The 72,089-nt window shown below is 37.7% G+C and overlaps 1 protein-coding gene across 1 annotated transcript; it reads right to left on the reverse strand.

Annotated features, from left to right (window-relative positions):
* Positions 1–6,998: 6,998 nt before the first annotated feature.
* On the reverse strand, positions 6,999–54,137 carry SPOPL (speckle type BTB/POZ protein like). The gene is made up of 12 exons (XM_068969191.1): positions 54,036–54,137; positions 26,402–26,561; positions 23,868–24,004; positions 23,565–23,686; positions 23,139–23,290; positions 21,118–21,245; positions 15,059–15,236; positions 14,923–14,978; positions 13,808–13,930; positions 10,651–10,793; positions 10,510–10,563; positions 6,999–7,143 (listed from the first exon to the last, which is right to left on the reverse strand). The coding sequence occupies exons 2-12, from the start codon at positions 26,403–26,405 to the stop codon at positions 6,999–7,001; spliced, it is 1,242 nt and encodes a 413-aa protein (XP_068825292.1). The 5' UTR covers positions 26,406–26,561; positions 54,036–54,137.
* Positions 54,138–72,089: the final 17,952 nt, after the last annotated feature.

The following is a 72,089-nucleotide window of genomic DNA, read 5'->3' on the forward strand; positions in this document are numbered from 1 at the left end:
CATACTGCTTCTGCTAGATCTTTGTGATGTTATCTTTGCTTTCTTCCTTTTTCATTTCCTACTTGGTTCTTTCCCCTGACTTTGCCACACACACACACACACAGTTATTTTGTGCTTTTGAGAATACATATTAAATGCTACCAGTGGATAGCTTAACTATTTTTAAAAAGTGCTTAAATGTTTATAACTCAAAGTTTAAAAATGAGTGAGAAAACATTTTAAATTCTCTATAGAAGAATTTTGCACTTTTATCTCCCAATTCCAGCCCCTTGTTCCTCTCATCTAGTTTCCTATTTACAGTAAGTGATCACCATCATGTTTTACATTTTATATTTGTGAACCAGCCAGGGTTCATCAGTGAGGGAAGGGAAGGAGTACCTTCTGTAGGGTTGTGGGTCAACTTTAATGTTTATATTTGTAAGTTCAGTTCAGCTCAGCTGCGCAGGCTCAGTCTACCCCATGGACTGCAGTATGGTATTTGTAAACAATGTTACAATTGCTCAGACTTCCTTCTAACAGTTTAATACTCATGGCCAATCCTTTTAAGCCTCAACTTCCTACACTTGAAATACTTTTGATCACTTTTCAGCATTTCCTGTGCTTGGGTACTATGTTAATACACTGCCCCTGTATAATTCGTGTTAACTTTATTTTTTTATTTTTTTGTGTGTGTTAACTTTAGAAGTGAATTACTAAACAGCTAAGAAGTCTTGCTCAAAATTTTTTACAGTTAAAAAGTATTGCCTAAGAAACACATTTTAAATTTTATTTAAATTTATTGCTTTGCTTACTCACACTACTTTTGTTAGAAACATTTATCACTCCTTCTATTCCAATTATTTTTGAATCAATTATGCAAACTCCTCCTCTGTAAAGTCATGGCCGCTCCAATTTCAAGTGGGCCATCAGGGTTTTCCTTCACATTTGCTATTCCAGAACTCCTCTGCTCTTCTCAAATTTCTGAAATCAGCAAACTATAGCACGGAAGTCAAATCCAGCCCCCTGCCAGCTTTTGTATAGTTCTAATGGAAGTCACCTTGGGTTTACATCTATGGGTGCTTTCACATTGCAGTGGCATGGCCAGTGAGTAAAATATTACTACCTAGTCCTTCAGAAAGTCAGTTGTGTGCATGCTCAGTCATGTCTGACTCTGCGACCCCATGGACTGGAACCCACCAGGCTCCTCTGTCCGTGAAATTCTCCAGGCAAGAATAATGGAGCCGGTCGCCATTTCCTACACCAGGGGATCTTTCCAACCCAAGGATGGAACCCACATCTCCCGCATTGGCAGGCAGATTCTTTACCACTGAGCCACCTGGGAAACCCAGGCTCCTAGGCTTTTCCAATTGCATGCCTCTTTCAATTTTTCTTATGCTTGCAAAATTTTCAAATGACCCCCACATACTTCGGGCATTTATAAAGTACACATTCTAAAAACCTGCTGTGTCGGTAATATCAGTCTTCATGACAGTGGTTGCTTTTGTGCATGTGTGCATGCTGCAGTTGCTATTCCTAAATCCTGGAATGTTTTTTCTTTGCACTTACCCATTAAAGCCAGGTCTGAATTTGGACAAAAGGTTAGATACCAGAGGAATCGTTTGGCTCTGATGTTGCAGACTGGACAGAACTATACCTGGATTCTTTAAAAATGGGAATTAAGGGGAGAGAGCAAGAGATGGAGGAAGAAGGGGAAATGAAGTATTCATAACAGGGATGACAAGCTCCTTTGCCATTATCCACTGCAGATGCATGCAAACCTCAGCACAGAATTAAGAAGGTAGCAATAATGTAAATGCCTCTATTAGTCTTCTATCTAAAAATAGTGATCAAAGCAAATACCAGTCTTTTCTTAGAAAAGAATGAGGTGATAGAATGAGGAAAACACAACATTCAAGTGTTCTAAAGTAAAGCATGAAGGGGGCCAATTGCTGCAGAATAAGGGAGGTCATATGACCACTTGTCCTATCTTACTGTAGCTGTATAGGTAATATGTAAGTGTTTAAAACCTATTATTATTTTAAGGATAATTCAGTGTGCGTGTATGTGTGTGTTGAGTATACAGACTTTTCACTGTACATTTCTGTCACTTTGGCCATATATGTGTGTATGTTTCTTTGTAAATTTTTGGCCACATTTTGCGGCATATGGGATCCTAGTTTCCTCACCCGGGAGAGAAGCCACGCCCCCTGTATTGGAAGGCAGAGTTAACCACTGGATAGCTAAGAAAGGTCTTGGCCATAATTTTTAAGCACTAATTATGTTGCTGTTACCAAGCTGGTCCAGTAATATGCTGTCCCAAAGTTGCTCTTTTTGATAGCAGCAAATAATTAGCTGAAATTAAAAAGGGATAGGAGGATCAGGGAAAGGAAATATTTAAGTGCTACATTAAATTACATAATAAATGAGCATTAAGTCACTCAAGAAAGGTGGTGAAAAATGAAAGTTGCTCAGTCGTGTCTTGACTCTTTGTGACCCCGTGGACTGTAGCCAACCAGGCTCTTCTGTCCATGGAATTCTTCAGGCAAGAATACTGGAGTGGGTTGCCATTCCCTTCTTCAGGGGATCTTCCCTACCCAGGGACTGAATCTTGTCTCCTGCATCAAAGACCGATTCTTTACCATCTGAGCCACTAGGGAAGCAAGTACATATATATGCAACATCCCCAGATCAAGGAACAGGTCTTTAGTAGGTTCCAAAAAAACACTAGCCTCCCTAGGTAGAAAAGACAATTACTATGCATAATTCTAAAGGTTACCACATCAAACACATAGCTCTTCTTGTAAAGCATCACAGTAATCTGAAAAAAGAATCATTCATACTTTTCAAATAAACACAAAATAAACCACATAATTCTGAATAAGTAGTAACAACTTTATTTTAACTCAACGTGCTGAAATGCAAAAAATATTTTCAGCAACAAGATACAAAAAGTATGTATCTCATCATTGACATCAGCTGATTAAAAATGAGGCTGAAAAGTTCAATGTGTCTTTATACATTTGAATCTTGAAAATCAATTCCCCCCAGAACTAATTTTTAAATAATTTCAGCAGACTTTTATTTTCAAAAATGGGACTCAATTTATATTTTCATTCTAAAAAACTGAAGGCAAAAATTAACTGGGTTACAGTATACAATGATAAACTCTAACAACAGAAAAAGGTTTAAATATAAGAATTCTTTTTTCAAACGTAAAGTCCACATACTGCAAACAGAAGACACGGTGTGGTGATTTCATTCTTAGTGAAGAGGAAATCTCGCATGGTAGGCACTCAATATTTGTTCAACTGGACCTAAAATTTACATCATTCCATTTTAACACTTAAACAAAGTAGAGCTCATAATCTGTATAAAAGAGGTTTGCAAAATACTCTTATGTGTGCTGAAAGTGCTGTCTTTATAATCTGAAAACACTAAAACCCACCCACCCACCTTGTTTTGCAAGAATACACTGAATATTTTCATTTTACCCATCAAAGAGCATGAACATCCAACTCAGAATAATTCACCTCTTCAAGCAGACTTGGCTTTGAGAAAAGCTTGCTGAGTTGGACTTAAACAAAACAACTTACTGAAGTCCCTAGTGTTCTATTTTAGTTAACACTAGGAAGTATACAAAGATTCTGCTTAGATTTTGAATTTATGCACAAAACTTAAAAGGGTAAATAAATTAATTACATGTCTGGCAATTTAAGCTCTAACTTAAATTTAGTTTAAAAATAAAACAATAATGTTCATGACAAATTTTTAAGAGATCTTCATTAACATTTTTAAACTCAATTTCAAAACTGATGTCCTAAAAAGGCACTGTTTTCACATTTCATCATGCAGTAAATTGGTCACATTTTTGAGAATTATAATTTCCTCAACTGTCCCCCCAAATAAAGCACATTTAAATGGAATACATTTCAACTAAGCTAAACTTTCAACATTTAACTGAGTCCTATTTTCAGAAATTCACTTTTGAACATACCACACACAAATCCAAGCAAATATACATATACACACATACACACGCACACACACATGCCTAATGACCACATAATACATGCAAGGATCTCCAATTACTATTTCAAGACAATGACACATGAGTATTCAAGGAGGTAACAATGGCAGGCCATATGTGATGGCACCTTCATATTTGTGCTCCAAGTATCGATACACACTAAAATTAAAAAATGAAAAAGGCACAAATATAGTGTTTCTGTATCTCAATCTAAAGAACAGTTCTCCAATGGTTACTTTTATAATATGTAATGTTTAAGACCAGTAACTACTTTTCTAAGAAAGAGCTGTTTAGGTGACAAAAGGGAAACAGGAGCAGGCTTTAGTTCAAAAGGCAACAACACTGCTTTGAACAAAATCTGTGTCTACTGAAAACCATGTGTATAGTTAAAAAAAAAAAAAAGGCTATTAGAACACTCATTTCAGAATACATTAACAGTTTTACATTGCCTCAAGAACCCACAATACCAAAAATATACAAATAAATTAAAAAAAATAAATCAACTACCATGTGATTCTGTTAATATAATTGATAGGCATTATATTATCTGAAAAGTGGACATTTCTACAAACGTGGATATCCTTACAGCACAGTGTTTGACATTTTTGGTACAAAATGTGTTACCAAACCAAAAAAAAAAATCTTTATAATAAAACCCTTCAGATTTGCAATAAACACAAAAGTAAGGGTAAGCTGAAATGTACATTATAGATGTTACCACTGAAGTCACTATGGTTAGAAATGTAGATTCAAGCAGTGAATTAATTCACAATGCGTCTGTGTGCATTTGATATAAATGGATACACCAGTATTTATTTATTTTTTTTAATATGTGACAACAAAATTCTAGGGCCTGAGAAGAGAATTTTTTTCTTCTAAGACCCTGGCAAAATCTCAAATCCTTAAAGTGTATATGTATGTGTGTGTTTTTTTAAGCTGCACACTGTAAATTTAAAAGGCTCAATATTATGGTTTAGTTAAGAAGTGAATTTCTGCTCCTTATAATACTCTTACGTAGTTTTCTACTCTCTATAATACTCTTACATAGGACAGAGTCCACTCATATGTAAGAATCCTTCTATCACAAGGTAGTCTTTCAATATTAAATTTAACTTAATACAACAAAGACTCAAACTACAAAAGAAGAAACGAAGATATCTGAAAATACCATCTTTTCAAACTTCAGTTTGATGTGGATAAAAATGATTATTTGACAGCGTTTGTTCAATGTAAATATGAATCATTCTTGGCATATTAGGATTCAGTAAATACCTAATAGATAACAAAAATAGTATCTATTTTAAAACTTTAGCTTCATTTTTTTTCTTTTTGCCCTAACTTCAAAAACTAAACAAACAAATTATACAAATTTCAATCTGGAGAATAGTTACATAGGTAAATATATAGATATATGCATTCTTTTTTCCAGTGACACACTTCTTCCCCTTGTGGTCAAACACAACTCTTGCCTAAGAAGCATACTACCACTGTTAGAGGAAATCTGATACAGCGCTTGACACTGATCACTCCTGCTTCGCCATGACAATGCACTAGAACAGACCTCTGCTGTGACCAAACTGAAGATATGTATGTGTTTAAAGCTAAAATTCATTTATGATAAAGAACTGGCCTGTGAAAAGCAGTTTATAAACAGTTTATCCTGTTCACATTATGCATTATTTCAATTATCATCCACAATGTTGGTACAGTTACTGAGACAGACAGGAGAAACCTAGGGAGGAAAAAAGGTTTCAGAGTGTAGCCTGACATATTTCTAAGGGTCCTCTCCTTTGGTCTTCAAATAATAACAGTTCATTGTTTTTAGAAGGAGAGTAGACTGTCTAGGATTCATTTACTGTTCAGGTGCCTTCTTCAAAGTGTGATAAAACAGTAGTAAATTCAATAATGAATATCTGAAAGTCAAACCAATGTAACTATAATTGGGAATATCTTTCTTATCTATTACCACAAACATCCCAGTTGCCTCCATCTTTCTTAAAAAATTCCTTCAAAAGTTAAGACAATTAATTATACCACATCAATTCCCTCAAAAGAAAGAAAGAAGAAAAAAAAAAAGAGTACCATTTAGCATATAAAAGTTACACATTAAAAGTGCATATATATCTTCTTAATTGGCCCAGTCATTAAATTTATATTTGGTCATCCTTACTTTTAACATATAGAATTCTTCATGTAAATGTAGGTCACTATAAATTTAAAAAAATTAATTCAGCACTAAACATGCTTTCTTCTTATTGAAATCTTAACCTCAATCAGTTCTCAATCATTGTAAACTTGGATAAACTCACAAAGAAACCCAAGTAAAGGTTTGTTATGCTTCTCTTAGTTTGCTGGATAATTAACATACAAACATCACAAATTTCACTAAAAATTTGGGCCAACTCATTGCATATTTGCCCCCTGAAATGAAAAATAAATTAGAACTGAAGCAGTGTATTGCCATAACTTACCTTGAAGGTAAGCAGTTTCTCCTGTATTTATAGAACTTAGACTAGAAACATTACCAGTCATCTCCAACACAAGTGCTTTTTTAAAAGAAAACCTAGTTTTAAACTTTTAGTACAGGACAAACGCTACAAAATTCATCTGCCTTTCTCAAACTAATGGAAGATCCTTTTGAAACTTACTATCTTCAGTTATCAATATTACTGCATTATGGAGCTAGTGCAATCCTGCATAGCCTTGGTCACAATGACAAGGCACAATAAAAAAATTAAAGTATTATATGAACAAGAGAAGTCACTGAAGATAATTTAAGGCCTTGAAGTGAATTAGAGTATAATCAGTCTAATTTAAAGCTGAAGAATAAACCATAAATTATCCACCTGAAATGCAAGCAATATGCTTTTTCAGCTTCTGTTCTGTGGACAAGACAACAGAAACAACTCTTGCTTATGGTTTGTGTATTAGAATCCTTCTGGACCTGGAGGAGTAAAAGTCAATTCCATTTTTCTACAGTTCATGGAGGGTTTCAAGACTGTTTTAGCCGTTTTCGTGGAATACCAAACTGTGGACACTGTGCAGATGCTAGTGCTCGGAAGGCTTCTGCTACCAAATGTGGGTGGGAATGAATCATGGACTTCCACCCGGATGTTTCCATTATGTCCGCTGCTTGGCTGAAAAATAAAAGTAAGAGATGTTTACTAAGGAGTACTTTGCAAAATGCATCGTTGCACTGTCATTTTTTTTTTTTTAATTTACAGATTTCAAAATTCTGTCTCCTATGTATTCACACCACTTGAACTCACTAACATATCATCCTCACCGTATTGGTGTTTTCTGTTGTGACTGGAGCTTTCAATTTCTCTGCAAGTTCGGCGCTCCTGGAGTGTATGACTCTGGTCTGCAGAGCTCAACTCCCACTGTCACCATCTCTACACTCCCTCTTTCAAGAGCTCCTTCCTCTGGCTCTTACACACAGGCTTCCTCTGGAGTTCCAAGTTCTGCCCTCTACTCTTCTTTAGTGTGCACTGTCCATCTTATCCCAGCCACTTTCACAGGTCTAACTATCACACTCAACAATGATAAACAGTGATTTGCTAAGTCCTAGGCCTCCCACAAGGTCTGTCCCCAACCACCTGTTTTCTTTACCTGAACGTGCCTTGAACGCCGTAAATTTCAGAATGAGGATAAGAACTCAACATGTCTAATCCCCAAATTCTTCCTCTCTCATTTCCAATAAGCTAATGCTTCCACTATCAGCCAGTGATTCAAGTCGGAAACCTGGGAGTCACCCTAGATCCCATCCTTTCTAATCAATCATTAAAGCCCTATTTGAATTCCCAAAGGTATCCTGAATCAAGTAAGGCCCACAACATCTCATGCTTGAATTACTGTAAGAGTCTCCTAATTTGTCTTCTACTCTCCTATCATGCTCTTCTCAAACCAGCTTCTATGCTACCTCAGTAATAAATACCTTAAAAAGATCTTCTGTTGTTCTCCAATGCTAGTACACAGGTTCTTTAGAAAGAGAAATGAGAAACAACGTTTCCCAGTTCTTCCCCCTAGCTTTCTACCTCCCATTCATGCTTTGGCACTGTGTATAATATTAATAGTAACAGTAACAACAATACTGAACTGTTTATTGTTAAAGGATGTACAACAAGCTCTGAGTTAACACAATTACTCAAGCAACAAATCTAGTTATCCTTGCTTGTCTCCTGTCTTCTCTCCTTTGTACCTACCTACCATCAAATAATACACAAATATTACAGACTGTCCATTCAAAATATTATATGCTTTTATTTCCTTCTAGCCCCACTATCACTAATCAAGTCAAATTTTTACCTTCATCTCTTGCCTGAACTACCTTCAATAACTTTCTAACTGGCCTATCTATACATAACCATTCTCCTTAATTACCACCACCACTACAACCTCCCCATGCTCAAGCATGTGGAGAGACTGCTAAAACAAACACCTGATCACATCCTCCTCTAGGTTAAACTCTTTTACTGTATGACCATCCTCTTTGAATAATGTCTAAAAGCAGTAATGTTATTTAGATGGCCTTCCATGATCTGATTTTTGCCTTTTCTCTTCAGCTTCTCATACTCCTCGTCCCCATACTGTTCTTTCTTATCTTTAAACCGTTGCACACCTGTATCTTTTTTTTTTTTTCTGGGACACACCTTTCCACCTCTTCCCTCTTCTTCACTGAGATAAGTCCTACTAATACTTCAGGTCTTTATACAACAATTCTTCAAAAGGACTTTCTCTGACACTTAGGTCAGGTCCTTTTGCTATATGCTCAGATGGGTATGCTCTGCCTTACCTATTATTACACTTTAGTTCAACTACTTTGTTTAGTTCCTATATATCTCCTGCTAAACCATAAACTCCACGAAGGCATGAAAAACATATATCTGTCAAATGAATGATCTACTATTGCTTCATGCATCTATATTTGGATTCAAGTGATGCTTTCTGTCTGCAATGCCTTTTATTTCCTCCTCAGTTCTGCTTATTTCTATTCAGATTTTAAGACAAAGCTCAGTCATCTTTACATCTAAACCTCCACCCTTAGTTGTGTCCTGCACATACCCTTCTTTATGACATTACTTACCATATTATAATGAAATATGCATGGATGTGTTTCTGTCATTAGATAAATTTCTTAACAACAAGGATTTTTCCTCATACTTGTTTCTGTATGCAGCACCTTAGCATAGTGCTTGACACAAAACTGACGCTAGGCATTCAGTTAAGTTTGCTGAACTAAACATTAGCTGATAACAATTAAAAAATTTGCCTGACATCAAATTACCAGTGTACTTTCACGTTTATAATTTCAACCTGCTGTTTAGAATCATAGAGATTGTTAATATATCTGATATTTTCATTGATTTAATTCAACAAGTATCTATTGACAGTCTCTATGTACACCATAGTTTCTACATGGGATACAGAATAAGCTTATATTTTTTTGACACTGTAAAATATTTTTACAGACTAAAATTAGAGATTGAATGTGGCAAAGTACAAAGCATCACAAAATTATCATTCCATTTTTCTAGGAACACATACCATAATACATTATCACACACTGACTAATATATAGACTAGCTAGTATTTTAAAAGTATTCACTCATTTTTACCTTCAGAAAACAGAATTCACGAACTATTAAGAATTCAGTTAACCAACTTCAAATCTATCAAAACAGATGAAAGCAAGGGAATCATAAGTCAAACATTCATTTTCTTATCTTTGACACAATCTTTTTCTAATTTCTTACATCAATTTTTGATAATTTCCAAGAACAGAGTTTAACGGTATATAGGCAAAAACTAATCAAAAGCAGATGCAAATTCTTTAACCTACTGACTCTCATTTTGATTCTGAGTAACTGCAAAGAGTAAAAAAGTCACTCTAAATATGAGTGAAGAAGGGGGAAAAAAAGGGAATAATAAATTCTCATGCTTATGTCATTCTGAAGATTCAGGCTTAGAAAGATGTCATGACTACCCTGCTCCTTAGGGTTTTACCAGGGGAAAGATCAAATTGCTACCATTTCTGGAAGGCTAGGTAATTAACCTAATACAGATGTGATGCAAGGTACCTGGCTGCCCTAAGAAGCAGAGGCATTCAAATGTTAAGACTTCCCAGGCAAATCTGGAGGGTACATTTCCTCATAGGATAAAATTAGTATTTCCCACATTTTTAGAAATGCTTTCTGAAGGGGCAGGCACAGGGTCTCTAGTAGTCACTGAAATACCTGGACTGAGCTACATGCTAATGTGAACATATATGCTTAAGAAAAGACAGTGTCCATCCCAGTTCACATTAAAAGCTGATCTACAAGGGAGCATAGCCTCAAGAATCCACTACATGGTTAAATTATTATTTTTTTTTAACTTGCAGTTTGCTTCATGTCATTAATATCTGGATTCATACTTATTGTAGATGAACAAAAGGCTATGCAACAAACACTTAATTTCATGTACGCAGATCAACTTTAAGTCAGAAACTGATGTCATCTTACTTGCTGTTCCAGTTTTTCCCATCTTTACACCCAAGCTGTCGAAGTACACTGCACCTGCATTGAAGATTTAAACACACTTAAGAAAGTCAGGTGAAAAACTGTTGAAGGTGTCATGTCCACTGAAATACAAGCACAGCTTACCTATTAATAAAGTCTATGGCTTGTGCTTTCAATTGCTCTGCACTGTGCAAATCTGCAAGGACAAGGGTATCAGCAACATTTTCTACTGAGAGGTTACTACACAAAGCTTCTTCACACATGACCTTCAGCCGTTCCAGTGCATACTATCCAGAAAGGAAAGCACAACATTAAACATTTATTCAAACTACCAAGTTCTAAATACATGATATTTATAACTTAGAAAAAATGAAGTTAAAGCACAATACACATCAAACTGAGGGTACTTTAAAAATCTTTATTTTAAATATAAAGAAAGTATGAGTTCCTGCATTCAAGATAAAGACTAATTTTTCTTAAGAAATTTCTATCTTAAGAAAATTTCTATCTGAGTTCAAGATAGAGGATGAAATGTCAACCCACTCCAATATTCTTGACTGGAGAATCCCATGGACAGAGCAGCCTGGAGGGCTGAAGTCCAAAGGGATACGACTGAGCACACATGCAAGGTATAGTGTATTTTTAAAACAGAGGCTTCTTTAAAAACCTCTTAGGTACTCAAAAAAACAAACAAAAATACCTTTATTACTTAATACTCTTAATGAGTATATTTCTCTTTTCTAATATTTTAAACACCAGTCAGGACACAGCATATTGTCACTACTTAAAGCTGAAGAAAAATGATAAAGCTTAATACTCATAACCATAACTTGTATTTGACATACATGTGAAGAGAACATACTTGGCAGCTTCACTGAGGTATAACTGACATACAATAAAATGCACATATTTGAAGTTTATACAGCCACATAACCATCATTAAATCAAGAGTGAACACAGTCATTATCCCCCAAATTTCCTTCTACCTCTTTGTAATCCTCCTTTCTTACCCCACCTCAGGCAAGACCTCTGATATGTTTTCTACTGCTAGAATTCACATTTCTGAAGTCTTCTATAAAAGAAATCATAGAATTTGCACTTGTTTATCTGGCTTCCAGTCATTATAATTATTTTAAGATTCATGCATGCTGTTGTCTGTGTATCAATAGTTCTATGCTTTTTACTGCTCAGTGGTATCCCATTGATCTTTTGATGAACATTTGGGTGTTTCCAGTTTCTAGCTGTTACAAACAAAGCTGCTACAAACATTCATATGTCATTAAACGGGCATATGCTGCCTTTTCCCTTGAGTATAAACCTATAAATAAATGCACTGGATAATATGGTTAAGTGTAAAACTTAAAAAAAAAATTGCCAAACAGTCTTTCAAAGTGGTTGTATCATTTTACACTCTCATAAAGCAGTATATAAGAGTCTATATCCTTGACCATACTTGGTATGGTTTTAATAATTTTAGCTGTTATAACAGTCATAGACATATCTCATGGTGGTTTTAACTTACACTACCCTAACAAGGTTGAGCATTTTTTGATATGCTGAATGGACTACTGAATGGACATTATTTTAAGAAGTGTCTATTCAAATATTTTTATTTTTAGAAATAATTTTGTTTACTTATAATTGTTTTGAGAGTTCTTTATATGGTCTGAATATGAAAGACCTTTATCATATATATTCTGGATAAAAGTTGTTCATCAGTTATGCTTTGCAAATATGTTCTTCTAGTGTCTTCTGAAGAAGTTTTAAATTTCATTGAGGCCCAATTTATCATTTTTCCTTTTATGTATATTTGGTGTCATAGCCAAGAAGTCTTTGCCTAGTGTAAGACTATGAAGACGTTCTCCTATATTTTCTTTTAGAAGTTTAAGATTTTGGGGGGTTTATAATCTATTCTGTGTTACTTTTTGTATATGATGTGAAGTACACACACAGAATTCGGTCTTTTCAAGAGTTCAACCACAGTTCATCTTTTTGGGTACAGACTACCAATTCCTACAGCACCATGTACTGAAAAGACTATCGTTTCTCCAATCAACTATCCTTGCACTTTCATCAAAAATTATACAGTCATACATGTGACAGTCTATTTCTGTACTCTCTATTCTGTTTCAATGAGTTGTCTATCTTGTCACCAATACAACAGTGTCTTAAATACTAAAGCTTTATGAGTTCTCCATTTTATTAATAATCTTTTTCAAAGTTATCTGATTATTCTAGGTCCCTGCTCTTGCATATAAATTTTTAAAACAGCTTGTCAGTTTGTACCCCTCATCCCTGCAAAGGCAGGTTAGGAATTTTGATACCGACATGCTGGTTCTCCTAATCAAAAGAGAAGTGAAATTTTAACAATGTTAAAATTTCCAGTCCATTAATAAGACTTTCTCTCCATTTACTGAAGTGTACCTGAATTTCTATTATCAGTATGTTATAATATTCAGCATACAGGTCTTGAACATCTTTTGTCAGACTCATGTCTATGTGTTTTGTATTTTTCATTCCATTATAATGGCATTTCTACATTTAAATTCTGAGAAAGTTGCAGATTTGAATAAGCTATAAGAAATAAGATTCCATATACACTTGTCCCAGTTTCTCCCTTTGGTAACATTTTTAAAAATAAGTATAATTATCACTATAAATACATATTCATAAATACACATACAGACATATACATGGACAGAAGTAGCATGGATATTAGTACTTTTGGAGAAAGCCTCCAATGGGCTTTAGCGTTTTCAGGACTGAGAACTACTGACTTTGAAATTTCCTGCCACTTTTACACTGTTTCCCTATCTTCAAGAATTTAGCACTGTAAAATAACATTACAAAATAAGATGTTTTTTTCTCTACATCCTGTATTAAAAAATAAATCTATGAATACAGGATTAAGTTACAAAAAATACACAATATTTTCTTCCTTTTTTATAGATGAACGTCATGCACTGTATCTTAAGACTATCTCAAAATTGCAATAAATTATATGCACTACTGTGTGTTCTCATAAAACAGTAAAGATACACTCAAAACTGAGTCTGAAGTTAACATTCCATTTGTTCCATATACTCTAAATCAGCTCAAGATACTTTTATGTCTTATTGATTTAAAATTGTTTCATTTCCATATTATCCCACTGTGTTATTTCATAATACTCAAGAGGCATCCACAATTAGTATAAATTAATTCAATACTTCAAGTTATTGAGGGTTCTCATTTGATGATAGCTTTCTAGATATGTCAAGCTTGAGGACATTTTTCAGCTCTTTAAGACCTAATTACTTACTTTGTCTGCAGCTGCCAACAAGTTGTCAGCCATTTTGTCAAGGTTTGGCGCTTTCCCTGTGTAAATGAATCTCATCATTTCTTTAAAAACCTCAGGGTCTACATCATTTATTTCCACTCGATTCTGGTATTGAAAACACAGAAAATGTTATATTTCAAAAAAAAGCACATAGACAATGAACCAGAGCAAAACTAACAATAGTTTAAAAGCCCCGAATCAGCACTTAAGCAATGTACAACTCAAATATTCATTAAAGTGTATTTTCAAAGTTAAGCAGGCAGGTCTAAGAAGAAGTATAATAAGTCAAGCACTACCATGTAGAAATACAAACCCCAGTTTCTCAGTTAAAAAGTCAAATACAAATTTAAAAAAAAAAAAAAAAAAAACCAAATCTGTAAAGCCAAACTAAATCTTTATTCAGTTTCTGACCTCTATCTTAGAGGAAGATGGCTATTAACTTTTTTGGTTTCTCTAGTTCTGCAGAGACGAGAAAGCTGAGCCACGTAAATAAACTTAGGAAGGAGTTGCCCAGTTGGAGCAATAAGGCTCACATGTAATACAACCAGCAAAAATCTATCTCTGGTCTTTAGTCTGACTACATTTCAAAATGGCAGATAAAAGAGAAATATCTGGGAAAACCAAATGGGTAGTATTACAGTTCAAGTAGACTAATAATAACACAATTTATGTCCTTTATTAAATATAATACACTTACTCTTATTATAGTGGTAAAAAGAATATAGGAATTGTTTCTGTTCTAGAAAACAAATTCCAAAATCAACTCCAAAGTCTAGAAAGAAAGAATATACACCTTAACTGGAGAACTCTCAAATAGGTATGCATCACAACAGTCCTTTCAGATAGGTATCCTTTTTTAGTAACAACTATCCACTTATTTTGCTATTGTGACATGCCACAATAGCAATAGCTGCTATTTGGAATGTTAGCCCACATTAAGCTACATCTGTTTTTCTACTATAGAACCCATTTCACCCCATCCTCTTATTTCTTTCTAAAATCCTAACAATAAGAACATGCACTGTTACTTTTAAAATATACATTCCAATATTCTACATGTATATAAATTAGATGTGAGCCCTTTAAACAAGGTTTACCTTTTTGCTTTCTTCCATTTCATGTTCAAACATGGCATTAAAAACTGGGGATCGAGCTGTAACAAGATTAAGCATCATTATTTAAAGCAAAAATTTATGAAAGAAATGTAAAGTATTACTCAAAAGTAGAAAGTACCTGCAAGAACAGATTTATGAGCTTTAAATTCTTGTCCTCTCACAAAAAAACTGCAATCTGTAAATCTTGTGTTTTCCCAGAGATTACCTAAATCTTCTGCTAGTCGGCATTCAGGCACCTTTAACATATTTGTATTAGTATGTCCTGATATATTTACTGAATCTTGGACCACACTCACCTAATAAAAAAAAGGGACAGCAAGAAAAAATACTTTCATAAATTAATATCAGTAGTTAGCTACTAAGTTTCAACCTAAACTTATCATTAAAATCATATAGAAAATTCAGTGTACGCCTTATCAAAAATGCTAACATTTGGGAACTGAATTTAAAGCGACAAATTAAAGAAGAGAAATAACATAGAAAAAAAATTGAAACAAATTAGACAATTTTAAGTGACATTTTACATAAATAAATGGCTTACTGATTCCTGAGAATGCTCAGTTATTAAACTAATCACAAAACTATTTCTCAACAACAAAAAAAAGTCTAATATGATTCCAAATTCAAACAGGAGAAAATACTTTTGTGAGGAGAAATTTAATTTTCTCTTTTATTTCCTCACATTACAAAACTATCAACATTTAAAGTTTATTAAACATATAATAAACACAGCATAACACTTATGACATTTTAGAATATTTTAAAATGTTGTTTAAAACTACAGACTATAATATGCAATTTGGGCGGCATTTTAAGTGTTGTCCCTACATGTTTCAATGCTAATAACACTGACTTAAATATCCAGTAATAGTGATTTAAATTTTAAAGTATAAGAATTCTCACAAAACAATGTAATTATTAATGTTTATGGAAATCTTTCATTTAAAAAAACAGTAAGAACAATATAACCTAGTTCGATTCAAAGACCTTTAATTTACCTATGAAATAATCAATAAATAAAAGTTGGTATGATTAAAACCAACAGTGGAAACAGTGTCAGACTTTATTTTGGGGGGCTCCAAAATCACTGCAGATGGTGACTGCAGCCATGAAATTAAAAGATGCTTACTCCTTGGAAGGAAAGTTATGACCAACCTAGATAGCATAATTCAAAAGCAGAGACATTACTTTGCCAACAAAGGTCCATCTAGTCAAGACTATGGTTTTTCTGGTGGTCATGTGTGGATATGAGAGTTGGACTGTGAAGAAAGCTGAGTGCTGAAGAATTGATGGTTTTGAACTGTGGTGTTGGAGAAGACTCTTGAGAGTCCCTTGGACTGCAAGGAGGTCCAACCAGTCCATCCTAAAGGAGATCAGTCCTGGGTGTTCATCGGAAGGACTGATGCTAAAGCTGAAACTCCAATACTTTGGCCACCTCATGCGAAGAGCTGACTCAGTGGAAAAGACCCTGATACTGGGAGGGATTAAGGGCAGGAGGAAAAGGGGATGCCAGAGGATGAGATGGCTGGATGGCATCACCGACTCGATGGACATGAGTTTGAGTGAACTCCGGGAGTTGGTGATGGACAGGGAGGCCTGGCGTGCTGTGATTCATGGGGTCGCAAAGAGTTGGATACGACTGAGCGACTGAACTGAACTGAACTGATGATTAAAACACTGCTTTTACATGGAGCCCAACATAATATGGATTAAATTATTTCTCACTGAACTGAACTGAAAGATGACTATATTTTGAATGAAATCTTAAAACAGCACTAAGTTTGGCACAAACTTTAAGAACAGGAATACACTATTAATATTACTAGAAATTTCATATTATATTTAATAAACGGAAGAAAATACTACTTCAACTAGGAAAGCAAATGTTTCAGAGTACATGAACCATCTTTCACAAAAAATGCTGTTTTGTTTACCTATGTTTTAAACTAAGTTTTGTGGTTGTTTGTTATGCAGCAATAGATGACTATTAATTTAAAGCCATATTTCATAAGGTTTTCTTTAATTAATCGTAGGTATGTATATGGACAAATAAACTATGTAGAAATTGTACACTAGAAATGGATAAAATGGACCAAATTACTAATATGCTAAGAAAGTATAATAGTCTAATATAAAATGCTTGAGAATATTAAGTCTCATTAGTCCTTACTCACCTAGATGTAATAACATCTATTTCATATGAATGAACAGACACTTCTAAAAAAAAAAACTTTATTTTCTGAGGATATTCTCATTAGCCATTTTGTTTTTCTGATTTTATTAATCTTTTTGAAATCACATGCCATAAAAATCATCTAATCCAATCACTTTATTTTCTTAAAAAATTTGAAAAAGTGAGATCCAGAGAAGATAACTGAAGTGTCCTAAATACACTGCTAGTCAGTATCAGAGGAAGACTAGACCTACATTCCCAGGTTCCCTTTTTAAGCATTCTTTGTACTATACAGTAGGAGAAGGCAATGGCAACCCACTCCAGTACTCCTGCCTGGAAAATCCCATGGAAAGAGGACTCTGGTAGACTGCAGTCCATGGGGTCGCTAAGAGCCGGACAAAACTGAGCGACTTCACTTTCACTTTTCACTTTCATGCATTGGAGAAGGAAATGGCAACCCACTCCAGTGATCTTGCCTGGAGAATCCCAGGGGTGGCAGAGCCTGGTGGGCTGCCGTCTATGTTATGGGGTCGCACAGAGTCGGACACGACTGAAACAATTTAGCAGCAGCAGCAGCAGTATTAATACTTTAATGTAGTTATGGTTCTAAAGGGATTTATTGCAACAATCTTGTAAGAAGTTTTTTCAAATACAAGAGCTAAGACATTATGCATACAAGTAAGTCCTCCAATAAAAATTCTTCTATTAACTTTTAATTATTCAAATTGTTGTCTAAAATTTTACAAATTACAAAACAGGGGAAAAATCTTCAGTAATTCTTACCTGATTGCTGTTATATCATACATTATAACTTAATGATAGTTAAATAAAAAATACTGGTATCACTATTCAGGGTTTAGTCAAGGGTCACAAAGACACTATTTACTTGTTCATATCAGCACTGCTCTTGTAACTTCTAGTGAGCAAACGCTGGAGTGAATTGATCAGTTCAATTACTTGCATAAAGTATGTAGGATGTAGTGGAGTCATAAGAATATGATCATATTTAAACTTAGGAAAGGATTTCTTAAGTTCTATTTATTGTTTAATTATCCTAACTCAAAACAATATATTTAATGTGAAAGTTCCACAAAAATCAGGTGATAGAAAGGAAAGATTTAAAAAAAGATATTTCATAGATATTGATGTTATATTTGATTATATAATCATAATTCAGAAGAAATTATATTATTGGCATACACATCTACATATAATTATCACAGCAGCCACAAATTTTAAGTAAGACAGAATTAATATTTCATACACTCTGAAGAGTATTCAAGGGACTATAGAGCAGAAATTAATGATCTAATTTAAACTGTTATGCAATGAGTTGTGATGATTATTTTTTCTAATACCTATAATCACAAAATTGGTAAAATTTTAGCTTTTTCTAGTACATATTCAAATATAGGTAATGAACATTCTTATGACTGGAACTTAAGAGTAAAAAAAAATTCAGAAGAAAGGCTGAGATTCTTTTCTGAAGTGGTTGTTTTTTTAAAAATAAAATGACAAATGCACAACACTCAAAACTGACAAATGCTGCAAAGTAATACCTCAAACCCGTTTGACAGCTCTTTTTCAAATTTGCTTTTGGCTCAACTCTGAGGATATAATTCAGACTAAAGATGAACATGTGCAGGCTCTAATCAGCTATTGACTGTCCTAGAAATCTGGGTCTCCTCTAGTGTGGAATTAAGGTGACTACTGGTTCCTATTTTTAAAACTTTCTTGATTCTCTAAACAAATTGTAAAGACTAGCTAGGAATTTACAAAGGTGCATAGTACTACAAATTTGATGCTCTAATCAACTACTGAACCATCCCTCACACTGGCTCCAAAATGAGAAACTTCTAAGTAGTCCAATTTCATATCATTTTCCTGAATAGTGGGTCTTAGACTTTCTGGCTTTCAAATATAGGTATCCTTTTTTAGAAACTGGGTGATATTTTATGAAAAATTCATTACCTATATTATCTGTCCGTATATAGTCTTCTATATACCACAGATTAGCATGGGTCTATAGATTGAGACTATTTAAAATCTGTTGGATTGCAAAAGATACATTAAGCTAACCAATTTTTTGTTTTTCCTACTTATTCTGCAATTCCTGTTTTCTGCATCACTTTGGAAAAGAAGAGGCAGAAAGAATTGTTTACACTGACAGAAATTTCTAGCTCTGGCTACTTGATTCATAGGACTTGCAAGATTACTTATGTCTTGCACAAAAGGGTAGCACCAAACTGCCTTACCTGTCTACAGCACCACTTGCAGGGGAGGGGGAGGAGGCAGTTCTTTAGGTAGGGCAGTGCAATGCTTCCTCCTCTTCTGCAAGCAGTGCTGGAGATGCTGTAGAAGGAAGGGCATCAATGAGAGGTATGGAAGAAACGGTGGAGGGCGTGAGGAAAGTCTGTTCAAAGCCCGCCTATGTTAAATACAGTGCCCAAGGTATGAATGTCTGTATCAGTAAAGGTATCTATTATAGTATCTAACACTAAATGTGATCAACTTAAAATGTATGTCACTGGTAGGTTCTATTTTTAGGAGGTGACTAGCATGTAAAATTTAGCATGTGGATAAAAAACACTTCAAAAACATGTATCAAAATAAATCTTAGTTTCAGCCTTCATTCTGAATTTTTTAGTTGTCTAGGTTCCAATAAAATATACTTAGGGAAGCATACTTTAGTAAACAATATTTCAATTCTAAAAACAGAAACATTTTCTTAAAATTCACAAAAAGACTTTTAGCTGCAGTAGGTACATTTTTTTTTCCTTAACTGGATTACATAGTCTTTAATGTCCTTTAAATTCTATGATTATGTGATTAAAATAAATTAATATGTTGAAATTTAGGATAACTACTAAAATTCTGAAAAAACTCTACATTAAGAATGCTTAAATAACACACCATATAATTATTCATAATACTACTTAGAATATTTCTCTATTGGCAACAAATGCTTTAGTCTATATTTTTATCAAATTATTTAATGATAAGCTCTGCTCAAGACACTTGTGCTATGTGCATTATCAGCCAAATAATAGTATTCATAACGAATTCATCTTATAGTTCATTTAACTTGTGTAAGTGAAAATAAGATGAATTCTATTTGCACTATGTGGTCTCAGGGGCCATATTTCAATTATTCTTCTGACACAGCATAATGACATATAATTAGTTTGTAATCCTGCCAAGAAATTTTACACATTTTCTATAAGAAGCGTCAAGCTAATTCAGTAGCAGTTAAGTAAGTTATTGTGCTTTTAAGACACTCATCTGTCTACAATAACCTACTGAAATATATTTAATGTTGAGGTTACCCTATCATTTCAACAATTCATATAGATAAAGCTATGTAGTAACAATTACAGAAGCTAGTTCAAGCCTCAAATTAAGACAAATCATAAGTGTAAATTATTGGAAGGGGCCAATGCTAGCAACTTTCAAAAGACAGCATTACATGCATATAATTATATCATACATTTGTCAACAAAGGTATAGCTTAAAAATTTTGAGATGCCATTATTTATAATGCTAACATCTGTTTGAATAAACGAACAAAAAGCTTCCCAATCTTTACTCAGGCACTTTCACTACCATGCAAGTATGGATTCAAACTGAAAAGCCACTATATTTAATATCATCAATCTGAATATAACAAAAAATGCTGACCATTTAGAATTATTCAGAATGAAGAAGATATTTAAAAATTTTCATATAAAGTCATATACATCCAGAGTCTTTGTATGAGGAAAGTATGTGATAGTATAACTGTATAAACAATTTATAGCTAACGACAGGACTTTTTTCAGGCTGGCTACTATACTGATTTCTAAGAACTTGTCAGCTTTTACTTTTAGAATATTTATATAAAACCTTACCAATTATACCAGTTAGTTGATTTAAAAAGTGCAATCAATATTGTTCTAGTGCATATTTTTGCTTTACTACTAAATATAACCAAACACTGAGTTTCCTGAATAAAAAAATGTACCCACCTCACAAAATAATGTAAGCTTGTCATCTGGTAAAAGACCATTAGCTTCATCAAGCAAAAAATCTCTTCGAATGAATTTTTTAAAACCCCAGTCCTTTCCTTGTACAAATCGATATGCTCTTTGGCTTTCTGGTGGAAAACACAATATAAGTTTAAATAAAACAAGTATTCAAGAAACATTCTGCTAATAAAAACAATTAAATGAATGTGCAAAAATAGGACTTGACAAATACATCTATCATAAAAATTACAGATATGTGTTTTCATAAGTAAAATGGTAAGAGTTACACTAGCTAGAACCAGATCATTTCACAGTACTACCACAAATTCTGGTTAATTATCAATGAGCTCACTTCCAGATTCCTAGATATCTAAGTAGAAGAAAAGCCAGATCAAATTCTCAAGAAGTAAGAGATCTTTCAAACAATCTAAGCCCTTTAATAATAAAGTAGGATCAAAACACATTGGCAAAGGCATAGTATTCATTATCTAATATCAGAACCAGATAAGAAATATTAATTTCTTGCTTCTTCCTTTAAAAAAGGATGCTCTAAATCACCAGGGCATTCTATGAGCTTTCCTGGGATAACCATCCCACTGATATAAGTTTTATGGAACTAGAGAAAAATCCATTAACTGGAGAAAAAAGCTAAAAAAAAAGTCCCTTATCATTTCTTAGGTCTTTAAACATAATCCCATTACCTCTAAAAACAATTTTCATCAAGGTCCACAAGATGGTTTTAGTGTGATCGGTAAAATATTTAATAAATGTCTGAAGTAAATGTTTCTTATGCCTTATATATACTGGTTAATAACTATATATTATGAAATAAACAAGGTCCTTTATAGAAAGTATTCACTATTACTATACAAATTGAAGGTAGAAAACCAGTAATATATCTAATTGAGATACTCCATTTTATGGACTAAATGTATACCATTAAAAGTTTTATGTTGAAACCCTACCCATAGTGTGATGGTAATACGAGGCCAATGACTGGGATTAGATGAGATTGTGAGGGTAGAGATCCTCATGAATGGGACTCGTGAATTGAGACCCCACATGCTCTGTAGTCCTTTCCACCATGTGAAGACACAATGCAAGGTTGGCAGGTCTGTAAGTAGAGTCTTCACTAGAATCTGACCATGCTAGAACGCTGACCTTAGATTCTTGGCCTCTAGATTTGTAAGAAATAAATGTCTGTTGCTTACAGGCCACCCAGTCTTATGCTTCTTTCTTACAGCAGCCTGAACTAAGACATTATTTTATCTTACATGTCAGAATTATAAAAATACATGTGAAACCATGTATTACTTCAGCAAGGAGATATATAATTTAAAATGTGTTTTGGATAGTTTTTTTGTAATGATGTTACTTTGTTAATCCCTTCTAGAAATCACTTAAAATTTAATGCACAATATATTTTCCTACTATATACACTGTACATTTTCTACAATGATCTTTTACTATGAAGTGCCAGGCTACAGTTTCAGCTGGCTATAATTCAGAGGCTTGAACTGAATTTAACAGGTTCTAAGACTAAGAAAAACCATTTCCTTTCAGTCACTGTTTAGTCCACTGCTCAAAAAAATTACAGTGACAAAATATCAGGGCATTGAAATATCTTTCACATTGTTCTTTAGATTTTATTATCTGGCAAAAATGGCAAGGAAGAAAAAGAAATGCTTTCTGAACACCTATTATATATGCCAGGCACTGAACCAGGTACCTTGTCCTAATAGCAGCTATTCTTACAAGTGAAAAATGAATGTCATTTTAGGACATGAAAAATTTAAATTTTAATATGATTTAAAACTGATTTTACATGTCTTATGAAGACTTAGTAAAACAACTGTAACTTTACCCTGGCATTTAAGATTACCAGCCAAAATGAAACATTTTTGATTAAGCAGGTTTTAGGGGAAAAAAATCCTAAATTTTTCTAGGTAAAAGTGCAAAAGTCACAGTACATCTACACAGTTACATAAAGATGCCTTTCAGTCAGTTTGGAAATCACTTACCCATTGCTTTTGTTTCTTCCCTTTTAGCATTCAGAAGGGAAAATTTGAATTTTGCTCGAACTTCACTTTTTGGACAGCTGACTAAAAGCAAATATAAGGACAAGTAGTCTTTACTTTCATCATCTAATCCCTTTGGATTTACTCTCAGGCACCTAAAATAAAACAACAGGCTCACATGGAGGAAGATAATAGTTTAAACATTCAAGAGAGACACAATACTGAAATCATCTGTTAAATAATCTAAATAATACAACAGATCTCCTGTCAATATTCTCATAGTTCTTTATAATTCTCTATACTACTAGGAACTTATTATAAATCAAATGTAAAATCTGACAAATATCCATTTAGAAACTGTAACGATGAAACTATAAAGTGCTAATGATTACATCAAAAACAAATATCCGAAAAAACCAAAAATCTTACCATTTCATTTTGTCACTGGGGCTAGATGAGAATGTTGAACTTTTTAACACTTCACCCATTTCTTCTCGACAAAAACTGAAGTTATTAATGGTCCACATGTAGGAAAATTTTACTACTTTAACCTGGAACATTCAGAAAAGGACTTTTATGATTATGACCTTTACATTCTTGACTTGTCACATGTTGAACATCCTATGACTCATCTCCTAACACTTCTAATAACAATGCTGAAGTGCTTCATAATATTCTCAAAATAGTATACAATATCTAACATAAAGTAAGGCATTTTTTAATAACATGTACCTGTGTATAACACCAGCTTTCTGCTATAGGACCGATAGACATATCTCCAGAGAGAGGTGGGGTGGGTTCCCGAGACATTGCCACTTTATTGCAGTCTTCTAAGATGTATGCAATATCCCACACAGATGAGTACTTTACTACGAAGAAAAGAAGTTTCATTTAATAATCACTAAGTTTAACTAAATCAAGAGGGAAGAAGCATTTAAACAGTCATAAAACAATTACTTTCTCAAATTACATTATGAGGAAATGTGATTTCATTTAAATTAATGAAAAATAATTTTTAAGAAATAAATCATAAGCCTTTATGCCATGTAATATTTGAATCTAAATGAAATTAATACTTATAGAAGCTATTTTACAAAGGCATACTTAAATTATCACAAATCAAAAATAAAATACTGTAACAGCAAGATCATAAACATAAAAATCACATGGAAACTTACTGACAACACTGAATATTTGATTCACTTTCCTTCACCTTTCTATTGACATATATGTGAAAATCAAAAGGGTTAGAAAGTTAGAACAGCCCTGGAAACTACAAATATCACTTACTCATCTGTCAGAGCCCAAAGCTTTGATCAACTATAAACAAAGAATGTGACCTAACCAGGCAATGCTGAAGAATTGTATTTCACAGAACTCTACCTCTATCTCAGACACACAGGTTCTCTGATAAGACTCTGTCCACATCAGTGTTTCCTACCAGATAACATCTACTGTATCATAAAATTTCTTCCCAATTAGCTGTTCTTGAACTATATCCGTTTGGACACACAATTAATCATCATAACCTGGCCAGGACATTAGTAACTAGATGATGCTTTCCAATTTGGAAAAGTCTATAAAAGAAACAAGCAAAATCCAAAAGATATACATAATTATTGTACTTTCAGGGGTATGGATGGTTTCAAGATTACATTCTAGTACAAAGATTCAAGTCTGGAGAACTCTTTTTCATTTAAGAATAATTATGTGCAAAGAAAACCACATGAGTCCTATAAGAAGAAACTACTAAAGGGAAAAAGGGAAGGATTTCACTCAAAATGCAGAATATTTGCTCTGAGTATCATGTTCCATTAAAGGAACAAGAATCAAGATGCCCCCATTCTTCTTATCATTGTTGAATACATATAGAAAAGACGATTAACTATTACAGAGTTCTAAGGAGAAAGGGGCTGTAGCAAAAAGATTCTACACTATGTCAGGTTTTTATTCCTTTATGATTAAATTATTTCCCCTTTCAATAATGGCATCTATACTAAATACTGACCCAAATGTTATTTATAGAGGTTCCTCACATACGGAAGAGTTCCTATCGTTCACATACTTGCAGCACAATGCAATAAACTAGGGAACCAGCAAAGTAGCCAGACAAGAAAGTCAGGATGATAACACTGGGAATGTTCTATGAGGAGCACTTGTAAGTCACGACGACCATTAAAGGAGAGGTGAAGAAGAGTGAAGGTGAAGATGCTCCTTAATGAAGCAAGGAGAGAGAAGATAAATGGTTGGAGGTAGTCAAGACTGCCTCAAAGAAAAGTGAATACATAATTTAAGAGTACTGTACACTGTCACTTTAACAATTATTCACTTCTACATAAAAATTAGGTACTTCTCTTAATGAAGTACCTCCAGTTGTTGTCTTCAATTACTTTTATAAACTATAATTGGTTATTTACGTTTGAAAACAGAACAGCAGACTGACAGTCACAACAGGGAGCTGAGATCACTAATAAGAGTAGTTGTTTTAAAGATGTTGGTTCCTCTTCCACATTTAAACAGTTTTATTGTGGTATAATTTACATATCACAAAATTCACTTATTTTAAATGTGTGGATCAATGATTTTTAGTGAGTTTAGTTATATAGCTGTGCATTCATATAGTTTTAGAGTACTTCCAATATCCCCAAAAGTCGTTCCCACTCTCAAATTTAAGGAGCCACTAATGTGTTCCCCATAGTTATATGTTATCTAGAAATTCCATGTAAATAGAACTGCACAACATGTAGCTTTATGTCTGGCTTCTGCTTTTTTCCCTGAATATGTATCATGGTTTCCAGTTTCTCTGCACATCTCATAATACCTAGCTGAAAGCTGGACTGTAGCAACTCTGCGTTATGATTTATTTTGCTATGCCTGGCTGTTTTCTTCTTAGTAACTTGCTAGGACTTCACTGCAGTATCTATCTCTATCATATTGTGTAGTTGTTGCTGATACCTGTTTGGCTTTTCATTCTTTTTTTTTTTGGCCTGGTTTGCAAAGCTTGCAGGCTGTCCCCTTTCTTTCAAACCAAGTTTGCTAGTTTTAGTTGACAAAGGCATGGTCTTCCCACCCTCTCCTGGCCCCAGATCAAGTCCACCTCATCCGGCAGCAAAGCTCTGACTTTCCTGGCTAGCCCCATTCTAGTAAAACTACCACTGTCGTCTACTGGGCTAAAGGTAGAAACAGGAGCAGAAATATGAGTTGGATATTTCTCAGAAAATTCACAGTTAATAAATGTACCAAAAGGGCAATGATTATTGACTTACCCATGTGAAAAGAGCCCGATCCTAGTCAATACTTTTGCCAGTGATTCTGAAGCAAGCTAATAAGCCACCATGACCAATCTTGAAATCAACAAACCAACAAAAGTATTTGCAATGCATAGAGCACAAAAAGGGGATAATTTCCCTAATATTTAATGATTTCCTAAAAATTAGAAAGAAAAAAGTAAAGAATACAAATTAATTCACAGAAAAAGAACTTCATTCATAATTATAGTAGTATAAATTAAAACTAAATTAAGAAGCCATGTTTTAACCTAGCATTATCGTAATAATCCAAAAAAAAGGTAAGAGTTTAAAGATAGGCACTCTCATACATTTCTTGTGGGAATATATGTAACATTTTAATAACTTCCCTTCTCATTTTTTTATGTAAAATTTCTGGCAAAAAGGAAAGGAAATGATGCTAATAATAAGCTACTAATTTTAAAAGTATAAAAATGCCTATGTGTTATTTGATGTCCATGATAACCAATTAGATGGTTGTCAACTAAGAATTATTTCAAAAAAATTCAGGAAAAGATGAAGAAGCAATTTGCAGGAGAACAGCTAAAAGCAGAGTGTGGGGGGGAGGGAGAGTTGAATTTATAATTTGTAATTCATTTGTAATCAGCAGAGTATAAAAAAAAACCCATACCATTTTTCACTACAGAATAGTCCAAGATTCTTTTAAGCTATCAATTCGGACAGCCAGGAAAACTACAGGGAAGCATATAAACATTACTGGCAAGTCTTTTCTAGGACAATTTTATAGCTAGTATCAAGGGGAAATTTTTTTTTGGTCAGATTCATCCTAGAAATTTATCTTGCGACAAATATTAACAACTATGGGAAAAGATAAGAATATGCCTTAAAGGACCTCACGTTTAACTAGCATACATAGGCATACCTCAAGATATTAAGGATTCAGTTCCACACCACCACAATAAAGCACTTATCACAAAGCAAGTCTCATGAAATTAGTCTCTTCTATAACTATGGAGACTAAATTAGCCACTATTAGAGAATAAAGTACTTTAGTTTATTTATTTTTAAAAACTCTCAAGAGAGTCATTTGCAACAACTGTGTAGTATTCCTAAGTGTGTTAGCTATCAAGCTTCCAGACTAATGGAATTAGTTGTTGAACTTGGAAGTACTACAAAGATGAATAACATGTAGTCCTTGTTTTGGAGAAGACTATAATACAGTAGGAAAGACAGGTACATGTGTGATTATTTTCAATATGGTAACATGATAGAGGAAGGTACAGAGTTGATAATGGAGCACCTTCAGGACAGGAGGATGTGGTCCCTGAGCTGGGTTCTAAAGGAAGCAAACAAATTACAGAAGACCACAACTATAGCAGAGATTTTAACAGCAAGAGTTCTATGAATCACTGCTTTGTCATGAATTCTGTAATCTTACAGATACTGGTTCCTTCTTTTACCTATTAAAAGATGATAGTACCTCATTTCCCAATGGTTGGTGAGTGGATAACATGAAAGTTTATATATACATATATAAATATATAAAGTACTTACACTTAGCATAACGTGATTACTAGAACAGACACATAGCAAGGAAAACTTCACAGGTGACAGCTGAAGATAATTTAGGCAGTGGTGGTTAAGACTAGTAATAACCAAGATAATCCATGCATACAGAAAGTACTTAGAAGCTATCACGGGGTCTTCTACTTCTGGGTATAATGAAATAGCTGGCAAGAGAACTAAGTTATGCTATGTAGCAGAAAAACCTGGATAAAAATAAAGTAACTACCTATTCAGAGGCATTTAAGAGCTACTCAAGCAATCAGTATAGAGGGTCTCAAGATTCCAGAGAAGAGGGAATAATCTGAAGCCAAGCTGACAAGTCTACAGATACTTTTTTCCCAAGAATATTTGCTGAGTCTAGCCACAATGTATAGTAAGAATCCAGGCTTTGCCTCAGATTCAGAACCATAGACATGGAGGAACTACATATGGAGGGCTGAGTATAAAGTTACATGAGAATTTTCAATTGCTTAGGAGGTTGGTGTCCCTAATCTCCATTTTGTTCAGGAGTCAACTGTACTTGCTGTTTGGAGAAGACTTCAATATAGGCATCCCTCATAGATATTGAGGGTTCTAGACCACTGCAATAAAGTCAATAACACAAGTGAGTGACAGGAACTTTTTTCTTTCCCAGTGCATCTAAGTTATGTTTATACTATACTGTAGCTTATTAAGTGTGCAGTAGTATTCTGTTCATACATTAATTAAAAATATTTTCTTGCTAGAAATGCTGTCGTCTGTCAAAACCAGGTTGCCATGAACCTTCAATTTGTAAAAACAACAAAAACAAAAAACGCCACATTATCTGTGAAACACAATAAAGCAAAATGCAATAAGAGTTATGCATGTATAAGTGTATAAAAAGATCTAGGTTAAAAAGACAGACAAAATATATAACTTACATCAGGTACAGCTATACTAGGATCGGATAAAAGAGATTTTAAAGCAAGAGCAATAGGAGACATAAAGAGGGAAATAAAATGTGAAAAAAGGTCGATCATAAAACCTGTATGCAGTATGACTGATTCAAAAATAATCACAGTGGGAGACTTTAATTCGCTTCTGAAAGAACAATCTTAATGACATATATACATATGCAAACATACATATATGTATTCAGGTACTTAGGGGCTACTTTGGAAAACTGCAATATCTATTAAAGCTAAATAACTAAATACCTTGAAACCCATCAGTTCCACTCCTAGGTACACCACCAAAAGCATACACTCACATGTTCTTCAAAATATGTGTACAAGACAGTTTATAGATTGGCCCTAGATATAAATACAGACAAAGCAATAATCCACATGTGACTACCAAAAGCTGAAAACTACCCAAATGTTCATAAGTAATAGAATGGATAAACTGTGATACATTCATATAGTGAAATATACAGCAATGAGAATGATCTATTACAACATGCAGCCTGAATGAATCTCATGAATCTTCTAAAGTTAAGCTAAAAAAGTCAAACATGCTGTATAAATCCATTCTAAGCTTTCAACAGGCAAAACTAACTTTAAGATTTAAGAAGTCAGAAGAGTAGAGGTATAAATGATAAGAATTTGAGGAATTATGGATGATATCAAGGTTTGTAGTTTAGAAAACAGGTAAGTCAATGATAAAGGGGATCATTTAAGTCACAATAAGAAGCTGGGTTTTGGGACAAAAGAGTTTGGGAGTGGGGAGGGAAGTGGAATTATGAACATAGTCAAGAAGACCAGAAGAATATACATTTTTATTATACCTTTACAGAAGTAAACACACAGAAAAATGATACAATTAGTTGAGTGTTTAATTATTAGCTCCCAGAAAGTGAAGAGGAACTAAAAAGCCTCTTGATGAAAGTGAAAGAGGAGAGTGAAAAAGTTGGCTTAAAGCTCAACATTCAGAAAACAAAGATCATGGCATCTGGTGCCATCACTTCATGGGAAATAGATGGGGAAACAGTGGAAATAGTGTCAGACTTTATTTTTCTGGGCTCCAAAATCACTGCAGATGGTGACTGCAGCCATGAAATTAAAAGACACTTACTCCTGGGAAGAAAAGTTATGACCAACCTAGATAGTATATTCAAAAGCAGAGACATTACTTTGCCGACTAAGGTCCATCTAGTCAAGGCTATGGTTTTTCCTGTGGTCATGTATGGATGTGAGCTGGACTGTGAAGAAGGCTGAGCACCGAAGAATTGATGCTTCTAAACTGTGATGTTGGAGAAGACTCTTGAGAGTCCCTTGGACTGCAAGAAGATCCAACCAGTCCATTCTGAAGGAGATCAACCCTGGGATTTCTTTGGAAGGAATGATGCTAAAGCTGAAACTCCAGTACTTTGGCCACCTCATGCGAAGAGTTGACTCACTGAAAAAGACTTTGATGCTGGGAGGGACTGGGGGCAGGAGGGGAAGGGGACGACAGAGGATGAGATGACTAGATGGATCACTGACTCGATGGACGTGAATCTGAGTAAACTCCGGGAGTTGGTGATGGACAAGGAGGCCTGGCGTGCTGCGATTCATGGGGTTGCCAAGAGTCGGACACGACTGAGCGACTGGACTGAACTGATGTGCCTAATTATGTAAAGATCCTACTATTATTCCAGTAGGTGCTTACTAAGAGGGAATAGCTCATGGATCAGAGGAAGTTTTCTATGCAAATCCATTTTCAGTATTATACAGAGAAATCATTGGGAAAATTTATTTCATAATAATCCACTTCATAGCCAACTTTGTAGAAAGGGCTATCTAAAATGTGTAACTTTTTCCTGAATAGAAGCAATCTAATAATATCAAGAATAAATATTTTGCAAAGGCTTTCTCTTGATATATATGCCAGGCTTAAGTATTTGTCTAATTTGACTCCCAAAATAACTCTATGAAGAGGGTAATCACTGCTTCTGCCAATGTTATGGGTGAGTAAAATAGAGTACAAAAAGGTTTACGTAATTTGCCCAGGATTATAATGCTAAAATTTGGCAATGCTTGCCTGGCTGCCTGGATTCAGGCCTAAGCTTATATTAAATTCTTAAAGACAATCTTTCCAGCATGTTACTAACAGAAAACACACACACACACACATATACACACACACAAAACCAAAGAAATGAAAAGACAAAGCAAAGGTGATTCACACTTTCCGCCAAACTCATATGATAGATAAATGGCTTTCTTATCAACTTTCTAATTTCTAGACATCTGGATCACATACTATAGCCAAAATGGAACCCTGAAAACAGTTCAAGGCAGTGAAGTGAGCACACTTACCTGTCTCTTTTATTTCCCAATATTCCAATGAGATGAAAACACATTTTTACAAAACAATGAAGTCATGACAGGACTGGAAAATAAGGATGATATTGGTATATCAGAAATTTTGAGAAGTTCAAGGTAGATTAACAGGGATAAATTAGCAGAAAAGTCAATTAGATAGGAAAAGATTAGCAGGGAAACTAAAGGAGAAAAATCACAACAGACATTTGGGAAACAGTCCAAAAATGTAAAACAAAATAACCATGGTAGAAATGGAGACAATTTAGGAGACAGAATGGTACACTTAAATAAAACAAGAATAAGTCTTTGAAAAAATGGTCAGAAAACAATAATTCTTGTTAATTAAAAATGTAAATGATAAAATAAATTCAACGGGCAAGATAAACAATAAAATGTTACAATTGACTGAAACTACTCTTGAATAGACAAACTAAAAACGCAAAGAATATAGGAAATAAGAGAAGTTAGGAAGCTGGAGATCAGATAGAAGAGATCCAATATTCCAACAGGAGACCCAACAGGTGCTCCTCAGGGGGATAAAAACAGAAACAGGGCTTCCCTGGTGGTCCAGTGGTTAAGAATCCATCTGTCAAAGCAAGGGAATTAGGTTTGATCCCTGGTCTGAGAGGATTCCACATGATTCATGGCAAAGCCTGTGTGCCATAACTACTAAGCCTATGCTCTAGGAACTGCAAACTACAACCACTGAGCGCATGTGCCTAGAGCCTGTGCTCTGGGACAAGAGAAGCCACTGCAATGAAGTGTAGCCCTCACTTGCAAGCCCTAAAATGATCTTGTGAAATCCCTTTATGTGGATGCTTCTTTTGAAGACCAGTGCTAACCAAACGAAAAAAGAATCTAAAGAAAAAAATCACGGGGCCGAAAAGACAATAGAATTGAATAGGTCTTGGAAGAGAAAGAAACTGAAAAAAACAAAAACAAACTAGGAGAATCCACTAGAATTTGATATTTAGAAAATTTTCCATTGTACACAGGATTTCATTTCATTCTGTGAGGCCATTCAACTCTGTTCTATAGTAAATATTTATATTATCACATTATAAATATCTGGGTTTAAAAGTTTTAGAACTGGCCTATAAATAAAGAGAAATTACAATTATAGAAAAAAATGCAACCACCTTGATGATGTAAAATTAACAATGAATAATAATTGAGAGACTGAAGAGAGGGAGGTAGGCAACACTGCCTAGACTAAAAACAGGTACAATCACAGTGGGAAGTGGAACTGGGAGTGGGAAGGTAGCTTCCTATTCTTTTTACTCTTAATGTAAAATGAACCTCAATATAATCATGATATTTACTTTTAAGAAGTATTATAAGCAGGGGGGTGGCATTTAACATGATATGCCCTTTTAGAAAATTGAAATTGGCTTGCCATAGTCACTTCAGTTCAGTTGCTCAGTCATGTACTATTCTTTGCGACCCCATGGACTGCAGCACGCCAGGCCTCCCTGTCCATCACCAACTCCTGGAGTTTACTTAAACTCATGTCCATTTAGTAGGTGATGCCATCCAAACATCTCATTCTCTGTCATTCCCTTCTCCTCCTGCCTTCAATCTTTACCAGCATCAGGGTCTTTACAAATGAGTCAGCTCTTCACATCAGGTGGCCAAACTATTGGAGTTTCAGTTTCAACATCAGTCCTTCAAATGAATATTCAGGACTGATTTCCTTTAGGATAGACTGGCTGGATCTCCCTGCAGTCCAAGGGACTCTCAAGAGTCTTCTCCAACACCACAGTTCAAAAGCACCAATTCTTAAGCGCTCAGCTTTCTTTATGGTCCAACTCTCAAATCCATACATGACTACTGGAAAAACATAGCCTTGACTAGATGGACCTTTGTTGACAAAGTAACGCTTCTGCTTTTTAGTATGCTGTCTAGGTTGGTCATAACCTTTCTTCCAAGGAGTAAGCGTCTTTTAATTTCATGGATGCAGTCACCATCTGCAGTGATTCTGGAGCCCCCAAAATTAAGTCTGCCACTGTTTCCCTATCTATTTGGCATGAAGTGATGGGACTGGATGCCTTGATCTTAGTTTTTTGAATGTTAAGCTTTAAGCCAACTTTTTCACTCTCCTTTTTCACTTTCATCAAGAGGCTCTTTGGCTCTTTACTTTCTACCATAACGGTGGTGTCATCTGCATATCTGAAGTTATTGATATTTCTCCAGGCAATCTTCATTCCAGCTTGTGCTTCTTCCAGCCTGGCATTTCACATTATGTACTCTGCATAGAAGTTAAATAAGCAGGGTGACAATATACAGCCTTGACGTATTCCTTTCCCTATTTGGAACCAGTCTGTTGTTCCATGTCCAGTTCTAACTGTTGCTTCCTGACCTGCATACAGATTTCTCAGGAGGCAGGTCAGGTGGTCTGGTATTCCCATCTCTTTCAGAATTTTTCACAGTTTATTGTGATTCACACAGTCAAAGGCTTTGGCATAGTTATAAAGCAGAAATACATGTTTTTCTGGAACTCTCTTGCTTTTTCCATGATCCAGCGGATGTTGGCAATTTGATCTCTGGTCCCTCTGCCTTTTATAAAACCAGCTTGAACATCTGGAAGTTCATGGTTCATGTACTGCTGAAGCCTGGCTTGGAGAATTTTGAGCATTACTTTATTAGCATGTGAGATGAGTGCGATTGTGCAGTAGTTTGAGCATTCTTTGCCATTGCCTTTCTTTGGAATTGGAATGAAAACTGACCTTTTCCAGTCCTGTGGCCACTGCTGAGTTTTCCAAATTTGCTGGCATATTGAGTGCAGCACTTTCACAGCATCATCTTTCAGGATTTGAAATAGTTCAGCTGGAATTCCATCACCTCCATTAGCTTTGTTCGTAGTGATGCTTCCTAAGGCCCACTTGACCTCACATTTCAGGACGTCTGGTTCTAGGTGAGGGATCACACCATCGTGATTATCTGGGTTTTGAAGATCTTTTTTGGACAGGTCTTCTGTGTGTTCCTGCCACTTCTTCGTAACATCTTCTGCCTCTGTTAGGTCCATACCATTTCTGTCCTTTTTTGAGCCCATCTTTGCATGAAATGTTCCCTTGGTATCTCTAATTTTCTTGAAGAGATCTCTAGTCTTTCCCATTCTGTTGTTTTCCTCTATTTCTTTGCACTGATCTCTGAGGAAGGCTTTCTTATCTCTCCTTGCTATTCTTTGGAACTTTGCATTCAAATGGGTATATCTTTCCTTTTCTTCTTTGCTTCTGGCTTTTCTTCTTTTCACAGCAATTTGTAAGGCCTCCTCAGACAGCCATTTTGCTTTCTTGCATTTCTTTTTCTTAGTGGACAGCCTTGATCACTGTCTCCTGTAGGGTGTCATGAATCTCCATCCATAGTTCATCAGGCACTCTATCAGATCTAGCCCCTTAAATCTATTTCTCACTTCCACTGTATAACTGTAAGGGATTTGATTCAGGTCATACCTGAATGGTCTAGTGGTTTTCCCTACTTTCTTCAATTTAAGTCTGAATTTGGCAATAAGCAGTTCATGATCTGAGCCACAGTCAGTTCCCAGTCTTGTCTTTGCTGACTATATAGAGCTTCTCCATCTTTGACTCCAAAGAATATAATCCATCTGATTTCGGTGTTGACCATCTGGTGATATACATGTGTAGAGTCTTATCTTGTGTTGTTGGAAGAGGGTGTTTGCTATGGCCAGCGAGTGCGTTCTCTTGGCAAAACTCTATTAGCCTTTGCCCTGCTTCATTCCGTATTCCAAGGCCAAATTTACCTGTTACTCCAGATGTTTCTTGACTTCCTACTTTTGCATTCCAGTCCCCTATAATGAAAAGGACATCTTTTTTGGGTGTTAGTTCTAAAAGGTCTTGTAGGTCTTCATAAACCCGTTCAACTTCAGCTTCTTCAGCGTTACTGGTTGGGGCATACATAGATTTGGATTACCATGACATTGAATGTTTTGCCTTTGAAACGAACAGAGATCATTCTGTTGTTTTTGAGACTGCATCCAAGTACTGCATTTCAGGCTCTTTTGTTGACCATGATGGCTACTCCATTTTTTCTAAGGGATTCCTGCCCACAGTAGTAGATATAATGGTCATCTGAGTTAAATTCACCCATTCCAGTCCATTTTAGTTTGCTTTTATTCCTAGAATGTCAACATTGACTCTTGCTATTTCCTGTTTGACCGCTTCCAATTTGCCTTGATTCATGGACCAGACATTCCAGGTTCCTGTGCAATACTGCTCTTTACAGCATCAGACCTTGCTTCCATTACTAGTCACATCCGAAACTGGGTGTTGTTTTCGCTTTGGCTCCATCTCTTCATTCTTTCTGGAGTTATTTCTCCACTGATCTCCAGTAGCATATTGGGCATTAGTGACCTGGGAGTTCATCTTTCAGTGTCCTATCTTTTTGCCTTTTCATACTGTTCATGGTGTTTTCAAGGGAAGAATACTGAAGTGGTTTGCCATTCCCTTCTCTATTGGACCACATTTTGTCATAGTCAGCTCACATTAAATATAATTACCAAAAAAAAAAAATATATATATATATAGATACACTTAACACCTCCATCACACACCCCCCTTCATTTACTGTCTTTTATGACTGAGATTTATGTGGACAGTTTTGTTTTTACCTAAATTATGATCTCCATGAAGATTTTTCTCTTCATTTCTGTAGCACAAGGCCTAGAGTCTATTTTTTAAAAAGAAGGAAGGGACTAATCAAATGGTCTGAGGAATTAATGGAATAGCTAATTCAAACCTAGATGCAAAAAGAGAATAGCCATCTTGTAGCTCTAATTCACTTAAACCAGTTTATTTCAAGTTTACTAAAGTTCAGTAAAGTGTATATAACACAGAGAGAAAGGCTTCTCTTTGAAACAGAAACAGCTGTGACTTTCAGGAGAGTGTTTAGACTCAGTGACATCACACCTAGACACAGGTACTGTTAAGTCTTTGGGGAACAGGAATAGGGGGTGATAAAGGACACAGCAATGGAAATATTCTGAAACCTCAAGAGAAAAAATAAATGCTGGCCAAAGGTGGAAAGACCATTCTTTCCTCCTGATTATATATACTCCTATGTAAGAGGAAAGAGCTGGGGAGAGCTGGAGGAGGGTTTTGGCGTCCAGGAGTTGTAGCTAATGATGACGAAATTACACAGGGCCTTAGTCCCCGCCTTTCCCCACCACAGGGGTTGAGCAAATACTTCCTTTTACTTTACAGTCTACTTTGTTGTTGTTGTGTTAGGTGCTCAGTCATGTCTGATTCTTTGTGACCCCATGGACTGTGGCCTGCCAGGCTCTGTCTATGGAGTTTTCCAGGCAAGAACACTGGCGTGGGCAGCCATTTCCTTCTCCAGGGGATCTTCTCGACCCAAGGATCAAAGCCCAGGTCTCCTGCACTGCAGGCAGATTCTTTACCATCTGAACTACCAGGAAAGCCCCATAGTCTACTTTACCTGGGCCTTTAACTTTTTCCTATTTTGGCTATTAACAGAGGCCTAAGTGAAGTAATTGTTTACAGTCTGAACTCTCTGCCCAAAATAAAAGGTGACTTTTCTTTAGAATTTGGTAATTTGAAGTTTCTGTAAATCAAAAGCATACTATCTGTAACTTGATACGGTCCAAATAAGTAGTTCCAGCCTCTTACATAATTACAAATGGTAGACTCACAGCTTTGTATTTCTCTAGGGCAGTGATTCTCAAATTTAATTGTGCATGAGAATCACCTGGAAGGCTTGTTAAAGCAGAATATTGAGCCCCAATCCCAGGGTTAATGATTTAGTGGGTCTGGGTCAGGCCCCAGAATTTACATTTCTAACAAGTCTCAGGTGGTGCTGATGGTGCTGATCTAGGGATTTCACACTGAGGACCACATTTCTAGCACGAGGATTAGACCAGAAAGCTATTAATACCAATAATACATTCATCTCATCATCACTGCTGCAGCTATCCATTTGTCCTCCACTTATGACTCAAGTCTTCACAGACTTCAGTCTACAGGCAGACTCAATATTCTACCTAGGTATTATCCTGAGAGACTAGGCTAGTTTTCAACTTCTTTGTCCCAGGGTTTTATTCCAGTGTTATGGCACCTCTTAGGAAATCTATAACATCCTCTAACACCGATAGTAAGGAAGAAATTTTAATTATACATATATGGAAACTTAATTAGAACAGACAAAATAGACTTTTTAAGACCAACTCTTTCTCTATTTGATAAATCCTAAAAGTCATTAATACTTGCTGGGGAAGGTTTGTACACAAGCAGGAATTTAAAACCTCTGCTTACTGTTGCCTTATCATTCAACACCAAAGTTCTCCTTAAAAAAACCACACAGAGAAGAACCCCTGTGTGCACACACTGTAATCCCACAAAAATCACTACATTTCTGTTGATTTAACATATTAAAAAAAAAAGAATTAAAAGTAAAAATCATTTAACATTCCTCAACATAGACACACTATAGCTTATCTTAATAAAGGCAAAAATGGAAAAAAGCCCTGGAGTCTGTGTTGAGTTGAGAGATCTGGATTCTACCCCTAGTCCCTTTTGGCTTCAGATCACACATGCTCTTGCATAGCACTGAGCTTTGGGCTAAACAAAGCATTCAGGGCAAGAATCACTAAATCTGATCCAGTTTTATCATAAGCTTATACAGGAACCACTCATACACTGTAGACTAAGAGGTCTTGGTATCACTACATGATCTCCTCACAAGGCAATCAATGACCTTCTTGGGGAAAAAATAGACTATCAATCACTTCAAAACCTGATTGCTTTTCCTGTAGCATTACATATTAAGGACACTCTGGATCTTTGGCAATCATTTAAAAAAAAATCATCATTTAAAAACAACTAGATATGTATGTTATGCTAGTTGCTACAAGCTCATTTGTTTTCTTATTACTTATGTAAATAACTTAGATACAAGGCACAATAAGAAAATTAGAAGGCTAGATAGATCTGTATTAATGGCCATATTCCCTTAAAAATATATGAAGCACATAATTTTACTTTTTAAAAGGAGGCTGTTTCCAGAAATCTTATAAAGACAGTATTGGGATTTTAAAAAAGCAGCCTTATTTAAATGCTTAGCATGGCACTTTATAACTATGTTCACTGAACTTCATGAAGTAAAACTTTAAATTATAGTGATATATAAACTGTGGTGAACCAAAAAAGGGCAAAACTAGCAGTCAGGAGACGACTCAGTATGGCAAGCTGCAAGACCAGTACCCTCTTATTTTTGTTTGTTTTCACTCCTTCATTTGTTCCTTTATAGTCTATTTCTCTCAGCCCCTCCCCAATCACTGACTTGTGCTCTACACTGAGCTAAGGTCTGTGGAAACAAGGAAGGAAGAAATAATATGAACTAGATCTCCCAAGTCCCTTCAGGTAAAACCTTTATCAGGGCTCTAATTTATAAATTATAACAACACTTTTTTCTCAAACTTGAGAGAAGCTATCTCAACGAACAAACAATAGGTAAGTTAACCATCTCTCTTCTTCAAGCACTAACAGTGTTTTAATCTGTCCACCTTAATTGGCACTTCTGTAAAACATTTACTAACCAAACACTTAAGTTTACTCCCATACCATTTCCTTCAGCAAAATGAATAATTTCTTAGCTACTACCCAAGAACTTTCATAACCAATGCCTCGCATACAGAATTAATCAAATATAGTTCTTAGTATAGTAATCCATAAGATTTTACTTCATAGTTTAGAATTTTACTCTTACATATATATTATCTCATTTGATCCTTTAAACAACTAAATGAAGTAGCTACTTCTATTCTAGAGAGAAACTGAAAAATAGAAGTAATATGATCTAAGGTCACAGAGTTAAAAAAAAAAGACAACAACAAACAAAACCCAAAAAAGTAACTCAGAAATTAAACGAAGGATTCTTAATTGGAAATACTATGGTTTTTCAATTCATCAAACAGGGAGAACTCCTTGAGATGATTCTATTTTCAACTTTACATAACTACTGCCTATTCTATAAGATGGCATATACTAAGCAAAGACATACTGACTAGATTTGAAGTCAACTGCTGCAAAAGTATTACATATTTACTAGACAGCACATAATTGTTGCCTCCTAAAAATCAAAGTACCAGATAGCATTTAGTATTATAGAATGATCCACAGAACACCATCAGGGTTAAGAATTTGGTTTCTGATTTTAGACTTGGGTAAAAATCCTGCAGCTGTATAAGTTCTCTGGGTCTCAATTTTCTTGTTTGTAAATTGGGAATAATAAATGGTAATATCTCAAATGACTGCTATATTGAATGAGACTGTATAGACAATACCTAATATAGTGCCTGGTAGAGAAAGCACTAAATAAATTGGTTCAATGTGTATGAATACTAATGTAAAATTCAAAAACAGAACTAGTTTACAAAACAGTAATAATCTCATGAACTATGAAGAACAGTTAAATTTGCCTGAGGTTTCTGATGTTTCTGAGGTTCTGTTTTTGCTTTTTAACCTTTATCATTTGGCTCTTCATCAGCTATTACTGAGCTGTGAATGCTGCTGCTCTCACAGTGCTTATCTCTAACAGCTTCCACCTCCCTTTTAATGCAAGTAACGTGGAGGCGTAGCTGTACAAAGATAAACTGATGCCCAAAGTGTCTCTTAAAAATTGCATAATCTTCAAGAGAACTTTCTGGAGTAATGGAAATGATCCTATATCTTGATTGGGCTGATTGTTACATCGGTGAATATACCTGTCAAAACTCATCAAAATGGACACACAGGAAAAGATCTGTACATGACATAATGCAAATTAAAAAAAAAAAAAAACTTTTTTAGTTTTATCTCTTGAACAAGTTACTTTCTCATTCTGGCCCTTACCTTTCTCATCCTCAGAAAGGGAATAATTTCTCACTCAGAAAGAATATAATGAGTGTTAAGAGATAAGGTCCATTAAATACTTACAGTAGTTTCTGCAGTTAGTTGCCAATTCTGGATCCACTTACATTAACCCTAGGCATTGTTCAGATTTGTCTGAGTCCTAAAACATTCATCCATAATAAAAGCTATACTTCCTCCCTTCCCTCTCCCTTTTCCTACTCTTCCCCTCATCTCTTTTATTTTAGGAAAATATGAATAAACATTTGATTAAAGCTTTAGCCTCCACAAGGTATTATTTTTTAAAAATCATAAGTCATTTTTCTTAAAAGTTCTCCTTCTCATTTAATTACAGTAAAAAACATGGCAATTGCCTGGTGAACCAGTGCTTAAGACTCGTGCTTTCACTGCTGATGGCCAGGGTTCAATTCCTAGTGGGAGAGCTAAAATTCTGTAAACCAAGGGCATGGCCAAAAACAAACCAGAGTAGTTTACTTTTATTAGTTTTCAAGTCACTTTTTAAAAAGTGTCCAAGGAGATCAGTCCTGGGTGTTCTTTGGAAGGAATGATGCTAAAGCTGAAACGCCAGTACTTTGGCCACCTCATGCGAAGAGCTGACTCATTGGAAAAGACTTTGATGCTGGGAGGGATAGGGGGCAGGAGGAGAAGGGGACGCCAGAGGATGAGGTGGCTGGATGGCATCACTGACTCGATGGACGTGAGTTTGAGTGAACTCTGGGAGTTGGTGATGGACAGGGAGGCCTGGTGTGCTGCGATTCATGGGGTCGCAAAGAGTTGGACATGGCTGAGCAACTGAACTGAACTGAACTGAAGCAATGTTTTTTGTTCTAGAATTTCAGGACACTGGAACAATTTTACGTTCATCCAGCATTTACTGAGCAAACATTCATTAAGAATCTAAATCAGGCAGGCCCTGAAGAAACATAGATAAGGTCAGAAAGACAAATACCTAGCTAAAGCAGATCAAGTAGAACCGCTAATAAAAGTCTTACCAAATAACAAAATATTTAAACAGAAATTCAGCTCCTCAGTTGTACTAGACTCATTTTCAGTGCTCAGTAGATGCAAGTGACCAAAGCTACCAATAATGGAATGTGGAGATCATAGACCCTTCCACTATCACACAAAGCTCTACTGAAAAATGCTGCTTACCCATTCTATTCCAGGACCACTCAATCACAATTTCAGCTTATATAACCTACAATTTTCCACTGATACCACTTGCTGCCATTATTCTAATTTCATGAATCTTGCAAGCTGCATGAACATGGAACAACAGGCTGGTGCCCAAAGAGATGAAGGCAGAGGCATCACATCTCTTACCATCACCTGAGACCAAGAGGAGTTAATTGCTCCTTATCATTAATGTCCCAGCCCACTTTTAATCATGGAGAGCCCCATCCTGATACTGTCACTGATTATAATGTATCTGAGATGGGTTCGGGAAAGAAGTACTTAAAATTTTACCACCTGTTAAGACAGACCTCACTATTATACATGTCTCTTACCTATCAGTAGACCACACCATGGCAGCAGCTAAAAATAAAAATTCTACCGAACTACTAAGGCTTATTTTAAAGCAGTTGTTAACAACAATATTTCATTAAAAATTAGACATTACAAATGTTAAGTCAGACAAGATACTGGGACAGAAGACATAAACTAGTACTAACCTAGACAAAATTAGGAAAAACCATCATCCTTGAGAAAGATATGAGGAACTACAACTTTTGGGAACTCTTAAATTATAAAATCTAAGGGAAATAAATTGTCTATATCTTTATACTCTGCATGTCTATAATCATTAAAATGGCTTAATCCTCTTTAAAGGAAAACATTTCGTATAGCTGTTTAGTTTACAGAGGGAAAAAAAAAGATTAAAAAAAAAAAAGGTGGCGGTTGGGGGGTGGGCAGACAAAGAGAAAGAAGTTGAAAGAGAAAAAAATGAAGCTGATCCATGAAGAACAATGTGTTAAGAGACCCTGGGTTTTAATTCAGTGTTTCTGAAATGATGTAACACATGGTCAACCTAGACTATATAAAAGGAGGCTATTGCCATCTACCTACCAGCCCTGACCTCTCAAGGAAAAGCTCTGCAAAATAGATGTCCTTATACCTCAAGAGAACACTTTATCTACATGAATGTCATCTCAGCTCTTCTGATGATAAGCTAATAATTTCAAGATTCTTATGACTAGCACATCAGTAGCTACTCAAGAATATGTATAGCACCAGTATCAGTCAAAGAGCTGCACTACCCAGGAACAGTACTTTGCAGCAGTTAAGAAATAAGATCAGATATTAAAATACTAGCTCTACAAATGCATAAGACAATGTTAAAAAGGGAAAACTATGAGTTCATCTTCAGTTATGAATCTCTATGAGTGTTTTAATAGAAAAAATCAACAACTAATTATGGTTTCCAAAAGATACAGGAATGGTGCTTCCCTACATATGATTCTAACATGATTTATATTCACTGGGGAATGACAGGAGACTTACCACACCCTAAGCCTCGAAAAGATACACAGGTAAAACATTTGTCACATCCTTGGTATTTGCTACACAATCTGATAATTAAAAAAAAAAAAATAGTAGTAGCAATACTGTCTTCTGTGACACAAGAAAAATTTCACATATAACAGAAAATTAAGTCTAAAACAACATAGCAAACTGTGAGCATTTGTAAAATTTGCTCAACTTTCAAGTTCTGAAAATTGAGTAAGCGTGGCTGTGTAGACAGCGCTTCCTTTATTTAAGGGGCAGCAGAACCTCACAAAATGAATGAACACAACCTACAATCTGGGTAGACAGTCAAGAGCAAGTGCATTTCAGCATTGCATAATTAGAGCTTTGGGGCAATCCTACAGACTAACTCAATAAAAGGCCCTACAGAACTTTTTGCCAGCTTGCAAAATCTTAAAACCTTTCCCATGTTTAGCAACAGCGAGGCAAAAATGCACCATTTATCAGAAAGTCAGTAGACTATACAGTGAAGCTGCAATTTTCATGACAGCATTATTTTCCTTAAACCGTACTTACAATTGTTTTACATTCTGCATCTTACCAACTGACAAGGCAACCAGAATCATTTGATGAGTTTTATGAAAATATACAAGCCTCTATTTTCCTTTGGTGTGCACATGGGAGGGGTATGTGAGTATGCCTGAAGAAAGGAATCATGTATATTTTGAAAAACTAGCCATACCACTTTACACCCACCGGAACAGCTAAATAAATCAAACAATATTAAGAAAATGTTGCAGAGTATGTGGGACAAATAAACCCTCATTCACTATGAAAAGACACTTTGGAAACACTGGGTAATATAAACTGAAACGGAACAAAAGTACATATGATCCAAAAATTCTACTACAGCAATTATGTGTACATGTGCAGCAAAAGATATCTACAAGAATACTCTATAGGAGCATTAGGCATTGTGATTCAAAACTGGAAACCACCGAGGTGTTCATCAACAGTAGAAGGGATAAATTACAGTATTTATATATACACAGTCATACAACGGGATGGAATACAATAGAATGAAGAAGCTACCACACTATACACTATACCAACGGATCACATAAAAATTGATTTAAGAAGCCATACACAAGGGTGTCGTCGCTGTACGATGTTACATGCATGTCCATGAGCCTATGTTACATTCCAATAAAAGTCTACCTAAAATTGGAAAAGCAAATCAATATATAATAAGCAACTTTGATGCCTAACCATTTATTACACAATCTGATTCCCAGTGCCACATCTCCTCCATGCCAAAACTGGGATAGAACACTTCAAAAACAAATCCTCCCTCATGCTAATCTAAACCATTTTTACATTAAAACAAAGAAGGCTATATTAGGGTAACAGAATGCAAGAGTCAAATCCTTTTCAGGAGAAGACACTAATCTGAAAAGAATTTTAACACCAAAGTTCTCCCTCTCCACATTACCTTGACCACACTCAGATCTTCACCACCTAAAAGGGCACTCTTCTCTGCCATTTATTTCATGGAAACATTTGAAAAGTAATGACCTATCCTAGCAGGGTAGTTATGAGGACTGAAAAAAAAAGAGCAGATATATCAAGTCTTCAGTACTGTGCCTATGCACTCAATGACTGCTGCTCCTAAGTCACTTCAGTCGTGCCCAACTCTGTGAGACCCCATAGACGGCAGCCCACCAGGCTCCCCCGTCCCCGAGATTCTCCAGGCAAGAACACTGGAGTGGGTTGCCATTTCCTTCTCCAATGCATGAAAGTGAAAAGTGAAAGTGAAGTCGCTCAGTCGTGTCTGACTCTTCGCGACCTCATGGACTGTAGCCCACCAGGCTCCTCTGTCCATAGGACTTTCCAGGCAAGAGTACTGGAGTGGGTTGCCATTGCCTTCTCCAATAAATCCCAAATAGTGAGTCTTCCAGGTCAAGGGCTATTTTCAATTTATTACTGAAATACAGAACCCAGCATTTAACAGTTGGTCAATTTATGGAATAAATAAATGATGTGAGTGTAGAACAAAAAGAAATGAAAACAAGGCAAAAGTGGGAAAGGGGAAATACCAAGAAGCTCAAAGGAAGGGCTTATTTTTATATCAGGGTAAATGACAAGATTTTAAATCTCAAATGAAGCAACAAGGAACTTCCCTGGTGGCCCAGTGTCTGACAGCCCACCTGCCAATGCACAGGACAGGAATTCGATCCCTAGTCCAGGAAGATCCCATATGCCACAGAGCAACTAAGCCCATGTGCTGTCCATGCGCACCTAGAGCCTGTGCTCCCCGACAAGAAAAGCCACTGCAGTGAGAAGCCCGTACACTGCAAACAGAGTGTAGCCCCTCCACTAGAGACAGCCTAGGCTCAAGAAGGAAGAGCCAGTGCAGCCAGAAAGAAAGAAACCTAAAAAAAAATGAAGCAACAGGAACTTCTCTGGCAGTGCAGAGGTTAAGCCTGTGCTTCCAATGCTGAGGGGGCGGGGGCACGGGTGTGATCCCTGGTTGGGAATAGGATCCCACATGCTACCTGGTATGGCCAAAAACAAAAAAAGTGAAGCAACAAAATCATGTACATATTAAAACTTTTCAAATAAAAACTGCCTCATATATAAAAATAAAAACTTTTCCTCCATATATTTCACAGTGCAGAAGCCAGATGTCTTAAATACAGTTCTTTAATACTGAAACTCTTAAAAATATTTCCAAATGAATTCCTTATGAGGTTGACAGGAATCACAAGTATATAACAGGTTATATTTAAGACATCTGTCACAGCACATCAATATTCTGATTAAATATGTCATAATAGAAAGGAAAGCGGATTTCACTGAACCCTTATACAGTGGTATCATTTTTATGAATTTAAGTATCAAAATCGTCAAGACTGCAATCTTACGAATACATTAGACTTTCAAAGACAAATGAGTAAAACACTTTTAATCTCTATTGTGTGCAAAAATAGCAATGAACTATTAGATCCTTTTCCCCTTCCTTTTAAAACATCTCCTTATTCTTAGATTAAGAATCTTAATATTTAATTAACTGTTTTTAATTAACCAACATTTACACAAAGCATTATGTGGAAAGAATTACTCTAAATGTAAATAAAACTCATTTGGTTCTTATAACAACTCTTACAAGGTAGGTACGGTTATCCTTTCCATTTTACAGATAAGAACACTGAGGCAGAGATGTTCAGTAACCTACCTAAAGTCAGAAAGCTATTAAAAAGCAGACCGGATGCACTCTTAACTACTATGCTATACTGCCTAGAGATCTCTGAGGTCAAGTAAAACTAAATTTATCCTGACTTCACTTGATGTTGGGAGGTTAGTTATGTTGATGATCTTGGGTGATAACCATAAAGTGAAACAGCACTAATGGCACATTTCATAAATTCTAAGATACCCATTTTTTTTTATATATACATTTTAGCATGTCTGAAACTGATGGCATTTTACAATTGCAACTGACAGTGCTCTCTCTCTCTTGGCATACATAAAATAACAGGGCATCTGGTAATTGCTGGCCAAGTATGCTTCAAAAACTTACGGTATGGCCCTCATGGGTTAGCGCTAAGTAAGTAAGATAAAATATCTGAATTACTTCACAGGTCTGGTACAAGGGCTTTAAAAAGGGTATTTCTTCCCCAAAATGATCTATGACGAAATTCCAGGTAAACATAAGGTAAATTCCATTGCAGTAAGTTGTTACTTTCTCAGGCCCATGTTGAACTAAACCTGGTTACATACTGCTAGGGAAAAATAACTAGTTTCATTATACAATTTGATGATGAAATAAAGAATATGGGGTGGGAAAAAGGCTGGCAGACAAAATAACAGCCAAAATGAGACACCTGAGAAAATAAAATCAACAGGAAAGCATCAATCAAGATACCTCGCCAGTACCACTTGATTCAAGCCAGTTCTCAAATGCCACTGATAAAAATGAGCACTTAAGTATCTTTCAGTTTTTAAAAAAATATATGTTGAATGCAACCAGAATTTACCAAATATGCCTGGTGTATGCCCATGCCCTACTTGAACTACTCTAACAAAACTGGACATGTTAAACTTAATGGCCATATTGGATAGCTAACTGGTTAACAAAGGTTTAAAGTGATCCTAAGAGTGGCCACCAAAAAAATTTAAATAAATAAAGTTCAGTTCATTCAGGACTTCCCTGGTGGTATAGTGCATAGGAATCTGCCTGCCAGTGCAAGGGACATGGGTTTGATCCCTTATCTGGGAGGATTCCACAAGCTGTGGAGCAACTAAGCCCCTTCACCATAACTACTGAGCCCCCAGTCTCAAGCCCGAAAGCTGAAACTATTGAGTCCATGTGCTGCAACTAGCGAAGCCCGTGTGCCTAGGGCCTGTGCTCCACAACAAGAAAAGCCACTACAATGAGAAGCCCACACACTGCAACCAAGAGTAGCTCCACTTGCTTTAACTAGAGAAAGCCCACACACAGCAAAAAAGAACTAGTGCAGTCAACAAATAAATGTTTTTCAAAAATTCAATTTATTTAAATATTCCTGTGTCAATATTTGCCTTGGTAATTTCAGGATGAATAATGTTCAATTTTTTCTTTGTCTGCTTTTGTCTTAGTGGTTAAAGCTACCTTTCAGCGTAATTTCCCACTAAAACACCAAAACTGCATCTAGATTAAAACTAAAAAATTAAAAAAAAAAAAAAAAAACAACAACTACTTTAAAAATCACTTAACTTTGATGGGGCAGGAGGGAGGAGACTAAAATGCACTTTCACAAAACTGAAAATTTGTTCTGTAAATATACCCAGACAGGAAACAATGGTATCTTCTTTAATGGTGTATTAAATCTCAAATAATATTTTAAAAGCCTCATACTACTTTTCAGTTACACTACAACCTTTGAGATACTGCATCACCTAATAGCAGAGTGAAACCTCTCTTCTTTTGTATCCATTATTCTTAATTATTTTTATTCCTATATTACTCATACTTTAAGTGTATAAACAACCTATCCCAGCCATAGTTTGAGGCAATGTTATTTTGTATCTGTAGATCAAATTTTTAAAAAACTATTCTTTATGTATATAAAGCTCTATTTCACATAGTTATATAATTCAGAATTTAATGCTAATAATTATCTTGTCCTCCTTTAGAGCATGTAGGTAAGTCTGAAGAATATCTGAAGAGTTCTGCATATGTATATATAAATAAAAGGCTTGGGAAAGTGTACCTGTAAGAACCATAATATACAAAAAATATACAGTTGTCATACAAGAATTTATTAAGATTTAAAAAACTAAGAGCCAGGGAGAAGACGAGCAAAAGACAGGAGGAACTAATAAAAGGACTTTTTTTAAGTTACAATTTTCTTAATATAAAATGGAAAGAAGACTGCCTTAGCAGATCAGAATAATCTAATGATGTTTATACAAAAACTTACGTAAGGATATCAGAAGCAAAAATTTTGATAGAGTCTATCCTGTTTTTTTAAAATAGATGTCTTTTAGAACCTTTATTTACTGTGTTGGTAAACCATAAAGAAGGCTAAGTGTCAAAGAACTGATACTTTCAAACTGTGTTGCTGGAGAAGACTCTTGCGAGTCCCTTGGACTGCAAGGAGACCAAACCAGTCAATCCTAAAGGAAACCAATCCTGAATATTCACTGGAAAAGAACTCCCTGATGCAGGCAAAAGAAGAGGATAGCAGAGGATGAGATGGTTGATGTAACAGGCATGAATTTGAGCAAACTCTGGGAGATAGTGGAGGACAGAGGAGCCTTGTGTGCTGCAGTTTATGAGGTTGCAAAGATTCAGAACTCCAATACTCTGGCCACCTGATGTGACGAACTGACACATTTGAAAAGACTCTGATGCTGGGAAAGATTGAAGGCAGGAGAAGAAGGGGATGACAGAAGATGAGATGGGTGGATGGCATCACCAACTCAATGGACATGAGTTTGAGTAAACTCTGGGAGTTGGTGAGAGACAGGGAGGCCTGGTGTGCTCCAGTCCATGGGGTCGCAAAGAGTAGGACACGACTGAGTGACTGAACTGAAATCAAAGATTCGGACTCAACTTAGTGACTGAACAACAACAAAGCCCATTTTAACATAATTTCCCTTTCTAATACACTCTTTTCTTGTCAACTAAGGTTTTGCCAATTACAACATTCTTCATGAAGGAATCCCTGAAAATAAACTGTGTTCTACTATGATGTAAGACTTTAAGTCTCAGACCATTTAGACTATCTAAAATAGCATTTACGGTATCAGGGGACTGCTATTATTCCACTGAGACCCAAAGTATGATCACTGACCATATATTTGATGATAGGAGTAAACTCCTAGCAAACCTTACCAAGGCCTTAATTTTAATTCTCTAAATCTGAGAAAAAGTTGTATGTATAAAATTTCTCCCATCCAAAAAAAAATCATTAAAATATAACTAAAATATTCAAGTTATACTACAGTTACTTATTGATTCTATAAATATAGGTTATAAAATATAAAGCTAACCAGCAAAAACAAAACACCACCTAGGACAATAACAAAGAAAATCCTTATATTTTGAAGGTATTCAGAAGCTATCTCTGTGTTTGGTGGCTAAATAGGTAGTGATGATATTAATCAAAACACCAAACAGAAAGATGTACAAGTTCAGGAGACAAACTTCTGGATGGTATGGCCCAACTCTCTCATCTACCACCCATACGTGACACCCGCAATCCCTCGCCTTTGCAAGCTTTCAAAATAAACTCCTCTACCCCTGCATTAACCTTTCCATCCCTCCATTTGTCCTTCTGAAATGCTCTGCCCAATGGTCTACTTTCTTTTGAAAGCTTTCCCTAAGGCACCTTCTCTCTGCTTACAAGGCAACCTGAATAAACTGCTATGATAGCACTAATCACACTACACAACATTTAACTGTCCACTGCCCCTAGACTCTGAGGTCTAAGTGAATTTTGAAAAGTCTGATAATAGTTAACACTTGATAAATAGTACTTAAAAAATATATTCTATTTGAATACATTCTAAATGAATGAATGAATGAATGAATTTGAGATGCTTACAGAACACCCAAATAGTGATAAACAGAAACATGGCTCTGAGCTCAGGAAGGAAGACATGGTTCATGTTATAGATAACATTTTACCCAAAATCTGTAATTGCTGCTTTGGCAGATTAAAACAAAATTCATAATCAAATAGTTTATGGATGGACAGACAACTGAGACATCAAATGTTTTGCCCATAAAATGCAATGTGTACTCTTTGTTGTTAAGTCGTTAGGTCATGTCTCATTCTTTTGTGACCCCATGAACTGCAGCCCGCCAGGCTTCTGTGTCCATAGGATTTCCCAGGTAAGCATACTGAAGTGGGTTACCATTTCCTTCTCCAGGGGATCTTACTGACCCACGGATCAAACCTGCATCTCCCATATTGGTAGGTGGATTCTATACCACTGAGCCACCAGGGAAGCCCTGTGTTCTAATTTCCAACTTAATTCATTTCTCAGCTTCAATCAACATAGATTAGCCACACCCTCCTTTTCTGGTCTATTGCCTTGGCTTCAGTGATGCTAAGGAAAATCTCCTTCAACCTCTGGCTATATCTTCTCTGCCCCCTTTGCTCCATTTCTTTTTCTCAATGTTAAATACTGAAGAGTCGTAGGGGACCACATCCCTTTATCCTCTCTATGTACTTTCTGCTTAGGCAATCTCATCCCCCACCTTCCAAATTAAGACATCCATTAAGAGCTATATATTGATTATTCCCCACTGAATTACGATCAATATGTCCCCTATTACCAGAAACGAACACAAAACTGCTCTCCCCTCCCCCAGTATTCCCCTATATTAGGCACAGGAACCACCAACCCTGGAAATCAGCCTTCTCCTCTCCCTAGACCTCCAAATCGAATCCACCATCTAATCCTAACTTTACTTCTCAAATATTTGTCAAATTCAGCTACTTTATCACTGCCAAGTCTGGACCAAGATTTCATTATCTCTTGCCTAAATTACAAAAATAGCTGAATTCAATTCTGCTCTAAGTGTCATCTGTGGACCCATACTGATGCACAAACTCTTTGTTATTGGTATGAGACAAGGTAAATATAGCAACAGAGGGTACTCAGAAATTTTTAGACACTGCCACAATATCCATTTTATTGTACATTATCAAAGTACAAGGTCCTTCACCACAGATAAGTTTCAGAAGCACTGGCCTAACTGGTCTCCTTGCTTTTTCTCTTGCTTATCTCCAGTATGTCCTCAACAGAGTGGCCAAGTGATGGTTTTACAGCAAAAATTTAAGCAACTTATTCAGCTGTTTGACATTCTCCAATGGCTTCCCACTACCCCTGGATTAATTATAAAAGACAGGTAAATCCCACTGAGATTTTTACAAAAAAAATTTTTTCCCCAGAAAGGTGAAGAATCTTGTTTAAAGTAACCAACAAAGAATTGGAAGATTGGAAGGTCTGAGAGGCAACAAAGGATAATAGATTCTACAACCATATGACCTGGCTCCACTGCTTACTTAGCTGTGTGATTTTGTGGAAGTAATCTGATTCTCAGGTTCCTTATTTGTGAAATGGAAATATAATTAAGGCTCTTCAAAGGGGGACTGTTGAGAGGTTTAAACAAGTTAATATATATAAATCATTTGAAAGAATGGCTGGCCCAGTGCTTTAGAAGTATTAGTGATTATCACTATCTATATTTTACTAGTGCTCTTAGATAATTTTATCTTCTTACTTGCTTATTGTCTGTCAGTGCCACATTAAGATATAAATTACAAAAAAAGTGTCCATATTATTATTCTCTAATAGAACTTTTTTCAGAGGACTTAAACCCTACAGAAACTGAGTTAAGTGACTATTTCCTCAGTTCTCTCTTTCTCAAGCATAGGGCAGAGCTAGCACCAATCTAGGTGCACAGAAGAGTAGTTAATTCATTACATACTTTGGATGCTTTAGAGCAATAGGGCCTGATATTTACTGGAACCCCTGATGAAAAGGGCTGCTCTTGTGTATTCCCCGAAGTCTGGCATGATGTAGGTGCTCATTAAACATTTTTGGAAAGAATGTTTCTTTTCAAAACCAAAGGAATAGTGCTTAGCACAAAGTAGCTACTAATTGTTAATTTCATTCCACCCCCTTCAAAGTTTCTACGAACTTTAAAAGTATGATTCTACCCGATTCATTTTTCTTGACCTGGGGGAGTCTGTATTATTTACAGCCAAAAATGCAGAATACAGACAGTAGGGAAACCAAGAAATAGAAACCAATGTTGGCAGGAACTATGTGGAAACAGTAAGAGGTGGAAGATAGGTAGAATTTGGATATGCAGGGGAAAGAGCAAAGGTTATTCTAGGCCAGGGAATAGCATAAGCAGCAGAGGCAGTGTCACCCAAAGTTTAAAGAACATTCCATTGGTGAAAAAAAAAAATGTTAAGCTATACACAGGCAACATATTTGAAAGTTCCATATGCATGTTTTTATGTGTAATTAGGACAGCAAATTATGATTACAAACTTTTACTACTTATAACAACATTAAATTAACAACTTATTTGGACTTTTTAAAAAAGTGAGTTGTTTAAAAACAGTATTAAGAAAACAATGCACAGGAAGCAAGCAAACATGACAAAATTAGTCAGGATTTTAAAGAGTAAAACTTGGGGAACATTAAGACACAGTCACGTGAATAAAAACAGTCAATAAGAGAAAAGAAATGCCTTCTAAATGAAGCCAAAGCTCTATCCTTAGTAGCAATTCAACGTAAAGGACAAGCAGGTATGAAGTATCTTAACAGTTTTGAGTATTTAATTGTAGTACTACAATTTTCCTCAGTCAAACCCTCATTTTTCCCTATGATAAATATGCTACACAATCCAATTTCAGTTACTCCCCAAAGATAATTTTAAATTTCCAAATAAATACTTGAAAATGATACAACATATAGCCTGGTAACTTACCTGAAAATAAGGAGCTAAAACTATACTTTTCACACCAGAAGGAACTACTTTATACAGTAACAACATATGAATCATAGCTACATCAAAAAAGCTGTTAAAATAAAAAAAGCAAAAGACAGCTTTCCTTCCCTCCACTTCCTCTCTCCAAAGTAACCTACCAATAGCCAAATCAAGCTAAGAGATGATGATAAAGAACACTTACTGAACTTTTATCAGGCACTGTTGTATCTTACCTGAATTAAGTTATGCAATTATCACCACCATTTTATGAAGTACACTCCTATCCACATTCTACAGCTGTAAGAATATGAGGCACAGAGAGATTAAAAAACTTGCTCAAGGCCAGATATGGTAGATGGAAAGGCAGGGATTTAGATCCTGACAGTTCAGTTAAGAGTCTGAGCTCTTAACCACTGGGCACCATTTATCTCAAGAATAGTAGGATGATAATTTGAAATATTCCACCTTCCCCATTGTGACAGGAGAGATGTAATGTTTCAAAGTATGAATTTTTTTTTATTAAATTTCCAGCCTAAGAAACAGGAGGTTCATCAGTTTTATGGAAAAGCTAGGAAGATGAGTATTATAATGAAATAATATAGGCCCAGGAGTCTTCCAAATACAGACAAAGCACCAGAAGCTTCAGAAGTCTGGCTGTGAATGACACTATTCACAGAGAAAGATGCCAAAAGTTGGGATAAGCAGGTGAATCCTATTTCTACTCGATCTACTGCTTTGAAGGAGAAAATCCTGCCCATCCCCTTGCCTTTCTGTAATTCAGTTACACAAATGCATAGATTCAAGAGGAGTGAGGGGAAAGGATGGCAGAGGGAGCAGAAAGATGGTAAGTCAGGACGTCGTGGACCCTGACCCCCAGAGTCCATCTGATGTCCCCGGTGAGGGAGAATTCTGAGAGGGCAATGCCTACCTGGGGATAGAGAGGTTGAGAGCAGGGCCACCAGGATGGAGGCACCGAGGGGTCCGGGTGGTGAGCTGAGAATTCATCGTGAAACGGGGTAATGGAGATACTTTCGAGGGTATACTTTTGGGAGGAGGAGGTATGGACGTGAACGCGGGGGTGGGGGACAATTTCTCGCTCCAGGCAGGACTCAGGGTGGGAAAACAGACAAGGTATTAAAGGGCGGGCGCGGAGGTCTACAGTTTATAAAGGGGGGAGACTGCGCAAGGCAAAGGGGCAAGGCTTGCGGAGGAAGGTCGGGGGGATCCTGGTAGAAGGAAGCAGGGAGTCAATGGGGGAGGGGTGATTCCCAGGGGAAGTAGACACTCGAGGGGTTAGGGAGTCCGGGGGGCGGGAGGCACACCTCGGGAGCGGGGGTCCTGGGCCGAGGAGGAGGAGGGTGCCGAGATGCGGGAGGAGGCCGCTGGGTTCTAGTGCAGGGGAGTCCCAGGGAAGAGCGGGGAGCAGGCGACCACGGCTGCGGCCGGGACCGCGGCGGGGGAGGGGAACCTACCCGGACGTGAGGGGTAGCGGCGGGCAGTCCCAGCGGCGGCTCCTCTCCGGCTGAGGTGATGGCGGCGAGTCCCTGTGGCGACCGCCTCCGCCGAGCCGCATCCCTCCTCCCCAGTCCGCCCTTGTCCCCTGCCTCCCGCTCCTAAACTTCTTCCCCGGGATAAACAAACCCGCCGCCAGGGGCGGCCGCCTCCGCCGCTCCCGCCCCCGCCCCCACGCAGCCCCCCCCGCTCCGGGCCCGTCTGGGCCCCGGCTTCCGAGTTGCGACTCCAGCCCCAGCCCCAGTCCGCGAGAGCGCGTGCGCGCGGCGGCGGCGGCGGCTCGCGAGGCCGCCACTCCCTCCCTCCCTCCCTCCTGCGCCGAGCACTTCCGGCCCAGGCCGGATCCGCCGCCGTGGTTTGAAAGTAGCCGGCGCCGTTTGCGCCAGGCACTGGCTCCCAGCCTGCGGCGCTCCACATCCCCGGCCGAACCTCGCCTGGTAGGGACTACCCCGCTTCAGTGCAGCATAAAACTTTCCTAAAACAGTCACTGATCCCCCTAACAGCTTATCTAAATGACCTAGGGTCAGTGTGACAGGCGGCTGCTGTTTTCTGCGCACGGTTTTCTTAGGGCTGTACCAGGCTGGAAAGCCAAGATACAATTTGTACCGATCTCTTCCTGTGAGCTCAGAACTATATGACTTCCTAAAACAAAAACAGCAGTATAGAGACTTCCCTAGCGGTCCAGTAGTTAAGACTCTGCGCTTCCACTGCAGGGGGCGCGGGTTCCATCCCTGGTGGAGAACTAAGTTCCCGCAAGCCACTCAGCGCGGCCAAAAGGGAAAAACAGCAACAACAAAACAGGAGTATACAGTCTCTTAATAGGGATAAAGACAACAGTCTGGTAGGCAAATGAAATGCCACGGTGGAAGCGTTTTCCATAGGAGGAGATGAGCTTATCAGGCTTAGGAAGGGAGGGGGTCCGCCCAGGGAAGGCTCAAGGATGCTTGAGAAGCATAGCAGAGCACGAGGCATCCAGAGACTGGACGTTGGTAAACAGAGCTATAGCCAAGCAAATGTCTTAAAAGATGAGGTGACTGCCTCATGGACTTCAGAGAATGTAATCTTATTTATGTATTTAACACAAAAAACGTGCGTGGAATACAAACAGCTCCAGCCACTTCATGGCAAATAGATGGGGAAACAGTGGCTGACTTTATTTTGGGGGGACTCCAAAACCACTGCAGATGGTGACTGCATCCATGAAATTAAAAGACACTTACTCCTTGGAAGAAAAGTTATGACCAACCTAGACAGCATATTAAAAAGCAGAGACATTACTTTGCCAACAAAGGTCCGTCTAGTCAAGGCTATGGTTTTTCCAATAGTCATGTATGGATGTAAGAGTTGGACCATAAAGAAAGCTGAGTGCTGAAGAATTGATGCTTTTGAACTAGGGTGTTGGAGAAGACTCTTGAGAGTCCCTTGGACTGCAAGGAGATCAGTCCTGGGTGTTCATTGGAAGGACTGATGTTGAAGCTGAAACTTCAATACTTTGGCCACCTGATGTGAAGAACTGACTCATTTGAAAAGATCCTGATGTTGGGAAAGATTGAAGGCAGGAGGAGAAGGGGATGACCGAGGATGAGATGATTGGATGGCATCACTGACTCAGTGGACATGAGTTTAAGTAAACTCTGGGAGTTGATGATGGACAAGGAGGCCTGGCGTGCTGCAGTCCATGGGGTCATAAAGAGTTGGACATGAGTGAGTGACTGAACTGAACTGAACTGAATATAGCTTGTAAATAACACTAATAAAACTGTGATTGTGAATTCCCTGATAATCCAGGGGTTAGGACATCTTGCTCTCACTGTGGAGGGCCCAGGTTCCATCCTTGAGGGAGGGAACTATGATCCCACACTTCTCGGGGTATGCCCACCCCACAAAAAAGAAAAGCTTGGCAGAGTAAAAGATGACTCTATGATCATCATAGATTAAAGATTTATTACCAATCCCCTAAAGAACTTCCTTTCTTGATTTCCTACCTGTTGGATACCTATTGGAAAACTAGATTATTAAAAAATGTTTTAGTTTAGTACTGCCATAAGTGACTTCTAAAAATAGAGAAATAAATAATAGCTTTATCACTGGTGTAGAGCATAGTGAGCTTCCAGTCATGTATCAAGTTTGCATTGCTTAAGGCGTTAGCCGTCCTGACCATCCAACTCCTTAGATGCCAAGAAACTTTATTATAACTGATTTTGCTGCTCCCTGTCAGTTTTCTATAGGAAACTAGTCAGATTCTCAGTGGATGTGGCTGATTCGGAAACTCTTATTGTAGATAATAGGTTGGCAGTTAGCACAGATGAGAAGAGCCATTCATTCTCTGAGCTTAATGCACACAGGGAATGACCAGATTTTGAATCTTCTTGACTCAGCCCTATGAGACTGTCTGAAAAGCTATCCATGCACTCCACTTTGATGTTTTTGCGGATGCGGCATCCTATACCTCTTTTCTAAGTTAAATATCATAGTTCTTTCCATTTCATGGCATAACCGACTTACCAGTGTCTTCCATACTAGCACCCTGTTTTGTACTATTCTTTCCAATTCTAACTGTCAAAACCTATAGCATTCATAAATCCAATGCTATGTTCTGTTTAGTGATAAAACAGAAGTAACGTGCTTATTAGCAAACAGTATCCTTCATGAATCCTAAGTGACATGCTCTCTGAGCTCCCCTGGACATTTTGCCTTGTACCCTTAGCCTACTAATGTGGTTCACCAAATGCTTCTCTTCTAGTGAGCTGGCTTCTGCTAACCATATTCCCTCCTATCTTAAATTTTTTTCAAGGGAACCACTCTGGTCTTACTTTTCACAAGCTAGCACTTGTGATCAGACGCTTAACCTTTAGTTTTTGGAATTTAGGTGGAAAGAAAAGAAAAACTCTTTTGGTAATTATCTTTCACTGTTGTTGATATTAGGCCTTTTATCTGGAGGAAAACACTAAAACCTTTGTTGAATAGCCTGTCAATTACATGTAATCTCATTTTTTTCCCCTTTGTCTCCATTTCTTTCTTATCTCTGGCTTTTCATCTTGCATATAAATTCCTAGTTTTGTAGTACTTTTGCATTATGTAATATTCACTTTTTAAGGATCTAAAAACCTACGAACTCTAGCATTATACTTAGAACTCTTGTGTAGTGACTCCCCCTAAAAAGGGCAAGTTTGATGCACTTATCACTTAAAAACCACTCCAAGAAAACTGAGAATAGGCCCCAGAACTCTGAGAACAGGTTCTTTTATGTCTTTTAAGTCCTTCCTTGACATTTTCTATTTTCATGTCCTCAGCTATGATATGTCAAATATTTAATGCTTTGGTTCTTTGCATTCTCTGTCTACTATAGGAGAAAGGATTTTTGTTGTTTTATCACCATGTGGAGAGTAAGAGTTGAGTTGCAGCAGTTTACTAGTTGGCATACTGTTACATTTCTAGAAATTTAACTGAATATTAAATTTAACCAAGTTTGAAACATTTTGAGGCTCTTAAACCACCAATAATCCGTAGATTCTGGATCCATAATGCTCAATGAGTGAGACACAATACCTCTACCTACACAATACATTGTCTTGGAAAAATCTTGGTTACCCTACTTGGAAGTCCTCTATTCACAATGTAATGTGAGAAAACAACAAAAATGGTCTCTTCTACAGGATTGTCCAAGGCCCCTAGGCGCACCCTGAGAACTCTCACCCAAGGTCACTTACGGTTGCTGGAAATATTTTTACTGTGCCAGGATCCAGGCGGGCGTTGCTGCCATGATCTAGTAGTCCCTGATGATCTCTCCCTTCTTCAGCGTGGCCAGCTGAACTCTCTCTCCTCTGCTGGTGCCCCGACCTTGCCCCTTCTCAGCTTCCCAGGTAACCTGAGAAGTTGCGGTTGATTCTGCGGTTGATTTTCTTGGAGATAGTCCCAGGGGAAGCCTGGAACGCTCCACTGTGCTCTCCAGCCAGGGTCACCAGCCTCTGCAGCAGCCCCCAATGGCTCTAGAGGTGCAGCTGCTGTCTCCTCCTCTTATCTCTGCTCAGTCATCACAATGTCTCCAGGTCAGGGTCTTTGGTCCCCTCCCAGAGAGACACACCCTAATGCCTATGAGGGCAGTTGCTGCTTAGAGGAGTTTATTTAAACATCTGCTTCTGGCACGCCCACTGGGTGGGTCTCAGACTCTAACCTTCTTCAAAATTGGGGCGTATCACTCCACTTTCTTCTGACCCTAACTCAAGAAATGGCAGCCCCATGGCTGTTTTTTCTGGACATATTAAGGGGCCCTGCCTCCAGCGGGATCTCAGATGGGCTTCAGTTTCACTCAGACTAAGCACTCCTTCTACATAGGGGATGCATGTAGAACTGGGCCCTGCTCCCAGACCAGCAATCTAGAAGTCCCACAGGGCCCATTGGGCAAGCTGCAGCGGTGTTCCTGGGGCTGCCCAGCGGCCAATCAGATGCTAGTGAACCCAGGAACCTTGGAATCCCTGGGCCTCAGTGTTCCTTCCTTGCTTCCTCCTGCCCTACAGCCTCAGATGGATTGAGTTCTGTCTTACTTTCTGCTGCCTCCGTGCTTTAGAAACTACGCCCTGCTGTCTAGCTGTTGCCAAATCTGCATTCATACCCCTACACCACACTGAGTGACCGCCTGCCTCCAGATGGTTTTCTCTGCTATTCAGAGCCCTTTGCCACCAGCGTGCTTGCCAGATTGGAAATCCTGGTATGGCCATTTCCAAAATTAGAAGCCAGACAGTGCCATCCGTATCTGGGGACACTGCGCCTGCACATCCCAGCACCCAGTCAAGCCCAGCCTTTGTGAAGGTACCTGCCAGACACCCTCCCTGCAAGCCTCCCTCCGGTTCCCTGCATTTCTAGCCTAGGTGGTTTTTTTGCCTTCCCCTCCCTGCCTGTCCATCCCTGCTGAAGTTTTAGCACCCTTGACCTTCTCTGAACTATGCCAGGCTGGAGAAGGGCCAACTTTAGGGCTATGTAAATCCTAGATATAGAGGCCTCTTCCCAAACATGAAAAGATGTAGTCACATCTTACATGAAAAATACAATGTTTTGTTATGCAAAATGAGATTCATCTAATTTTCCTTTCAAAATATTTAATAATTTCATTTTGCAATTCTCTATGTATTTTAGAGCAAAGACGTTTTCTTTCCCAGCTCTCAAAACAGTTTGATAAAACCTGGAAAAACTTACGGGTCCTGGGCACTGTGCCTGTAGTGAGAACCTGAACCCTTAAAAGGATTAAAAAATGGCACTGGGAGGGGGGTGGCAAGCTCTTCCACGCTTGACTCTATCTCAGGGCTTTTCCCCCCAATCTCAACATCACTGAAATCTTTCTCTTCCCCAGTTTTTATTAACTGGTTTTCTCTGTTTGATCCCTGCCTTGGTCACTCATTTTTTACCCATGCTGCTCACATGTGTTGTTGCTGTTTAGTCATGTCTGACTCTTTGCAACCCTGTGGACTGTAGCTCACCGGGCTCCTCTGTCCATGGGATTTCCCAGGAAGAATACTGGAGTAGGTTACCGTTTCCTTCTCCAGGGGATCTTCCTGACCCAGGGACTCAACCTGCCTCTCCTGCATTGGCAGGCGGATTCTTTACTGCTGAGCCACCAGGGAAGCCCTGTTCCCAATGTTAGCTGGCTGGTCTGGATTGCACAGCATCACCATCCTGTAGATTCCCTTTCACAGCACTCCTTCCACCACTGAGGGCCATGGGGTATTGTCCTGAAGCCCCCTCACCCCCTGAGACTGCAGCTTTCAATTATGGCATATGTTTGCTTGACCCTGTAGGTATGACAGTGATGATGTTTTTGGATTGGACTTTTGTAAGTGTGCAGCTCCATCCATCTCTCTGCCTTCCCCCACCCCCGCCACCCCCCCTGCGGTATGAGACAGGTCTCCTACTACAGTTTGGATGTACAGTCTTACCCTGTCTGCTAGGACTGACCAGCAAAGCCCACTTGTGTCCAAAGCAGAATAACTACCAGAAATCACACTTTGCATTTTTCTACTTAAGTACCTGCTTACATCTCTGTGTTGTGTTTTGAGTGTCTGCTTCCCTGAAGGAGGCGCTATTAATGCCTCTGTGGCACACGGCCTTACTGCTACACTTCTCTGCAGGTTTTCCTGATTATTCATTATTGCAGATTGAATTTATATACAAGAAACCAAAATGTCCCCAGCAATTACCCCAGATTATATCTCTTCTAAGTACTAACTGTTACTTAGCTGAAATAGCCATTAGAAGTTTGGCTTTTACTTTCCAGGATTCCTGGATTCTAGTGACTATCTTTTCAATATATTTATTAAAATTGAATTATGAATATTCAGTGCATAGAGTGAACCACTATTTCTTCTTCAGTCTCCTTTTCTTAATATTTTTTTTCCCCAGAAAGAAAATTAGGCTAGCCTTTTAAAAATTGTGTTCTGCTGCAGTCTACAATTTTGAGAGGAGAGGTGATGCATGTTTTTATTTTCATGTTGTCAAGAGCTCAGCAAGAATTTGCTTCTATTTTGAATGTGGAGCCTACTGTGTGCAAAACAGGTGTGAAAAAGCCCAGCTTCCTTTCTGAACAGCTATTAAAGCTGTTTTCTTTTTCTTTTTTATTTTTCTCAGTTGTAATCACTTAACCATAAAATGTCTGGATATTTTTACAAAATGTTATTGTGCTTCATTTGTCAAGTTGACTTTCTGAGTTTGATTTTTATTTTAGTGATTTATTTGTTTGAGCCAGGATAGGCTTAAGATATATTTTCCTTTACTTGAAGGAAAATATGATTTAGGTCCTGGAATATTCACTTAATGCCGTGCACTAATTCGTGGTGTCCCTCTTTTGGCATATGCTATGATTCTGAACCTGTTTGCCTTCCCATCCACCCAGTACCCTTTCCCTTCTCTGCTCCACATCTTAAACAGCTCTTGCAGACTATTTCCCAGACTCCTGTGTCAGCTGGCTTCCTGCTAGATATTCAACAGGAGACATTGTCAGGATCCTCGAAGGAAGGAGGAGTGGAGAAGTTGGTGTATTATTCCCCTCTTTTTCTGCCTTAGGCACCCTCCCTTGCAGCAACTGTGATATCTCCCAGGCTCCAACTCTGCTGGACAAGCCTACCACCAAATCAGCCCTGGCCATACTGTCTCCTCCCTCTGGCGTGTTTAAAAGCGTAATGGCTTCTTGTGGTTGCTAATCCCTGAATTCTCAGTTTTTCCATCATTTGTGCAATGGATATACCAAATCTTCTCTGTTGAAAGTAATGAGTGTGGTTTATTTTTTTCTGGTTAGACTCAGCACATTTGTCCATTTAATGTTTTTGTAACAGTCTTTTCTTGTTGATAGAGGAAGGAATGATGTTCACAGAGAAGTAATCATTTTATTTTACCTTATTTTTTGCTGTACCATACGCCTTTCAGGATTTTTGTTCTCCAGCCAGAGGTTGAACCCGTGCCCCCTGCAGTGGAAGTGTGCAGTCTTAACCATTAGACCGCCAGGGAAGACTTGAGAGGTTGTTAAGTGGTCAAGTCATGTCTGACTCTTTGCAGCCCCATGATCTGCAGCACACCAGGCTTCTCTGTTCCTCACCCTCTCTTGGAGTTGGCCCAAGTTCATGTCCATTGAATCAGTGATGCCATCCAATCATCTCATCCTCTGTCACCTCTTCTCCTTCTGCCTTCACTCTTTCCCAGTATCAGGGTCTAACTTAAGGATCTGTTTGTGTTCTTCCACTTGGCTTGGCTAATGTCATTGTTCTTTTAGCTCCTTACCTCCCATACTTGCTTTCCAGTATGTATGGTACTGGGTTGGTAATACCCAGCCCAAGCCCAGTCCTTCTCCCATTCTCTATCCTTAAAGCACATGACATCTGTCTTCTGGAGTCATATCCATATAGATGCACAACAGCCTGCTTTAAAATATTTTAAATCCCCTTTTATATAGTGTTCTGAACAAGAATGTGACAGCTGTAGGATAGCAGAAAGGGCACTAGATTATCCAACCAGAAGCTGAACTTGTGTGACCTCACTCCAGTACCTTAAGCCTCTTTCGCACAACAGCATTCTGGATAGTAAAACAGGGGAAAAAGATGACTTCATCAGAGCTGTGAAGAGCAAATGAGATAAATGAAAGGATTTTATGAATGATAAAATGTAAGAAGTTACTTAAAAGTTGTGAATAAGACTTTTTCCCCTCAAAACAAATGTAATTTTGAAAGTTAGCTCAAAGGTATTTCTCAGTTGGAATTTATACTGAAGTTTAATAGCATCACACAGCCTTCTTGTAACACTGGATTTCTCAATCTTGGCTCTATTGATGTTTGGGACTGGATAATTCTTGTTGTAGGAGGCTGCTCTGTACATTGTCAAAACGTTTGGTGGAATTCCTGCCTCTAGCTGTTAGATGCCAGTAACACCTTCCTCCTCAGTTTTGCCAACCATAACATTTCTAAACATTGCCAAACTGCACTGAGAGAAAAGGTGGGGCAAAAAGCATAAAACCTTAGGTTGAGAACCACTGATCTAACCCAGTCTACTTGGAAAAAAAAGGTTTTTCTACTCTTTTAAATTTTTATTTTAGGAAAATTTTAATTTTGCTATTCTTTTTATAAAGTCACCTCTTAATTTAGGCTGTTAAAAATGTTTTTTGACTTTCAAAGAGATTTTGGAAAAGGACTTTAAAAATGCAGTTCAGTCATGGAATGTACCCTCTCTAACATTTTAGAGATCCATAAACCCTGTCACTGATCACTGTCATAGCAGTCATGTGTCTTTTACTAAGTATTTATGTTGGAGAGACTCATCTTCCTGCTGAATACTGTGGTTGGACTGCCTAAGTGGACTGACTTCATACAATTAATACTTTTTGTTATTTTTATTAGATATTAAAAAACCACACTAATACTTTATTGACTATCATATGCTGATATCTTTTGATGTCCTTTAAGGCCAGGGACCTCTAATATTAGTAGGAACCTATATTTCTGTCATAACTCAGATATTCTGGGACTATACTTATATAGACTACCTTGAGTAGCAGCAAAGTTAGAAATTTACGAGCATGGCTGCTAGGTCATAATCAATAGAATTTTTCATATTACTGGTTCCTAATATGATATTCTTCTTCACCATTGGATTTCTAGGACACTGGAAACAAACTGTAGCTGTTTAAGATCCAGAAATTATTGGGAGTTCCCTGATAGTCCAGTCGTTAGGACTTGGTATTGTCACAGCCATGGCCCAGGGTTCAATTCCTGGTTGGGGAACTAAGATTCTATAAGCTTCCCAAGCTATGAGGAACAGCCAAAAAAAGAAATATCCAGAAATTATTATTTTAAAAATATTGATGCCAGATGTCTGAAACTCTCTCTCCTAGCTTATGTTGTCAGCAAGTTCCTAAAGCCAGTTTCCTGTCTCAACTCTGACAGTTAGCTTTCTTACTAGCTTAAGAAAATGTTGATCGAAGCAGGTTGTAAAACAGGAGAAACAAGTTGTAGCAATAGGGCTATTTTTACTGGGAAGATAGAAGAGGTGTATGATCCTTAACATGAATATATTGCTAAGCTTTATGTTTCCAAGATTGGTAAAAAGGTTGCTGCATCGGGAGAATTAAGTTCATTTCCTCATCTGTTTGTTCCCACCCCCTACCCCTGCATTCTGGTTAATCTTCTTTGGGAACCTATGGAGCCTCTTCAAAAGACTTATCAACATGAATAATAATATCACTATAATTAATATTGTAATAGGGTGGAGTGGGCACACAGCTGTTAGTGCCTGTTCTTGCGAGACCCTTCGTGGGAGGTTAGAGGTCCTACTCTGCCAATAGTCAGCCTCCCAGTGCTGCTCCCAGCATACATTGCAGTGAAAGGACCTTCTCGCTAGGGTTCTCTGGGTCCTCTAGGCCCTAAGGCCTGGGCGTGGCAAGTGAGCTAAGGGCCCAGGGTCAGGCTGAGGGCTATGTGCCACAGAGCTCCACATCCCTCCCCATGGCCTCCCACTGGCCCGGCCCAGGCCTCGAGGTAACAGCGAACCTCTCTTTCATCCTCACCTCTGCAGCCTAATGATGGCAGCAGTCTCCATGGGTCCCAGTCTACAGAGGCCTCAGCAACTGGAATATATGGACAGTGCTATTAAGGTGGCGCTACTGGCAAAGCACCTGCCAATGCAGGAGATATGAAGAGACACTGGTTCGGTCCCTGAGTTGGGAAGATCCCCTGGAGGAGGGCATGGCAACCCACTCCAATATTCTTGCCTGGAGAACCCCATGGACAGAGAAGCCTGGCAGGCTACAGTCCATAGGGTCATACAGAGTCAAATATGGCTGAAGTGACTTTGCATACACACACTCCATTAATGTAACAGCTTCAGGTAGCTTCAATCTCTCTGTTCAAGTTTCAAAAATTGGTACAATGTAGATCTATTGTCTACCCCTGGGAGGTGGCCAGAGGTCAAGGTTAAGCTGCAAGGATGCTGCACATCATTACTTCAGGTCCTCCTCTGTGGTTGGGGCTCTTCTCAAACAAGGACAGTTGTGAGCTGGAAATTAACATGGATGGCATTTGCTGCAACATGCATCCCTATTGATCCTGTACACATAGTCCTCTCCAGTTTAAATGAAAAACTTGCGTCCTGGATGCCTGGTTTGCTCAGTGATAACACCTGAGCAGGGTCTGGTACTGAAAGTGCCTCCAGCTGAGATCTGCCTCCTTGTAGCCAGGATCTGGACCTCAAAGGGTGAAGTTGAGCCTTGGGACCTTGTCCTCTCTTGTCAGACCAGGTAATAATATTTTGTTTGGTGGAGGTTTATAGGAACATCATTCATTACCTAGCCATGACCTGACCTCAAGGGCAAAGGGTCTGACACCAAGAAGTGTGCAACAACTAAATCACACCCCTCCCTCACCTTTCCTATAAAAAGGGCTTTGCTAAGTGCTTTCGGGGAGTTTGGGGGTTTTAAGGCATGAGCTTTCCAGCTGGCTTCCCAGGTGGCATAGTGATAAAGAATCCACCTGCTAATGCAGGAGGCACAAGGGATCCCTGGGTCCAGAAGATTCCTTGGAGAAAGAAATGGCAACCCACTCCACTATTCTTTCCTGGGAAATCCCATGGACAGAGGAACCTGGTGAGTTATAGTCAATGGGGTCGCAGAGAGTCGGCTAAGCAACAGCAAGGCATGAGCCACCAGTCTCTTTGCTATGGCCCTGCAATAAACCTTTCTCTGATCCAAAGTCAGACATTTTGGTATCGTTTGGCCTCACCGTACATCAGACACACAGACTTGCATTTGCTAAAAATATTGTATATTGCTCTTACAGATTTTTTTCATAAAGTATTTTAGTAAGAACTGTCTTATAATTGAGGTAGGTAGTAGGAGTTTATGATCTAGAAAGTGCCATTAAGCTGAGCCAGAAAGTTTGGGTCCTCTTATTTGCTATCATACTATTGAATTTGAATGACTTTGGACCAGGCCTACCTCTACATTCACTGTCATTGCCCCAGTTTATCACATATTACTTCTGGCTTACAGCTTCACATCTTCTATCTACCCTGTGTACACATTTGGATCTCCAAACTCTGCCAGAACAAAACTTTGGCTAGCATTCCATACTACAAATCAATATATTTCCCAGTGGAAGTCTCTTCTTTCTGGAGAAAGAATCATTTGAAGTATCAGTGTTTTCCTCATCCATTTTTTGAGATCTGAGAAGCAAAAACTATAAATATAAATAGAAATGGCCTAGCCAGATTTCCCAGTCTCATCATAAATATTGGAGGAAAAATGTTGATGATGGATTATTTCAGATTCTTCCTTGCTACCTCTGCTTAAGAAAACCTGTATGGCCAAGATGGAATTATAGGGACTAGATTTACCCTCCCACCTGTAACAACCAAAACAAAACACACAAAAAAATGAAAGCAGACGAAATACATGAAACAGTGGGTTTCAAGACACTGGCTATCAGGCAATGAATGACAGTGATTCTTGAAAGGAAGAAACAAGAGATGAGACCAACTGTCGCCCCAGTGTATTCACTTGAGAAAGTTTTCAGGCCATGGCATATGGAAGAAGAACTGAGGTAAAGCCCAATTAGGACCCTGCATTGAAGAGATGGAGGTTGGAGTCTAGAGAGATCAAGACAGAGTTGAGATGAGTGACAAAGAGGACAGAGCTACCAGGAGAACACTGGCAGTCTGCAGAGGGACCCTTGTCAAATATTCAGCAGAGTCCTGATCAGCATATGCCAATGAGGGAATTACATGAGGCCCAGGAAAGAATCATCTGGAGGCATGAGAGTCTATGCCATTGTCAGTTCTTAGGAGCCGTATGGAAAAACTCATAATTCATAAGGCACTGGGTAGATTATTTAAGAAGGTCCTGCCTCATTAGTGGGAAATAATTAGCCTTATACAGAGAACTGTTCCTGGTCTGTCAAGCTGTAAAAGCAAAAACTGAAGGGATCAAATTGTTTCCAAATAACTTATCATCATTCCCGAGCAAAGCTCAAGAAAATCTATGAGAATTCAAAAGCATCCAGTACCCAACAAAATAAAGTCCAGAAACTATGTGCATGTGTGCTAAGTTGCTTCAGTTGTGTCCGACTCTTTGTGACCCAACGGACCATACCCTGCCAGGCTCCTCTGTCTGTGGAATTCTCCAGGCAAGAACATTGGAGTGGGTTTCCATGCCCTCCTCCAGGGAATCTTCCTGACCCAGGGATTGAATCCGTGTCTCTTACATCTCCTGCGTTGACAGGTGGGTTCTTTACACTAGTGCCACCTGGGAAGCCCTACAAAGTATGCATGCAGCCAAAGACTACCAGGCATGCAGAGAGATAGGAGAATACAACCGTAATGAGGAGAATGATCGGTAAGTCAAAAGTGGCACAGATTGATGCAAATGATAGTATTAGCAGAGTACAGTGATTCAGTTAATGTAACCATGCCACTAAGTCACTTCAGTCATGTCCACTCTGCGATGCCATAGATGGCAGCCCACCAGGCTCCCCTGTCCCTGGGATTCTCCAGGCAAGAACACTGGAGTGGGTTGCCGTTTCCCTCTCCAGTGCATGAAAGTGAAAAGTGAAAGTGAAGTCACTCAGTCGTGTCTGACTCTTCGTGACCCCATGGACTGCAGCCTACCAGGCTCCTCCGTCCATGGGATTTTCCAGGCAAAAGTACTGGAGTGGGATGCCATTGCCTTCCATATTTAAAAAGTTATGCAGAGATTAAAAAAAAGATCTCAATCGTATTTCTAGAGATGAAAAGTACAGTATCCAAGATGAAAAATACACTAGATGGGATTAACAGCAAATTATATATATCAGGAGATAAGATTAGTGGCCCTTTAATGGATCACAGCCTTGTCATGGCAAAGGGGCTTGCATAACTCAATGAAGCTATGAGCCATACCATGCAGGGTAACCCAAGATGGACAGGTCATAGTGAAGAGTTCTGACACAACTTGGTCTACTGGAGGAGGGAATGGCAATCCACTCCAGTATTCTAGCCATGAGAACTTCATTTTCCCAGTAGTCATATATGGATGTAAGAGTTGAACCATAAAGAAGGCCGAGCACCAAGGAATTAATGCTTTTGAATTGTGCTGGAGAAGACTCTTGAGAGTCCCTTGGACAGCAAGAAGATCAAACCATCAGTCAATCCTAAAGGAAATCAACTCTGAATATTCATTGGAAGGACTTATACTGAAGCTGAAGCTCCAATACTTTGGCCACGTGATGAGAAGAGCTGACTCATTGGAAAAGACCCTGATGCTGGGAAAGATTGAAGGCAAAAGGAGAAAGGAGTGGCAGAGGATGAGAAGGTTAGATAGCATCACCTACTCAATGGACATGAATCTGAGCAAACTCCAGGAGATAGTGAAGCACAGGGAAACCTCATATGCTGCAGTCCATGGGGTTGCAGAGTCAAATGTGACTGAGTGACTGAATAACAACAACAAGATTAATGAGTTTGATGGCATAGCAATGGAAACAATCCAAAAAAAAAAAAAAACCCCACACAAAAAGAATCCAGAATAATTAAAGAGCATCAGTGAGTTGTGGAGCAATTTCAAGCAGGCTAATAAATGAGTAGTTAGAGTCCCCATAGGAGAAAAGAACGTAGGGACAAAAAAATATTTGGGAAAATATGTCCCCAAACTTTCCAAACAGTAAAACCTGTAATCCCACAAATTCAAGAGCCTTAATGAAACTCCATCATAAGAAACATGAAGTAAATAAATTACACGTAGATCTATCATCACAAAATTGTCCAAAAAAATAGTGATAAAGAAGAAGAAACTCACTCTCCAGAGATAGAAGATATGTACAGAGCAATAAAGGTGAGAGTGACATGAGTTTGCTTTTTTTAATTCAGTTCAGTTCAGTCACTCAGTCGTGTCCTACAATTGAGAACACGGTGGAGGAACATCTTTAAAGTAATGAAAGGAAAAGCTTGTCAGTTTGGACTTATATGTCCTGCTAAAATGTCTTTCAACAAAAGTGGTGAAGTAAAGATATCTTCAGACATACAAAAGCTGGAAAAGTTACAAGCCATTCTTCAGGCAGAAAGAAATTAAGAATGAAATTAAGAAAAAATTGTATGCACAACAGTATAAAATTGATAGTCATGTAACATATACAAAAATTAACTCAAAATAGATCAAAAACAAAAATGTAAGAACTATAATTATAAAATTGTTGAAAGAAAACATGATTATGAATCTTAATGACCTAATTAATTAATGCTTAAGTAGGCAGCAATTTTTAGATATGATGACACAAAACAACCAAAGAAAATCTAAATACATTTGACTTCATTAAAATTAAAAACTCATTTATTAGAGGACACTATCAAGAAAGTGAAAAGACAACCAAAATAAAGGCAGAAAATACTTTCAAATTATATATCTGGTAAGGGGCTTGAATACAGATTGTATAAAAAAGTTTTACAACTCAAAAATAAGAGGAATAGGGACTTCCCTGGTGGTCCAGTGATTAAGAACCAACTTCCAGTGTAGGGGACGTGGATTTGATCTCTGGTCGGGGAACTGAGATCTCACATGCCACAGAGCAACTAAGCCTGTGAGCCACAACTAATGAAGCCTGCTCACCTCAACGAAGACCCAGCACAGCCAAGAATATATAAATAAAATCACTGATTTATTTTTTAAAATAATATGAATAATTCAATTTAGGGAATTCCCTGGCGGTCTAGTACTTAGGATTTGGTGCTTTCATTGCTGAAGATCCAGGTTTACTCCCTGGTTGGGCAACTAAGATCCCACAAGTGGCATGGCCAAGAAAGAAAATTATGGTTAATTATATGCTGATAACTCAGACTGTAAAGAATCTGCCTGCAGTGTGGGAGACCTGGGTTCAATCTCTGGCTTGGGAAGATCCCCTGGAGGAGGGCATGCAACCCACTCCAGTATTCTTGCCTGGAGAATCCCCATGGACAGAGGAGCCTGGTGGGCAACAGTCTGTGGGGTCACAAAGAGTTGGACACTCCTGAGTGACTAAGCACAGCACATATCATAATAAGGATGTTTCAAGAATGATTGTAATCAGAAGGTAACCAACTTATCTTCCCACTCTCAAATCAGTTGTATAAACTGTCCTCCATTTAACTTCTCTCATCTCTCCTTCATTCATCCCACAGCTCCACTGACAGTCTTTCAAGGTCACCAGGGACCTGAGTGTCCACCTCATTGTCAACCTTTGTCCCAATTTTATTCACTCTTAGCAATATCAAAAATAGTTTACCACTGCATCTTTTTCAACACAGCACTTTATTTTCTCTTGTTCCCTGAAACCAAACCTAGTTTTCTTTTAGCAAATTTGTATAACCAGCTGCATATGCATAATTTCCATTTTGATGTCTAGTAAGTCCCTAAAACCTAACACGTACATGACAAAATTCTTATCTATTCATTGTAACCCCATCCCCTAAACACATATCAGACCCATTCTACTCTTCGTATATCCTTCTTATGAAAGTTGGTAACACAATTATTTGTTCAGATGTTCAGTCCAAAAACTAAAGATTCATTTACCATTTTTGATTATTCTCTTTCCATAATCTTACCACATCCAACCCACTAGCAAGTCTTAATAGTTCTAACCCCCAAATGTATCTGCATTTGCCTCACTCTCCAGTTTTTTATTCAAGTTAATCAAAGAGGGAACGTGGAGTAATGGTGGGGATTAGATTCTATGTGGTCTTATGGGCCTTTGTATGGACTTTTGCCTTTACTCCAGTGAGTTGCAGAATTTTGATTGAAGTACTAACATGATCTAACTTAAGTCTTTAAAGATTGCTCTGATTTCTTTGTTGAAATTAGACTGGGGAAGGGGGCAGAAATAAACACAGGAAACTCACAAGGCTATTGCAGTTTTTAAAAATTGATAGTTTGGACTATCAGTGGTACACTGTTAAGCTGGTACCTCTGGGTGACTGGAGCTTAACTTCCTCAGTTAAAAATGGGGCAATCTGAGAAAGGAGAAAAATACACCCCTTCCAATTAGTCCCTCTCCAGGGAGAGAGAGAGAAAGTAAATACACACCAACATTTGGGAAGCATTGACTGAGTCCTGCAGATCTGAGGAATAGGGCAAAACGCTGACAACATCTGATAGCAGGATATAAAATAAAGGTTTATCTGCAGGATAAATTACAATAAGCAGAATTGTTGGGTCAAAGGACAAGTATGTTTATAATTTTGATAGACATCTTCACTGGTAATGGAGGAGTAAGTGGTAGTTGAATTCTATTCTAATAAAGTAGATGTAACTCATGAGAGAAAAATAAAAATCAAATAATGATACCAGGAGTATGGTCTGAACAACTGGAAGGATGGGTATGCTGTTTCCCAAGTGGGTGAAGACCACTGAAGGAGCATGTTTCATTAAGAAGAGACAGGAAGTTTGACTTGAGCATTTCCATTTAAAACCATTTATCCAGGTATCCAGATAGAAATCAAGTAGAATTTTGGATATGTGAGTCTGGAATTCAGAGGAGAGGGCTGGAGAAATAAATTCTGGAGTTGTTCATGTGTATGTGGTATTAGAAGCCATGAAGCTGGATGAAATCACTAATAGAGGCAGCACAGAGAAAAAACCATAAACTGAACCCTGGGGCCCTCTATTGGTTAGAAATCAGGAGAGTAAGGCAGAACCCACAAGGAAAGCTATGACACAGCAGCCAGGAAAGTAGGACAAAAACCAGGTGAGTGTAATAACATTTTCTGATGGGCAGAATTGCAGTGTACATGAATGCCAAAAGTAGTAACACAGTGCAAAGGGAAAAATTGGTGATGCAGGCAGAGAGATGAGATTTCCTGGAGGGATGTCCTTGAGTAGGCAAAAAAGTATGGGGTTAGGATACTAGAGAATATGTTGGTCTAGATAGGGGCAGGGGCAGTTCATTTGTAGTAACAGGAAGGAGATATGGGGCACAGATACAAAGAGGTAGATAGATACTGTAGTGAGAAGTTCTCTTTTGAAAAAGATAAGGACACTGGAAAAAGAGAAGAGAGAAGGTCAGGGAACTGAGAGGCCATGGTAAATATTATGGTCACCAACAATCATTGTAGAAGTAGTGTTGGATAGAATGACAATGAATCGGGATAAAATCTTCAAGGAGTGAGAAGAAATCTTCAGTGGGTACCCTTCTGATAGGGGATACATGTTATGGTAGGAAGAAATGAGATTCAAAGCTGGAGTTTGGGGGAAGAGTAAGATAAATGATCTAGAAGCAGTAAATAAAACAGTAAGGAGGATGCCTAGCCCACCACTAGGTCCAATGGTGAGCGGCACACGAGAGAGGATGTTGGTACTGCTTGTGAGGGCTCCCGGAAAGCTTTGTTCCCAGGAAGAGACAGAGACATGTGGAAATGTGAAAATTCATGGATTCAGTTTTTGATTAAGTAACTAGAGCATTATTGATGTTTAGTTTCTAGGGAAGAGGGATACTAAAAGTCCCCAAATGTAGGGGTTGGCCTATATAACATAGACTTACCCTGCC

The sequence above is a fragment of the Capricornis sumatraensis genome, chromosome 3 (assembly GCF_032405125.1).
Source record: "Capricornis sumatraensis isolate serow.1 chromosome 3, serow.2, whole genome shotgun sequence".
Taxonomy (NCBI): domain Eukaryota; kingdom Metazoa; phylum Chordata; class Mammalia; order Artiodactyla; family Bovidae; genus Capricornis; species Capricornis sumatraensis.

Coding starts and splice junctions, on each gene's coding strand:
- SPOPL (XM_068969191.1), bottom strand. Junction 23,687..23,867: donor AAAGCTGGTGTTATACACAG/GTACATGTTATT, acceptor TGAATGTTCCAG/GTTAAAGTAGTAAAATTTTC. Junction 10,564..10,650: donor GCCATAGACTTTATTAATAG/GTAAGCTGTGCT, acceptor TCTTCAATGCAG/GTGCAGTGTACTTCGACAGC.